Source organism: Epinephelus lanceolatus, chromosome 19 (assembly GCF_041903045.1).
Source record: "Epinephelus lanceolatus isolate andai-2023 chromosome 19, ASM4190304v1, whole genome shotgun sequence".
NCBI lineage: Eukaryota > Metazoa > Chordata > Actinopteri > Perciformes > Serranidae > Epinephelus > Epinephelus lanceolatus.
Window position 1 is genome coordinate 8503361 of NC_135752.1, and position 72089 is coordinate 8575449.

Below are 72089 nucleotides of genomic sequence, written 5' to 3' on the forward strand. Positions count from 1 at the left end.
AGCCTCTTCTATAAAACCAGCATAAATTCATTTAATTATTTTTTCACCATACAAAGTTAACATTGCTAATGTGTTAACAAAAATTTGCTTGTTTATACATCCAGCAGACATGGAGCAACATCATTATTCATTTGGAGTCATGTGTCTGACCTCCTGTCCGATATAAGTCCAATATTCACTCTCCTTTTTGCTCTGCGATGGTTTCTACCAACTCCTGAGCTAAAATCTGTCTTTTTAGCTGCTAAATGCTCCACTATGTCCACTAGCTAGTCACTAACTTTGTCTGTGAGCTTTCTAGTGCTGGGCAGGAAGTGTACAGTGGGTTTATCAGAGCTTTCTCACAGAAAACAGCTGCCTGCTGCTGCTGCTGCTGCTGCTGCAAACAATATTTCAAGCATTTTTTTTTTTTCAACACTTGGGGGTACCCATAATAAGCGGGGGGTCTTGGGGGTCATGTCATGCCATTGGGCCCAAAAAGACTTATTCCCTCGTTTCACTTTTGGAATTTCATCCATGTGGTCTGATAACATTAGTAAAGTCTAGAAGAGCTGCACGATTGGATCATTTTATCCCGATCTGTTAACAAAGCACTCAACTGGAAGTAGCTAGCTCGGCTGGCGGAAGTCTCTAGTGCGTCTGCTTTAGGGGCCACACAGTGCAGATGCAGCGCTGATCGTATAATAATTTTATATGTGGCACTCTTTTGGCTTCATATAGCCTACCACAATGCAACTTTCATGGGTATGAATGGGGCCCCCTTTCCAGCTCTGTATCCAGTAGTCTTTATACAGCCATTTCCTGCCTTCTGGGGAGCTGTTATGCACCAATTTGTGCCATTTTTGCATCAAATAATGGTGGAAATGTCATGGCACATCCTGATTCAACTCAAGGCCATTAAAGGTAGCCTGGGACATGCTATTTGGGAACTTCACAGTAAGGGACAATGTAACTGGAGATGTCATGTTGGAGGGTTACAGCAGATGGCACAGAAATAAAGGGAAGGTGTCCAAAGGTGCTCTCTGGGTGCGCTTTTTTTAGCCTCCTTGGGTGTGCACTTTTTGCAATCCTCACCCTTATATTTATCTTTCGTACAAAAACATTCCAATCCAAGGCAGACTATAAACGCCTTAGTGAAACAAATCAATCATCCTCCATGATCTATGATAGCGAGCCAGCTATTGAGCCTTTTGGCAAGTGCATATCATATTTCACTGTGAGTGTGTTGTAACCCATTGGTATGACGTGATATGACACCATGACTCTCCTCTTTTTAAACTTGTTGATCAACTGTGCATAGATGCTTCTGGTTTTTCCATTTCATTGCAACCATTGAGGTTGCATAATGCTACCACCTAGTTTACCGGAGGCATTGTTGCGTGAGTTGCATTCTAGCAGTTTGTCAAATTAAATGTCCTCTGCTGCTTGTGTCCCCTGGGTCCCCCCAAAATCTACGCCGTGTGTAAAACCAAAACAACTGAAAGACACTGAAAAAGTTGTGTCGCGCTACTTGCTTGTTGATGCTGAATGTCAGATGTGTATACGGACATGTACGGAGCCCTCTGTCCATACCCTGCGTTCATTTTGTCCAGTACCACCATACCACCAGAGATCATGCGGGCAGTATAATTCAAGTGGGATACAAACATAAGACACGACAAAGACAGTTTTAAAATGGCAGAATAGAATAAATTCGTAATATAATTAAAGAATTCTCCATCCACGTGTTGCAATGTGTGTAAAGGCCTGATAGATGACCGCCGACTACAACACTACCTCAGTTAAAAGGTATTTTATTACGACCTCCTCTATCGTCGTCGCCATGTTTGTTGTTGTCAAAAATCTTTCACTCTGCTCTTTAGTGCCATCCAGTGGCTGTATCTATGCCAAATAAAGGATGCATGGAGGTGTGTGGGCAGTGATGGTCACAACCTTTGAAATGAACAAATATATTTTCCTATGTAAAGGGAGTGTAAATGAGTCTTAACACAAAATGCAGAGTCGTAGGTTTGTCACTACCAGTGACACTGCTTACGTGTCACATTCATTTAAGCCATTGTTAATGTAAAAATATTGATCAGTGCAGCTTTAAGTCCTATGTTTCCACGCAAAGAACCGCTTTTGACCTTCATCAACTTTTATTAAAAGCATCTGAATACTTCTCCCACCAACAATAATAAGCAGGTAATGAGAGTTCGTTATTCTAAACCTTAAAAAAACAAAATCATTGCTGATCTTGCAGCTGCAAGGATGATTTTGTGACTTAATACGAACATCCTAAAGTAGGCAAAACTCTCCCCAGCAGTCATCCATTATCCTGACAAGAGGCGGGAGACACGCCCCCTTTCACAGCGTCAGAGGAGGAGTTATAAATCTGTTTAAATGACTCAAGACAACTTACCTCTGCTCTCTACGCTCTCTCTCCAGGAACGAAGACAGAAGCCGTGCAGGGACCGAAGCTGTCAGTGAGCTGTCGGTGTCCGTCCACAGCCACAGTCAGACTAAAGCTCTGTAATGGGAAAAGAGAAGAGGAGTTGCATTCAACGCTGTTCGGCTTTTCACCACACAGACAAACGAGCGAGAGGAGAATATAGCAGCTGAGAAGTTCACGGGTCTTTCTGTAACATCTGGCACTTTGCTCTACTTGAGCTGAAGGCGAGAGAGGCTGACTTCACGTTAACAGCCGATTTCATCAACTGTTCAGCTCGACGACCTCCAAGTTCACAGCAGTAAGGTGAGTGAATACATGTCACTGCAGCGCACCTTTAGTTCACACATATCCATAAACCCACGTACTTCTTGTACCCTTTCACACTTCTATCTTCCCACTATATACCCACATTTGCACACTGTAACTGTTACCCTTAGCTAACGTCACACGACAGAAATTGACGGCCGTATTTTTTCATAATATGATAGCAAATTTCGTCTAACTACACCTTGTAGAAATAAAAGTAGTAGTAGAAATAATAATATAAAAATAATAACATTATTAGCTGGTCTAAAAATGACACCACACTATGCTTTCCCATTTTCCATCGCTGAAGTTAGGGTTACCCTGTATGGTCATTTTAAGATAAGGGACTGTTCTTTACTTATCAGAGGAGGGGGATGGCTGGGAGTGATTGTTATTTCTATTAATAATATTGCCATTATTCTGACCCTCGCTGAAGTTACAAATATTTTCCCTTGAGCTTCCCTGAATGACCTTGCCTCCACTTTAAATTAGTTATTAGATTTTTTTTTTAAATGTACCATTTGATGTTTTAAAGTTAAAAGTTGAAGACCAAATCCTGGAGTTGAAAACATCCTTGGTTTGACACTCTTGTCATGCATGCTGGTTAGTTTGTGCAAATGATCTATTTTTGGCCAAATTTCAAATGAGACATAGAATTTAGTGATTTTGATGAAATGTCAATATCATTATATATATTTATATATCATAACTCAGATTTGGAAGCATTTGTCACACATGATATGTCCAATGACTGTCAGAAATGTGAAAATCCAAGATGATTTCTGTTGCAATTTTTTAAAGAAAACTTGCCCTCCAAACCTGGGCGGTGAAATGCATCCAAAATACAACCATTTGAATTCCCCTCGACTAAGCCGTAATAAAAAACATAAGTCCCTCTCCATAGCTTAAAACATTATTTGACATGCCTCTTTCTTTTTAATAATCATAATAATCATAATAGGCTAATTATTATTATAGTAATAATAATAGGTTAGTAGTGGTGTTGGGAGGAGGAAAATTAAATGTTCCTCTCTTTTAAAGCTACTCTCCTCATCTTATCAAACATGTTACTGTAGATTTTAAAATATGAATATTTTTCTCTGTGCATGCTGCCTTCCTTGCTTTATGTGGGTCTACAGTACTGAAAGGGCATCTGTAGAATTTGACTGCAACTGTGGTAGGCAACTGCCAGAGGAACTGATGCCCTTGGTGTTAATTAAAATGAGACTAGTTTTAATGAAACCGAGAGAAAGAAAGTGAATGTAGCTCAGTGCAGTGCCAGTCTGACCATCACTCTCTGTAGCACTGGAGACTGTAGTGTCTCTGCTGCTTTCAGTCATAGCTTTCCTAGACTTGTATGAGCTGAGGTTGTTAATTATACCTCATATGATGAGCGTGTGTGTGTGTGTGTGTGTGTGTGTGTGTGTGTGTGTGTTTTATGTGGGGGATCCATGATTTAATTAGTGTATGTTTTATGAGAGAAGGAAATAGGTAGTAACCCAATAAAGTGGTGTCATTTTACAAAGTTTCACATATCAGCATCTGTGAATAAGATTATCAACTGCTACCATAAAGTGCCTAAGTTATTACCTAAATGTCAGGAAAACAAAGTTGACCGGAGATGGCTAACAAGAATGATCAGTCAAGCCTTTAAGCAAATATTAAAGCATACATTATCAATATCTCTCTCAGAAAATAATGAAAATGAATGCTCATCCCACATCTGCAAATGCAATGCAAAAGAGATTTGAGTTCACACGGATATAAAACAGAGAAAAGCAGCAAATCCTCACATTTGAGTAACATTTGAGAGAATGTTTGGCATTAATGTTTCTGTTGACGAATCAACGAATCAGCCGTCTTTTCAGTGCTAATCTTATAACATTTATAAAACTATGTCAGCTCTGAGACACTGACTGTTCATCATCTTTGAAACACATACCTCTGTATGCCTAAAGGTCAGAGATACTATGATAATTTACTCAATCTGATAAATTATACTACAGGATCACTCACACAAAGAAGTGTCACACAATGTCATGGCCTCATAAGACCTCTACTCCAATAAGGCTTTGGCAATACATAATGTACCCATAAACCCATGCCTTTTTATGCTAATTAAGATAGTACTGTTGTTGTGGAGTCCAGGAATATGATATGGTACAGTTGTTAGCCCTTTGTTAGGGGCATTAGTCAGTTGCATTCAGTTTGGGGAAAATGAGCCATTATTGGCTCTGTCAACCTGAAAGTGCACGCAGTTCGTCAGTGCGTCCAGACTGCAGTGGAATGTGTTTCTCTTCATTATTAGCTCCTGTTTCTATTGACTGCTTCATCAGCCAGTGTATTAGCAGAATACAAATAGCTGCTAATTCACTCACCTTTCTGTTGGGTGGGGAGGGGGCAGATATCTAACCATGACAGAACAATGGTGATTAAAACTAAATGGTCAGTCAGTCAATTTAATTGTCACTGGACATCATATAAGATGCAATGCCAGTGAAATATAATCCTGTCAGTTCCTTCAGTTTGTGCATTAATAATAGGTCAACCTGGTGGATATGTCCACCAAGTCAAGTCAGACAGTTTTCATCACCAATCTAAACAGGAAGTCACAAACATTTATAAGATCTTAAAAATTTTATTGTATGCAGCAGAGTGAGACTTAACACAAGGTTTTGTGTCATCAGTCCACATTCGTTAAAAATAAATAAATAAATATTGTCAGATGCAGCTCTAACAATTCTGCAGCAGGAAAGGGGGTTTCAGCCTCTGTGACTAGCACTTGCATCGGCTCATGTAAGGGCAGTAAATAGATGGATGAAATAAAGATAGCAGTCAGCAAAATGTATTCAGAAGAGAAAACACTTATTATACAGAATTGTTTATATTTTGTATGTTATTATTATTTATTATTGCTGAAGTATGAATGTGTTAGTAACATTTTAAAGTTGTAGCAGGTTGTAATAAAAAAGGGAACATTTAAAAAATGTACACCACTGGAAATGTGTATGGCATCCTCGTGTGTCAGTGTCTGTCTGTGGTGTTTTTCTGTCTTTGACCTAATATATGCTTTGATAAGCTCCTATGTGGAGTACAGTAGTCCTAATAGAAAAAAAATAAAAAGAATTACTTTATAAATACCAGGGGGAATTCAATTTTAGAGCATCTTACCAATCACAGAAGATATTAATTGGAGCTTGAATGTAATCAAGTCACACGTTAGATTACCTGTTAGTAATAAAAGCTACTTCAAGAGAAGGATCTCAGAGAATGAATTCTTTAGCCTTGCTCCACACTAGTTATTTGTTATTTGTTTTCTTTTATTATTGTCAAGGTAGTCCTTTTTTTTTCTTTTTTTCAGAACTTTTTAAAGTAGACTGCATTCAGCATGGTCAAGCGTACTGCCTGGAAGAATTACACATTTAAGTCAAGTACTATCTACATACATAGCATTGCAGTTGTGTCCTGTATTACAGTGGTTCCGTCAGAATTAGAGTGTATGTGTGGCGATAGCTGATGATGGGGGGTTGGAGGTGGTCTGATGACCACTGCGAACTTTCTTTTTTTTTTTTTTTTTAATGTCTGTGTGTCCCTTACGGTTGCAATGGTATGACATTTTTACAATACGAATACTGTCTCAGAAAATATCACAGTATTATGATATTACAGAATTTATATTATTATCAGTCAGAATGACCCTTAAAGGAATAGAAATGGAAGGATTATTGTTGTTCGAACAGACGTTTTTTTTTTTTTACTATAATTTAAATTTTAAAGTGCGTTTAAAAAGTCTCCCCTAAATAACTTAACTAAAGGAGAGATTCAACATCCAGTTGCATTTTTTTTAAATATCGTAGATAAGCAAATGTACGCGATATGAAAACCTTTAGATCACATTATACCTTGAAACCCATATATCACTGCAACTCTAGTGTCCCTTTGTATCATTCTGTGTCTCGTCTCTAAATGGATGCAGCACAGGTGGAGCTCTCCATGAGTTCATTTTTTCCTCAGCAGCAGTTTGTGAATGGAAGGGTGGATTATTGATCTGTTGACCCTTTCAGAGCTGATCAGATCAGATCAATGGATGAGAGGAGCAGGTGCTGCAAGCAAATGCAAACTTTTAGACCCAGCAGAATGAACAGTAAAGGTTCACTTTCAATGCGCCTGATGTTTTCCTGCTCCGTCTCGGCCTCGAGTGCGCTCTGCACTTGGTGCTATAAAAAACTGAATAGTATATATATTCCAATTGTGCTTACAATGAACGGTCCAGCTACAAAAATAGAAAATATATTTGTGGCAGCAGATGTTTTAATTGTGGCAGGCTGCCAAAAATAAATGAATGTTAGGGAAACCCTGTTTTGTGTTCTTAAATGATTTTTTACCTACCCCCATGCCATGAACTACTTATTTTTAACTCTCCAACCTAGATATCGATTCAGATACATATCATGGTTTCTTAGTCTTCGTTTACACTAAAATATCACCATCACTGCTTCCACTTCCTGAGACTTACCGGTATGTCAGTCACATCAAGGCTTTGTGTGGCAGAAGACGATTAAATGCAGGATTTGCATTTTAAGTGGACAAAAATTGTATCAGAGAGCCATTCGGCAGATGTCTTTGAACGTCTTGAATTAACACAGGTGTTTGCATGATGATTACATTGGCTGCTGCTCTGCAATTAGTTTCACACATGGCAAAGAATATTTAACTTGTTGTAAGATAAAGGAAATGTTTGAGGTTTCACTGTTAGTGTCCATGTTGTGTTTACTGTTGAAGGTTTTCTGGATCCATTATCCAAGGTCTCTTATACTCTTTGGTTGCTTTTTCCTGCTGTACACTTCATTATATGTCAAAGCATGGGGCACCGAGACTGCTTCTACCAGCAACCACCTGGAAACTACAGAGGAAGTGTTCATATCTATATAGATGCTAGTGATAACTGCAAGTGAATGACAACAGGAGAGACAAACTGCAAGGTAGAAGAAGTTTTCATGTTGGTGGATGAGCTGTTTGATCCATCCAAAATTGCTCTCACTTTATTTCACAGGGTGGAAGCAGTTGTATTATGCAGACTCAGCCCGATAATTGATTTCATAGCTGGTGATGTGCCGCCCAAAGGAATCTGGCACTGAAGACAGGAAATAGATGGAGGAAAAATAGCAAGTCCATTGAGGGACAGGGTGACATCAGACATCCTGTGTTCTCAGTATAAATCTAGTTTGGTGAAAGTGCTCCTGATTCAGTGGTGTAGTGGTAGTTGATGAGGTGGGTGTATTACTAGGTAGATAGGTAGGTTACAGATGAGGAAGTGGGCATACTCTCCTATATATTACAATGGCTGTTTAGCTGATAGGTGGGTAAACTGTCACTGGATAGAAAAACAAGTGGGTATACCCCGTATACCTGAGTATACCCTCCACTACACCACTGTCCTGATTGTAACAATGCTCTGAATATGCTGATGTTCTGATGTCACAGCTCTGGCTAAAGTATACACTGCAATCCATTGTACTCGGAACTCGGAATAAAATGACCTCCAACACAGAAAAGTGGAATTCCATCAAGCCCAAGTTTGCCGACATAAACACACTAATGTCACAACAACAACCATACAGAGAATAACCTTTTCATCAGTTTTCACTTTATGTAGTGTTTTATGTAGTGTTTGTGTTGTGAAACATGCTGTAAAAACATATTTGCCATTTCCATTCAGCTGTTTAGTGCTTGATTACAGAATTTGCAAGCATGTGTATCTCCCTCAAAATGAATGCCCACAACTATGTGTGCTATTGGCTGTGGTGGTTCCGAGTGGTGGTTCTCTATTAGGCTCAGCACCCATTTACAACATTTTTAGCTGTTATATGTCATTTTAATGTGCAAAGATGAGCAAGATAGTTGACTAATTCTTTTATGTTGTTTCTCTTCCCTAATGGTCCTGTGGTAATGGCTGTAGGGCCTCTGCAGATGCTTGTGAAGCTCAGAGACTTGACATTCAAACATCAGTTTGCTGCAGGTCTCCATGTTTTCACTGAGCAGATGCATTTAGATTGGAAGTTTGGAATACCAACTCAAAAGCCCCGTTTCCACCAAACACTTTCAGCATGGTACCTATGGAATCAAGAGTAAGCCTTCAGACATGGTACCTAGACCCTAGGTCCGTTTAGCATTTCCACCGCAAACAGTTCTCTTAAATGTGGGTGGGGTTGTTGTCACTCACTGCTCGATCTAGCACCTGCAGTATTTCCTCATTACCAGTGACACAGAGACAAGTCTACACTACATATTTATTGTCCACAGAACAGGGTTGGATGCTGCCATTTTCAGAACAAAAAAGAACAGGCTGAGTGAGAGTCTCTCTCAATGGGATATTTAAAAATAGCAGGTTTGTGCATTTAGTCCTTCTCAGGCAAGCTCAGGGGTTTAGTGTTACCGTAGCCCACAGGAATGACACTCCGCGATGCTTTTTGTTGTTGTCAAAGTGAAGATAAGAACATATGTAGTTCACATAATCCGGTCGAAATTAATAGATATTTTTAAACGCTTGAAGATCCACTCATTACTAAGAGTTTATGTCATCCAAGAGAGACAATAAAAAGTAATGGAGTGGTCAAAGTTGTCATTGATATTTAAGATGTTCTTATGAATTCACATCATCAGCACATGTTTTGAGTGACATTACAAGTTAACGTTCCACCTTAAAATTTGCCGGCAGTTGACCCAGTAACATCCTTTCATTTTATAATTATAGTTTACTAATGTATGTAAAACTTGCCATGTAATGAACAGTGGTTACATAAGCCTGAAAAAAAACAGCCACAGCTCAGCCCTGAGCAAGAGTGACTGTCTGCCATTAACCAATCAACAGACTGCAGTGTTTCTAGCTCCACCTTTTAGTAGTACCTGATCAGTGTGCTCTGTACAGAGGAGTGACTAAAAATGATGATGTCAGGAACAGTTCTATCGGTACTATCCGCAACTTTTCAGAGTGGAAATGTTAAAAATGCATACGGAACTAAACCGAACTGTACCGGACTGGTTGGTGGAAACGGGGCTAAAATTATTGACTTTCAACTTGCACTTAAGTCACATGTGGCCTAGCTGCTATAACTCAATGCAGTCACTCATTTAGCATTGTTTTCATTGTTTTTGTCCATATCCATAATATTAATAGTCTTTAAAGGTATTTTCCTGAATTTTAGTACTACTCTCTGTTGTCTAATAATTTCTACACCGTTTAGTCCCTCCTGTCCTGCTGTAGTACGAGACATGTCTTAACTGTCCCTGGCCTCTCCACTCACTCGTGGACTCACCTCATCTCTCAAGCTGACGTTCAGCTCGCAAATTTCAAGGGCTCATGGGAAATATTGTTTGTTAAAGGCAGCAAAAGAGAGATTTGGGTAAATCACATGATATACTGTTAAGTAAGGTTATGTTCCAAGAACAGACTTGTAGTTATTTACATTATTATAAATGTCAATGGGATTTTGAATGAAGTATTCCTTTTGTAACAGAACCAGGTAGTTCAGCTTTTACTTAAGCTCACTATTCATTCAAGTGCAGTCTTTAGCACAGCTTCCCCAACCAGCGAATCTGTGGAGGTCCATCTATCCGCTAGGTTCTGCTTTGCTTTACTAATCACGAACTCACTCACAATAACTGAGTACAGTTGATGCAAGTTGTAGGATGCTACTGTTTGGAAAAGCACAATGAAAAACAAGTCTTACATTGAAAATAATGATAACATACTGGAAGTCTCACATTATTGCACAGGTTTATTTGATGAACACACAAATTAACTAAGAATTATTGAGTCAACGTGTGGTTTGACGCCCAAGAAGCATGACTGTCAAAAATATTTGTGGCAGCTTTGGTCGTTTTAATCACTCATCACATGAATCATTTGAGCGTTCGATCGTGCTTGTCAATTTAAAGGAGCCCCAAAGTGGACTACTGGCTTGAAAACAGCATAGTTGCTGCTTGCTGTTGTCCAGTCAAAAAGCTCATAGTTGGCCTACAGAAACTTTTAAGGTGCGCGCAAAACTGTGGCATGGCACAATGCATATGCACAATGCACATTTAAAGAAATTATGATGGATAGTTTGCTGTATTTTAATATCATTATGCGAAATCTGTGTTGATAAAATGCCTTGCTTTGCAGCATTGAAACCAAGCAAGGAAGACTTGCATGCTACGTCGCAACATTAGCCTGCAATTCTCTTCTCTATTACTAACATTACACACTTTAAAACTCACCAGACCAACCAACTACCTCTGCAGCACGGTCCCAAGCCTTATTCTTTTTATTTATGTCTCTGTAACCAAACAGTGACACATTATAAAGGACTGAGTGGGCGTGAACGCAAGTAATCAACTTCTCGATATCCATTGTCGGAACAAGTGTGCTGTAGATACCAAAGTTACATGGCTTGTTCTCTGGGACCTGCTTCATCGAAGCACGTCAGCATTCTGATTGGTTGTCACTGAACCACGTCAGAGCTCATTACCGTAAAGTTAAACGAGTATTAACTCCCCTCCGAACCTGCTCCGGTCGCTTTGGTCACCCAAGACACGTACTGACCCCACAAACGGACCGGAGTTCATTTTAACCAAACCAAACAGGTTAGGTGTGAAAGCACACTCAAATTGCTTGTCATTCACACCTCTTATTATCATAACAAGTTGGCAAGGCTATTTCAAAGGCTCCTCCAAATGCAGTCAAGGTGCTCTGCTTTTTATGCATTAATCTGGTGAACATTAGTACCCATTGTGGCCCTCAGTTTGCCAAAATCCTTTGTGCTTTGCTCAGTTGTTTATGGTGTGTTCACATAGTCCTTGTCAACTGATTAAATTGGAAAATTTTCATGTGTGTGAAATGGATTCAGCAGGCATTCAATAATGTGGACATTCTGGTTACGATTGGGTTTTCGGGGGAGCTCAGTTATGTGATTTTGCAAGCAAATATCATATTGTGGTCTCAAAATCCTGGATAAGCTTTATCGTGGTTTTAGAAACCCAAATACGCTGACTGTTAACAACTAGGATGCTGTGGTACATAAATAGTTTGTGAGGAAACCAACAAATATAATGATGATGAATTATTTAATCTGCAAGCTGAAATAAAAGTTAAAATCTGACACCAGTAAGTCAGAGGGTAGCCTACATTTTCCTGCAGTTCTGCTTTCCATTAATGCTGAGCTTATGGCAAAAGCAAATATACACCTTTGTTTTCACAGGAAATGTAGTTGGCATAAAGTTTCTTTCAAAATAAATGCACTATGTTGGTACAACATTGTGAATTGGTGTTTTTTTTCCTTCAACAACGAACGCACGTGGTTACATTTCGCCAACACTCGCATGTGGTTGGGTTTAAGCAACAAAAGCAGGTGGTTGGGTTTAGGAAAAAAAACAGGGTTTGGTTTTACAATCATACTGGAAGCGAACACCAGCCGCCCAAGTGAAAGTCAGTTGTTGGTGGACCTATTCACCACCCTTCCCTACTCGGACTTACGCTCCCACTGCCAGGCACCATTTAACAATAATGGCGACCAGCTATGTATCATGAAGACGTGAAAGGATGGCTTTTTTCGTCGGTATCTGATGCAGGAAGTCATTGACCAAGAGGCGATTTTCAACAACTTTGAAAAGAGACCGAGTTGCACTAAGCACGGGAGCTGCTGGTCTATCACTGCCTTGATCAGTTAGTTTGTTTGTGTTATTTTGTGACTTGGTGAATCTGAACTAACCCTTTAAAACACCAAGTCACACAATAACACACACAAACTAACTGATCAAGGCAGCAGTAGATCAGCAGCTCCAGTGTTCAGCGAGGTAAAATTAAATGTTTTTGTCAATGTTGTCTGGCTCTGAAGAGAGCATAGATAAGCTTCACTTTTAGTTTAGTTCACTGTAGATATGGGCTGTCAGTTTGGGAAGTACTGAGCATATGGTTGGATAAATGAGACTTCGATTATTCTGTGTGAGTAGTGTGTAAGTATGTAAACAGATATTTTATAGTTTTGCTGTTGTTAACCCCTATGACTTCAACTCATCAGATACTGTCTCTGTTTTTGGATTCTTTGTTCATCGTGAAGGCATGCAAGAAGGTTTTCTTCATGAATTCAATGTAACAGAGTAACTGATACACAGATGGTCATGTGGGGGGTGATCTAATTTTTACCCATGCTGTTGTTGTATATGCAGTGTAAATGTTGAAAAAGGGCAAAATATTAGAAACCCCTAAAATTATTTCAGGCTCTAAAAAGAGAATTTATTGCTAATATAGTGAAAAGTGAAATATGTGAATTAGACAGTTGGACTCACTTTTTCAAGTCATTCAAAAGATCAGCTCATTCATGAATAAGCCTTCACTAACAGGGAGGTTTGATCCCAGTGCATGAGGCTGTTTGTGGTTTTAATGCAGCCTTGGGCTTCTTAACATGGTGTTCCTGTGGCTGATTAGAGCCAGGTGTCTACTCTAGAAAATGAGGGTATTGAGGGCAGTCTGCTTCAGTGCAGAGGACCAGCTGCTGCAATCTCAAATAATCTTGTGGGAAGGCTCGCTGTAAAGCTAAACATGCCCTTGCTGAAATTAGACGCTCTAGAGGACAAATTGTGCTGCTGTTGCTCATTTGGAAAATGAAATCTAGCCCTGCAATTATTTTATGTTGTTGTTGGCGCTAATTATAAATCATGGAAGCGGCTGAAGAGGCAGTGTTGCTGACTCATTGCTGAGTAGCACATACTGCTATGGTTGTACTCAGTGTGATTCAAAAGCAATATTACTCCCAGCTGTGCATGAAATCAGTTCAGTTTTGTAATGGAAAAATGAAGAAAAGAGAAATATAGTAAATGTTGCCTGATGGCATATGTTAAGCTCTGTTTCCACCAGCAGCTATAGCTACTTTACTGTTATAATGTTATAATGGATTTACTAAAAGTTTGGGTTTTGTTTCCACAACGGTTAAAAGATATGATAAAGAAATGAGCAGCTGAATCAAATGAACTTCATTTCCAGAAAGTGTAGGCCTCTGCATCCTGTCATAGAGCAGCAATGCTGCACAGCTTCAAAGAGCCTTCTCTTGGGACATATTATCAAGTTAAAATAAGAGTTATTGCAGGCCCAAAAAAGCACGTGTGTGGTTTTGTTTCAGTTGGACACAACTTTGAACTTGTTTGGTGTAAAAAAGCAACTCTCTAATGCGTGTGTGTGTGTGTGTGTGTGTGTGTATGTGTGTATGTGTGTTTTTTGTTTTCCTGTTGGGGTTTCACATTCCCATGCCCCCACAAGTAAATAGCCCTAAGCTTTTTACCAGGAAGTTCCAAAACCAATCGATTGGATCTGGTGCCAAGAGCCACATTTGGGAAGACATAGCTGTGTTTTCTGTCTGTTGTAATTCTAAATTCTGAGCACAGTAAATGTACTGTGGATAAGATGTGAAAACTTGCTGTTGGTTTTCTTCTCAAGTTTTCTTCTCAAGTTTTTACACAGGTACAGCCAGACTTTTGGGTTGATCCCACATGACCTACCTAGATGTTTAAGTTAGGGCCTCTGTAAATGTCGGCTTCTCATTCAAATCATTTATTAAAGAAAAAATACCAAACATTCACATTTCAGCTTCTCCAATGTGATGTTTTTCTACTTTTTATGTTTTACATCATTAAAAAACCAAATATCTTTGGCTTTTGGACAGTTGGTCAAATTAAACAAAACATTTGAAGATGTCACTGTGGGCTGAGAATTTTTCTCCTTATTGTTTTTTACACAGTTTTATAGTTCAATCAGGAGAGACTCATTCTGTGAGAATTTTTTTTTTTTTTTACATGTGCACATAAGTATGAGAAATGTGAAAAGACTTTGGCAATTAGACCCCATCGTGATGTCAAATATTCCAGGAGGGCGATTAAGATGTAGTAGATGGGGGAGCCCCCCCTTTGGAGCCAAGACGCCGGTGGTAGTAATAGTGGTGATGAGATGAGATGAAGAGGAAACTGAGGATGTGGATGTAAAGAGGAGTGGGCCTTTAGTAAGCTCGTCCTGAACTCTGGATAAGGTGATTGGAGGTGAATGGGGTGAAGGAGGGTGTGACAATTCGGCCTAAAATGACAGCTGACACAAGCAGAGAGGAGAACAGGTTTAAAGTTTGGCAGCAGCAACATGAATGACTGAAGGAGATTGTGGAAAAGTTTGATTGGCTATCTAGGAGAAGGAACGCCAATAATCAGCTGATTGGAGGAAGTGGTGAGATTGGGATAGAGAGAGAGAGAATTGATTTAAACAGATAAAGCATAAAGAAAGTCTTCCTGATTGAACTTACGCTGAGCTTCATTAAGTTAACCTTGAGACTTTTACATAATTACAGTATGCACTTATCGTACGATATGTGGATATGACCTTTTTGCTGACCTCAATATTGCCCATTGTGTTTTGTTTGCCTACGAATTTCAGAATAAACAGCAGGTTTTCTTGACCAACATAGAGTGCTCCAGGAATGAGTCTTGAAGTCCGTAAATGAGTAAGCATTTTTGTACTCCCCATTCCTTCATCTCAAAGTGAATGGGTTTTTGGTTAGATGCCTGAAATAAGGTCTGTCGTCAACACAAGCTTAAGAGACTTTCACTTTTCGTTCTATGGCGTTAAACATCGGTAAATACCCCACTGTGAATTTTTTAGCTTTTAGGTGTCTTTAAAAAGGCAGCTGCTAACAGGTGGCTAAATGAGACTACAGAATATCATCATGCCGAACATGGCCTTATTGTCTCATTGTGGTGGCAACATTAAGTCATGCAAGTATGTTGTAGTTGGTTTATAGCCTAATGTCAGCTTTTTACTTCTGGCAGTTGCATTTATGCTTGAAAAATAATGAATGTGCTGTTTACTTGTGAAGATTATCTCACTCAACAAAACGGGATTATTTTCTGCAATAACTCAAAATCCAATGAAAAAAATCCCATAGGCTTTTTCGCAAGAGAAGCAGTGCGATGCTACTTGGGGCTACTCTTATAAAGGTACTGTAACTTTATATATACTTTCTTGTATATATTAACCGGTGTAAATTACTTATTAAAGCCTCAGTTTGTAAAAATGTTGAGTAACAGTGACATCAGCAAGCAAATTCTAGATTGCAGCTCTCACTCACGCTCACCCGCTCACCCCTCCCGTCGGGTAAGTGACAGTGGCCTCATAGGACAAAAAGCCTTGCGCAGACAGAGATGGTATCATCCACGAGTTTTTCAAGTTTTTCAGGAGTAGGCCTATCTAGTGATGAGAATATTTATTTAGGAATCTAAACCATATTACGATATTGTAGTGACCCTGCAATCAATGTTCTGTTATAATGTCAATGTTCTGTGAGTTAATGGCATGTTTGGCATGGGATTGAATGAGTATAGGTAGGGGGGCGGGGTGTGAGTGTGACGGGGATGAGAGCTGTGTGAGTGCGGGTGCTGGTGTGTGTATGAGCAAGCTGGAGGAGAGAGCAGGAGTGCACAGTTGGAGTTACAGCTAAGTTCTTGTTTGTTGGTTGTTTTGGTGTAGTTACGGCCAACAGTAACTTGTACTGTTCAGTAATAAACGGTGGTTTGCCGAATAACTGCGTCATCCTTTCCACATGTCCTGGCGGGCGCTACAATATGTTATAGCTTACCAGTGAGATATAGGTTATCTGTGAGATATAACGTTATGTTAGGAGTGTTTTATCTCTAATTGTTTTGGTAACACGAGCAAACATTAGCACAGTAATGCTAAAATAACATGTTTATGTGATAGTCACGGCACAGTGCGGCAAATATAGGTTGGTACGATTATAATATATGCGTTTCCAGAGTGTTCTTCCACAGGAGTTCTTTCCACCTGGAATAAGCAACGCCGATATTCACTCACGTTTTGTCCCGTCCTCGCTTATCTGATCTTTTTCTTTTATTTGGTGGCGTGGTTTCCCTCTTACAGGGCAACACATGTGTGTGGTCCTCCATTTAAAGTGCGACAGAATCATAAAAGTACAAAGCAGGTTCACGCAGAAGCGCCCCAGATTCATCTTCACCTTAACCGTCTCCAGTGACAGCAAGTTCTAGGTAAATGCGAAAGGCGAAGCGCGTATATCCCTTTCGGCCACTGTATTCAAATATGGCGACACAAGAAGGCAGCCTCCAGCAGACCGCGCCCTGCCTGTGTATATATAGAGAAATCATTCTAAGCCTATGAGAAAGCTTCCATTTGTATGTGAATTGCATTACACTTTAGTAAATATATATTTATGAAAGCAATAGTTGATATTTGCTAATAAACAACCATGTAAATTACACATTGTAACTTTAACAAAATATGTTCCTTTTTTTCATATTCCAGTTCCAGTGCCACATTCTTATTATATCAGTGGCATAAAATGGTCTCAAAATGATAATAATAGCATGTATCACAGACTTAGTTTGTAAAAGTGTACAGTTTTCCATGCTGTTATTCTGTCGCTCTTTGAACAATGACGGAGGCCAGAAGAACTGCAGAGATTCAACAGATAAAATGTGAGTCAGGTCAGAGTGCTTCTCGACTGTTCAGCGATTGGGGGCAGCCCCATGAGTAACAGAAAAATAAACAATTTAAAGAAAATACTTATACAATTTATGTTTATTTGTCTATAATAATTCACAGATATTATACAGCCTTAGTAGGCTTGCATGATAAGTTGTAGTTTTAAGTCTACTTTGCTGATCACAATAACAATTTAGTCACCTAAATTAACTTTTTGTACTGATTTAAAAAAAAAAAAAAAAAGCCAACAACCTCCTGAAAAACTTTTAAAATTGTGTCAACTACACACACATAAACACACTAGTGTGTTAATACCAAATTTTGATAAACAATATTATATCGACCTACATTCAGACAAACATTTTTATAAGGATAAGGATGATTGCGGACATTAATTTTAGATGAGTAATTAGTTTGGAGCTTTTCATAGGGTGCCATGTATTTATTTCAGTTGTTTCCACTTCTGTTTCCACTGTCCTGCCTCAACTGTTTGTCCTCTTCACTTTCCTCCTTGCCCTGTCTTCAGGTTGATATGGTTAACAGCAGGGTGGAGGCACCCGCGGTGGCAGTGATGGGCGGTGGCGGAGGGACAGCGGGCAGGCTGTGTGCAGGATGTGGAGGTCGAATCGCAGACCGCTTCCTGCTCTTCTCCATGGAGCGGTACTGGCACACGCAGTGCCTCAAGTGCTCCTGCTGCCATGCTCAGCTGGGCGAATACAGCAGCACCTGCTACAGCAAAGGAGGCATGATCCTCTGCAAGAACGACTACATCAGGTGAGCCCTGTTGATCTTTGCAGTGAGCCATAAAAATGTCAGAAAATAGTTACATTACTTATTATATTTTAATAGGGTGACTATTAATCTGTAACTTAATGCATTTTAAAAGTAACATTCCCAAAACTGACAGCATCACATGTCTAAACTAAGTTTACCAGTGATTTGAATTAGTTTTCTTAAGTTCTAAAGTCAGAAAAGGGATACAAGCATAAGAAATGGCGGCAGTAGCTCAGTCCATAGGGACTTGACTTGGGAACCAGAGGGTCGCTTGTTCAAGTCCCTGTATGGGCTGAGTATGGTGCCTTCACTGGAAGCTGGAGAGATGCCGCTGAGGTGCCCTTGAACAAGGCACTGAACCGCCTTAATGCATATACAGGACTTGTTTGTGCTTGTGTGTGTATTTTTGGGCCTGTGTGTATAAGACAAACGAGTGAAAAAAAATTAATTTCCCCTACTAACTACAAAAAATCATGCTACTAGTAATTCTTCACAATTGGTTATTCTCAAACACATCACTGACAAAGAGTTCAGCAGGCTTTAGACTCCTGTGTTTAATAGACAGCTCACCTACAATGTTGGTTTTGTGTAGACACATACCTTACGCCGTAGCATAGTTTATTTTTGTCAGCTGAAACCATTTCTCTCAGTGGAAATTAAGCTTTTTTAAATGTTTATTTCGTTGATAGGAATTAATAAATTGTAAAGACAATAAAGCCTTCACTAAATAGCATTTTAAATCTTGTGTCTGGTTTACCCTGGCTTCATATGAGTAGAGTAAAGTCTACTAGCTGCTAGGCTAATATATGTTATGTTATGCTTATGCTGATAATGTTAACATTTTGTATTTGTGAGGAAAACATGTCTTGCAAAAGACAATTCAACCAAAAAGGTGTAGGCTGAAGTCTCAGCTTATCGCACCCACCCTTTGTCAGTGAACAGTTTTGTACTGTTCTCTTTAGTTTTATACAATGAGAATGAAGAAATGAGCAAAACACAATATATTATATATATCCTTAAGTCCTAAACAAATATCCATATACACACTGGTGTTCATAACTTGGTTTTTTATTTGTTAATCATCTTAATTCATCAAGTTTTGGACACATTTTCATTTCCTATTCAAAGCTACTCCACCCATTAACTCATTTGACTGTTACACATCTTTGTTTTGCATTTGTTCTAATATGTGTTTTTATAAACATACAAGTTCCTTTGACATGCTGACACTTAAGCAATATCACACGAGAGGGAGTGATGTTGTACTGTATATCGTCACGGCTGTGGCCTGTGGCCTCGTGCCGAAGACAATTATAGGTCGGTGTATATAGTCTATAGTGTCAGTTTGCGTCAATGTAGCGAGTGTGACAGTTGGTTAATTAACGGTTGTATTTATATTTATAACACCTGTGAGCAGAATGATTTTACTGTTACATGTCCCAGTGATGTTGTACTCTATATCAGCACTTATTGAATGCCTCTCGTCCAATCAAATTACTCGGTCGGAACTAACTGTTGTATAATCTCTAATTTGGAACAACTTCTGGGTACAGTCTGGCAGCGTCTTATTTTTTACTTAATACATTAATTGTGCAGTTTTAAAGTCCACCAAATCTCTAAGATTGAGAGCATGTAAGTTTATAAATAATTTGTTAGTTGCCTCATGATAATCAGCTCTGTCTATGATTCTTATAGTGCTCTTCTGTAGCAAAAAAAATGCATTTGTGATTGTTTTGTATGTGCTTCCCCAGACCTCCACACAGTAGGTAATATATGAATGATATGATGAAATTGGATTGAGGATGTATTTTGTTTTGTAGTTTTTGTGTTTTATACTTCAATAGACTTTCACAAATTTGACTTTACGGGGTTTATATGTGGTTTCCAGCATAATAGTCTTTTACAACTCCCAAAAATGAATGAATGAATAATGCAACTTACATAGAACACTTACATTTCATCAAAAAAGTTTTAACATTTAGCTGAGGTAGAATAGTTTTAGGACCTGCTGTCATTGTCTTCTTTTATCTACAGTAGTGTAAGATTCGAATATTGCTCCCATTGTTACAGGCTTCTCTTCCACCAAAAAGCCCAAAGTATAAACAAACCGAAAAGTTCACCAAATGAATACCAACATATAAGAAATACACTGTTTGATGCTAGCATGGTTAGCTGGTTACATTTGTTGCATGCAATACAGTTTGCTTACGTCTATCAAATGTTGATTAAATGATGCCTTGCAGCTTTACCAAGCCTTGAGAGTCAAAGGTGACACTGATAAACAGGAGAGGGCTGCTCAAAGAGACCTACATGTAAGGGAATAGAACGCTACAGTGAGAGCAAAATGGACACCACATTGCAGGATATATGAATGCAGCCAATCAGAACTCTGGAAAAATGCTGTTCTTCAAAAACAAAGAACCCTGTTAAGCCTTTCCGCATTTACGGTCTTACCACATCAAAACCTCTCTGCAGAAAGTAATGATCCTGTTTGTGATCATTAAACCTATTCATACTGTACTCATTCTGTACCTCGCTATGTCATGGTCTAAGTTTAGTATGCAAACACATATTTTGCCTCATTAGTGAAGCTGAGTAACATATTTTGTCTGTGACAGAGATAAACAGAGCAGGGAGGAAGGGAACCAACATTGAGGGAATTATTCCGAAATGAAAGCAAATGTTAAAGGTCAGGTTAAAAATGATATAGTAAACATGGTAATGGTAAACGTATATGTGTGTGTGAGCTTGTGCCTGTGCATTTAGTGTCTGTCTGTGTGGCAGATTGGTGTAAGACAGATGGAGATTTTGTGGGTGCCCACATGTCCGGGGCAAATGCTGGGCTGGATGTTGAAAGCTGCAGCTCAAGGCCTGCTAAAGACGACCTGAGACACAGCAGACTTTGTATATCAGGCCAGTAATAATACAGTGGCTTTCAGGACCTCTCTCATGAAATAAATAAAGTTTTTAGTGTACACTCAGATTACACCACAATCTGCAATAAGATACACTTTATAGTCATGAGAGGTCCGCTGTATATGAAGGAAATTCCACATTTAGTTCACAAGTAAAATGGGTCAGCTGATGTTTATTCAGGTGCACATTAAAATGCCCCTGATTAATATTCATGTGGTATGACAGTGGCGTTAATCCAAATTAGAAGTTGGATGTGGATAGGTTCCTGGTGTTATTGGGACTAGCTCCAGGTTGAGCTTATTTAAACTCATTGAAACCAAACATGTCCATAGTAAATTGCAAAAATCTGGCTCTGAAGGAATTCTTAGCAATCTCAAAAACTTATGTTATGTCCCGTTATCCACAGGATGTGGCTGTGACATGTTTGGTCTCCATCATTGCTGCCAGAGACAATCAGCTGCCAGTTTAGTCAGTGTACCAGTGTCCAACTGATGCTCCAGTCCACTTTCTTCACCTCTTATGTCCACAGGATGCGTTTAAGAAGTGGTCAACCAGTCTGGTCCTCAGCAGACACATTTTCAGAGTTGTTTGTGGACTTTTTGTGTTTAACAAGCATTAAATACACATTTACAGCTTATTTTGATCACTTAAGGCTGAGACACATCCAGCATCTTTTACCTCCTGGAAAACGCAAGGTCTGACACTGGGTGCTACTTTTGTGCCAACTTTCAAGGGGAGGAGGCTGGTTGGGCCTGACGTTGCTAAACAACCATAATCTACGTACCAATAATCCCTAGTTTGTAGCTGATCTTCTTCCAGGCATTGTTTTTATGCCTCTGTGCCAGCGATAGCTGTGGCCTGAGGCATTATGTTTTTGGGTTGTCCGTCCACGCGACCAAGAAATTTAAAGAATTGCAGAATGGAACAAATTGGTAATTTAGTGAAAAGTATTCTCCCTCCACACGGGATGTAGGTCCCCATAGTGGCTGCACAGATCACTGCCATCTACAACGCTGCCTCTGTTTAAAGGTACAATATTACAACCTCCTCCACCATCACCTCATTTGTTGTGTGAAACTTGATTCTGCCCTCTAGTGTCATCTATCATAAAGGATGCATGGAAGTATGAGGGCAATGACTCTTTGCTTCTCCACTGCCTCCTAGTTTCACTTTTACCCAATGTTGGCAGTAGGAGGATGCTTAGCTCACCTCCCAGCCCTCCCATTTTCTGCTGAGGCCTGACGCAGACCCTCAGTTGTGCTGTGAACAGAACCAAGTGTGTGTCCGCGTGACTGTAGCTGTCCACAGACCTTCAATGCAGAAAGTATGCCCGAGCCTGACTACTTTAATCCGTCACATAACAGCGGCGATGGCTTAATGAAAGAGGAAATAAATATGAGAAAGAGAACTTGGAACAGCAGCTGAAAAGAAGGGAGGAGGGAAATGCCTCAGCATCCAGACCTCTGACATAGTGACAGAGTTCCCAGGGAGAGTCTCTTCAGAGAAGCTCAGACAAGGAATATACAGGTATATAGTAGTGAAATGAATATTCTAGTCAAATTAGATCTTTAGCATTAGTTAACGTTACAGTTTCAAACTGTAATTAGTCATCATTAACTGTTACTTATGCAGATTGATTATCTCGTCTCATCTCGTCGTCCTCTGCTTATCCGGGTCCGGGTCGCGGGGGCAGCAGCCTCAGCAAAGAAGCCCAGACAGTCCTCTCCCCAGCCACCTCCGTCAGCTCTTCCGAGGGAACCCCGAGGCGTTCCCAGGCCAGCCGGGCGATGTAATCCCTCCAGCGTGTCCTGGGGCGGTCCTGAGGTCTCCTCCCGGTTGGACATGCCCGAAATACCTCCCAAGGGAGGCGCCCGGGAGGCATCCTTACCAGATGCCCGAACCACCTCAACTGGCTCCTCTCGATGTGGAGGAGCAGTGGCTCTACTCCGAGTCCCTCCCTGATGTCTGAGCTCCTCACCCTATCTCTAAGGCTAAGCCCAGCCACCCTGCGGAGGAAACTCATTTCGGCCGCTTGTACTCGCGATCTCGTTCTTTTGGTCACTACCCAAAGCTCGTGACCATAGGTGAGGGTTGGAACGTAGATCGACCGGTAAATCGAGAGCTTCACTTTCTGGCTAAGCTCCCTTTTCACCACAACGGACCGGTTAAGCGTCTGCATCACTGCTGACGCCGCCCCAATCCGCCTGTCAATCTCCCGCTCCATCCTACCCTCACTCGTGAACAAGATCCCGAGATACTTAAACTCCTCCACCTGAGGCAGGACCTCCCCCCCTGACCTGGAGTGGGCAATTCACCCTTTTCCAGCTGAGGACCATGGCCTCAGACTTGGAGGTGCTGATTCTCATCCCAGCCACTTCCCACTCGGCTGCGAACCGTCCCAGCGAGAGCTGGAGGTCACTGTTTGATGGAGCTAGGAGGACCACGTCATCCGCAAATAGCAGGGATGAGATCCTCCCGTCACCGAACCTGACACCCTCCACCCCTCGGCTGCACCTAGAAATTCTGTCCATGAAAGTTATGAACAGAACTGGTGACACAGAGCAGCCCTGGCGGAGTCCAACCCTCACCGGGAACAGGTCCGACTTACTGCCAGCCACACGAACCAGACTCGTGCTCCTTCAGTACAGGGACTGGATGGCCCTTAGCAGAGGGCCACCAACACCATACTCCTGGAGCACCCCCCACAGGATGCCCCTGGGGACACGGCCGTAAGCCTTCTCCAAATCCACAAAACACATGTGGACTGGTTGGGCGAACTCCCATGCCTCCTCTAGCACCCTGGCGAGGGTAAAGAGCTGGTCCACGGTTCCGCTTCCGGGACGAAAAACACATTGCTCCTCCTCAATCCGAGGTTCAACTATCGACCGGACCCTCTTCTCCAGCACCCTGGCGTAGACCTTACAGGGTAGGCTGAGGAGTGTGATCCCCCTGTAGTTGGAACACACCCTCTGGTCCCCTTTCTTGAAGATGGAGACCACCCCGGTCTGCCACTCCAGAGGCACTGCCCCCGATGTCTACGCAATGTTGCAGAGGCATGTCAGCCAGGACAGCCCTACAACATCCAGAGCCTTGAGATATCCAGGGCGAATCTCGTCCACCCCCGGGGCCCCGTCACCACGTAGTTCCTTCACTACCTCAGTGACTTCTGCCCCTGAAATTGGATGACCCGCCCCCGAGACCCCCAGCTCTGTTTCCTCACTGGAATACGTGTTGGTGGGATTGAGGAGCTCCTCAAAGTATTCCTTCCACCGCCTGACAATGTCCCCAGTTGACGTCAGCAGCTCCCCGCCCCCACTGTAAACAGTGTGAGCAAGTTGCCGCCTCCCCCCCTGAGGCGCCGGACGGTTTGCCAAAACCTCTTTGAAGCCGATTGATAGTCTTTCTCCATGACCTCACCGAACTCCTCCCACGCCCGAGTTTTTGCCTCCGCGACTGCCGCCGCTGTGCTCCGCTTGGCCCGTCGGTACCCGTCAGCTGCTTCTGGAGACCCACAGACCAACCATGCCCTGTAGGCCTCCTTCTTCAGCCTGACGGCTCCCCTCACCTCTGGTGTCCACCAGCGGGTTCGGGGGTTACCGCTGCAACTGGCCCCTGCGGCCTTGCAGCCACAGCTCGCAACAGCCGCCTCGACAATGGCAGAGCAGAACAAGGCCCATTCGGACTCAATGTCCCCCTCCACCCTCGGGACGCGGTTGAAGCTCTCCCGGAGGTGGGAGTTGAAGATCATCCTGACAGGTTCTTCCGCCAGGCGTTCCCAGCAGACCCTCACTGCTCATTTGGGCCTGCCAGGTCTGCGCGGCGTCCTCCCCTGCCACCTGATCCAACTCACCACCAGGTGGTGATCAGTTGATAGCTCTGCTCCTCTCTTCACCCGAGTGTCCAGAACATATGGTCGCAGGTCAAATGACACGACTACAAAGTCAATTATTGACCTGCGACCTAGGCTGTCCTGGTGCCACGTGCACCGATGGACATCCTTAAGCTCGAACATGGTGTTAGTTATGGCCAAACTGTGACCTACACAGAAGTCCAATAACTGCACACCACTCGGGTTCAGATCGGGCAGGCCGTTCGTCCCAATCACGCCCCTCCAGGTCCTGCTGTCATTGCCCACGTGAGCGTTGAAGTCCCCCAGCAAAACAATGGAGTCCCCGGTCTGGGCACTATCCAGCACCCGTCCCAGGGACTCCAAAAAGGGCGGGTACTCTGAACTGCTGTTCGGCGCATAAGCGCAGACAACAGTCAGGACCCGTTCCCCGACCCGAAGGCGCAGGGACGCAACCCTTTCGTCCACTGGGGTTCCAGAGCCGGAACTATGTTTCGAGGTGAGGCCAACTATATCTAGCCGGTAGCGCTCAACCTCTTCCACAAGCTCCGGCTCCTTCCCCGCCAGAGAGGTGACATTCCATGTCCCAAGAGCCAACTTCCGTAGCCGAGGATCTGACCACCAAGGCCCCCGCCTTGGTCTGCTGCCCGATCCACACTGCACCGAACCCTTCTGGATCCCTCTGCGGGTGGTGGGCCTGCAGGGGGACGAGCCCATGTAGCCGGTTCGGGCTGGGCCCGGCCGGACCCCATGGGCAAAGGCCCGGCCACCAGGCGCTCGCCCACGGGCCCCAGCCCCAGGCCTGGCTCCAGGGCGGGGCCTCGGTAACCCTCCGGGCCGGGTACACCAGCTCTTGTTATCTTCCATCATGGTTGATTATTTACCTCAGAAATCATGACACGCTGCTCTCCCCTACATTACCAAAAAAAGAGCCACTTTTAATAAGAAGTATCATATCAGTACTGATATCAATGTTGGCACCTCTGGCCCTAGGTATCACATCAAAACCAAACTTTGTGGTATTGTCAACCCCTATTGTTCAAGAGGTTTTTACCAGGAGCTGAGATATCCCCAGAGGTCTCCTCCTCTCCAAAACAAATAGACCCAGTGATTTATATTGATAATAATATTGTATTAAGCAGTTCATTGCTAAGGGAGTGCTAACTACAGTGGTCAACACAAAAATGGGAATGGCCCTATCTAGTGCCAGTGTTTTTTTTGTCTGTCCATCCTGGACTACTGAAGGAACATGGTGGTGCAACATGATGGTCTCTGTAGATGAGAACCTGCTCCCTATGTAAAACAGCTCATTCCAAGGTAACAAAAATACAATGATTCTTATTTTCAAGTGACTTTACACTGAAGAAAACATAGTTGTATTTTATCCCATCTCTGCCAGTATGTTCCCCTAAATTCTACACACTGGACCTTTTATACTGTTGAGCATTCAGTTCTGTAGCAGCTATTCAAATAAAAAGCTCATAAATGTGTAATAAAAGGCTTCACAGGTCTCTTACATGATGAAAACACAGTAAATGATGCAGCATGTGTTGCTGATGTTATCAGACTGCTCACTGGCCCTGTGGATCTGTCAGGTCCAATCAAATCATGCCTGAGACCCATAGCAAAGTTAGTGGGATCAGACCCTGAGCTGAGGTGGACGAGAAAGTGCTGCCCCTAGGCCTGGTTCATGTTGGGTCCTCAGATTCTTGCCCTTCATGCCAGTAATGCAGGAGAAGATGTAACTGAGCCCTGAGAGGAGTGTGTGTGTGGGTGTGTGTGTTGGAGTGGGGGGTGGGGGTGGGGTTAATTAAGGAGAACAGGAATCCTCTCAGGCGTACTCATTAAATGACTGTTTGGATTAAGATAAAAAATTCATTACTCTGTGCAGTCATTGAAAGAGAGAGACAGAGAGCACCCAAACCGGTCAAGTAAGTGTCACAAGGCATCGGTTTCACAAGAGCTTGTAATGATGACCGAGGTTTCCTATTAAAACTTGAACCTGCTGCAGTTCAGGCGCTGACATGCTTCCAGCCTCTGATAGATAAGGACTGACTGCTGCTGTGTGGCTGCATTCTTCTTCTGTGCGGGTTTTATTTGCACCAGCATTAATGTGCTCTTTTGTTCGAAGCTGTTGTTTAAAGCTGCAGGAATGTTTTTGCATTTTTCCAAATGTCCATATAGTGTAGATACATGACCAAAGTTTAATTGGTTTATTTCTGTCAGATGTAATGAAATCTAGATAGCCCTGTAAAAAATGCACGACCTCAAAGTGCCTCATCGGGATTAACCAGTTTTGACATAACACTGGAAACACTAAGTCACAGTTCACACCATAAGAACTGTAGAAGCTGTGATATTTCTGGTGTCCTGATTCCCACATTGTTGTCCTGTGAAAACAACTCTTCCAGTCAGGTTATGTGTGTGTGTCAGTTTGTTTTGTGTCAGAAAGTCATGCTGTTTACCTGAGGGGTTGAGAGGAAAAGATGTAGAAATGTCAAAGGGAAGTTATATTCCAGCCTTATATCTGCCAAAAATGTTCGTTAAATTGGCTGCATGGGAGCAATTTGGATATCTACAAAAGGACCAGGAAGTGGCTGTAGAAGATGAACATCCAATTGCAAAGTGTGCTGTCAAAAGTTACTGCAAAGGGGTCAAACACTTCAAATATGTTCCAACATCTTATAACATCTTGAAGATAATCATCCAGCCCTGTATGCCCAGTCAAGGTAAACCTAGAAGTACCACCTTGTGATTGAATGCCTCGTCAAACCACCCAAGTCTCAGTTACAGTTTACATCCATGTCTTGCATGTCAAGCATGGATGCTTCACACACATCTTCAATCCGGCAACACAGGAGATCTATACAATCAGCTCAGTTTCAAGGAGGACAGCTAAAATTAATGTCACCAATTAAGTATCTGACCAAATATCTCCCCTTCTGATCCTTAAGGCCAGAAAAGTGTTTTTGCAGAACATAATTATTTCACAGTGACCTTGACCTTTAACCAACAAATTCTAATCAATTAATTCATGACTCAAAGTTGCCATTAGTGCCAAATTTAAAAAAATTCCCTCAAGGTGTTCTTGAGAAAATACGTTAATGAGAATGAAACCGATGCAAGGTCACAGTGACCTTTGACCATAAAATTCTTATCGGTTCATCACCAAGTGGACGTTTGTGCAAAAATTGAAGAAATTCCTTCAAGGCATTCTTGATATATTGTGTTCATGAGAATGGAATGGACGGACAGATGGACACAAGGAGGGACGGACAACCCGAAAACGTAATGCCTCTGGGCACACCTATGGGAGGTATGAAAAAAAATGAAAAAAAAAGCCTTAACATATGTAGTTAGCTGCACCAACGCAGTTTTGTCTTTTCTAACATAACTTATGTCTTTATGGCTTAGTCCCATTTAATCAATATAAATTATTTTTAAGTAGCCAAACATTACACTATAAAAACTGGATATAGCTAATAATGATAATAAATGTAAGAAATTATTATTATAATCATTTCTATAATAACAAATTTCCTAATTCAAAATTGTGAGAACCGTGCTGTTCCCTCTGACAGTTATCTTGATATCAGAATTTCACATTGTGGCATACCTAGTGCCACACCACAACAAATCACAAATCCACATGGCTGCAGTTGCTATGGCAACACATGAACCATGGCTTACAGCAGTGAAAGTAACAGACAAATCCCAAAGCTGTAAACTCTGATGAGCTTTTACAACACTCAAAAACAAAAGAGGCCTCGTCACGTTCAACTCAACAGGAAACCAATAAGAAGTTAGTTTCTGCTGAAGGCTGAATATCAATAGACCTGAGAAACTAGTCCAGCTTTTTGTCACCAGCTCTGTCTTTTACTTGTGTGTATTTGAGCCCAGAGAGTGTGCGTTGTAACGTGTTGTAACTGAAAACAGCATTGCGTTAGAACAACACAAAGGTCTGTGTTGGTGTTGGCGTGTTGTTTAAGGTACTGCTGTGACAATGAAATATCCAGGGAAACTGGTTTGAGCAATGGATCCACGGGTTTGAAAGCTTATCAGATTCCAAACACATGCTGCACAGCTGTTTATAATTCAATAAGGCAGAACTGTGACAAGAAAAGGTACGATGGTGGCAGTTACACAGCTGTAGAAGGAGCACATCTACAGGGTCACAGAAACTGTAACACAACACTTGAGCACAAATGCACAATAAATTACAAGCAACACAGCAGAAACAACAAACTGTAAATGACATACCTACCTGTGATCTGAACTGAAGTGATTTCACCAAAGTGCAGTTGAGTCAGTTCTGTTCCAGGAAGTATGAAGAAAGTTCTGTCTGTGTGTCACCACTGATGCTCTGAGGTTCGATCAGATTGACATTGAGAGTGATATCACTGTCCAGTTTGTCCTGTCGGTGAGGACCTGCAGGACACCATTCAGCTTATGTGCATTGGGGCTTAACTTAATGTCCAGTAGGCTGCTTCATCATGTCCACCACAGGAGAAAAGTAGCTGCAGGCAGGTTGATTTGGGGCTGAATTAGCATCAACATCCATCTACTTACGCCTGATACTAAAGTCAAGTCAAGTTTATTTAGAGCACATTTAAAGACCAAAGCACCTCACAAAGAGATTGAGTAAAACACAGGAATGATTAAAATAAAAACACAGGATAAAGATAAATTATAATTATATTAAAATTAAGGATAAACCGATACATCGGCCGGCCGATATATCGGGCCGATATTTGAGTTTTTTACTTGTATCGGCATCGGCCGATACGCGCGTGGGTTCGCAGATTTATTTTTCCCTGGCATGATTTACAGACAGGCATCCACAGGCAGCTCTGTGTTGCCAGAAGACCCTGCAGCGCACATGCAGCGAATCCTACTGTGTACAGTAGTTGTTTTATTTATGCTTGAGCTTAAATATTTGTTTATTTTATAAAGACATTACTGGAAGATTTAAGAGCACTGAACTCTTTTTTTTATTTGAATGTATAATAATAATAATAATAATAATAATAATAATAATAATAATAATATTCTACCTGTTCTACCTCAACTTTCCATCTTGTTTTAGTATTTTTTACTGTTCAATAAATGTTTCTTATTTTAAACTTGAGACCTGTAATATTTGTTATCATTGTGTCATTTTTTTGATGTAAATTGAGGGAGCAAAAGCAGTATTGGCCCCAAATATCGGCTCAAGAAAATCGGCAGTCCATAATCGGTCATCGGCTAAGGGTGATGGAAAAAAATCGGTATCGGCATCAGCCCTAAAAAATCCATACCGGTCTATCCCTAATTAAAATTATAATAAAACCATGGAATGTATTGATAAAATGTAACAAACAGCATTTGACAAACAACAGAATAAATAAAAAGCAACACATTCTTATTCTGACCTTGTCACATATCGGCATTTGGTCATGGACTTTCCATGTTGACATATGACGTGCAAGGTACCCTGGGTGCATTAACTGTTGACGTTCTGGGATGCCATGTCAACTTTAGCCTGTCATATGCATTGTGTATTTTCAAATTACACTTCTGGCCCCCCGGGTGAAAGTCAGTGGTTGCTGTACGGATCTACCACCCCTCCCAGCCACCCTACTCAGATTTTTGCCCCCTTCACATACACTGTTGTCCTGCTGCTGCTGCAAAATGCCTCACTGCTTTAACACCCCAGCCGTGGCACAAAACCGGGTTGCAACTGGAACATGCTGCAGCTGTACCTGGTGAAATCCAGGAGCAAGACTGCCACTAAAAACCATTGTGCCAAACCAAAAAAAACTAAAACATTGTGGCTTTGTGCCAAGGCAGATAATTCAATTAAGAGAACTGACCAGCCAGTGGCGTATTTCACAGCCATATGTCTAGTTTTAATTTGAACCCCTTGTTACAAGAACTGAGCATCCAGGGTGAGCTGCATAATTAGTTATTACAGCAAGTAATGCTTTAGGTGCCTTTGATGACAAGCTGTGGACCATTGAGCTCAAAAGAATGCTGTTTGCATCAAGTGTCGTAAATTTATATTATATATTTATATTTAATTTTGCTTGAGATCTAAATATCATACCACCTCCCTCTGCTACCTCTCTGATCACTAACATTATATTGTATACATACTGTATACATGAATTAACCCAATGAATTAATGCCAGAGAAGCAGTTAGACTAAGGTAGGTAAAGGAATTTAAAGGTATTAGTGTCTACGCCACATAAAGCTCCAACACATATTCTCTTTCTGTTTTTAAACCCTCAGAGTGCCTCTGTATTCTGTTCTTTTAGTCAGTCAGGGACAACACCAGCTCAATTAATCTCCTGTAACCAAACCGCTGTCTAATCAAGCTCACAAGGGTCTGGAAAAAATGCAGTTTGGTGAGCTCTTGTTCACTCAAGTCATTTTACAGCAAATAGGCGTTTCTAGCCCATTTTTGGGGCTGCTGAAGCACCCCTAAATTCAATCCTAGCACCCCTAAAATTTGAGAGATTATTATTATTTATTTATTTTTTTTTACTGTATGTCCTTTTTTAACAAGCTAGAAAAGTGTCAAAACCATACAGTACTTGGTTGCAACTTCATATTTTAACAACAAAAATACAGCAGCAACTTCTACCACTCAATACCATCACACCACCACCAATATCATTACCAGTCCTCATTTTTACTGCATTTAATCGTAGGTCACTGTTTATGTTGTTAGGTAGGAGTTAGGTGACGTTTCTTCTAGCTAGGAAACGTTACAGGTGGTCAGTACCACTGTCCTCTGTTTGAATTGGAATAAGAGAAGCTAGCTGTTGTGTCATGTGCATGTGTTAATATTAAAGCCAAGGTGCTACTGACTAGCTAACTGACTGGATGCCCATTAACATTATAACTCCTATTGTGTGTATTTATTATTATTTTGTAGATTTCAAGCACTTTTCTTTTTTTAAGTATATTTTTATTTATGTATTTGTATTATATAATACAGACAAGAAGGAAAAAAGCAAAGACAAACATTGAAAAAGTCAATTACTGTTAATGTTACATGTTGTGCATTGCATTTCAAATAAAAGTCCAAAAAATAAGTCCAAGGTCCATTTTTGGTATTTTTGGTACTCACTATAGGGGGCTGGTTTACTCCAGAAACATACATACTGTTTATGTGTATGTTGAGGAGCTGCTGTATCAAAAGGAGTTGTCTTCCCCCAGAAATTAGGGTTACGATATGTTTCTTTTATGATTCCAATCCATTCCTCTTTTGCTGTGGCTCAGCATTTAAATAATCTTTATCAGATCTGATGGTTTAGTCACAGACTTTCCCAAAAAGTGTTGTGCTTTTCTTTCACAAATGTGGGAATGAAATTGAGTTAAAATGTACAAAACAGTAAAATTTATCTTGCCTGGCTGGGCAGCTCTCTGGGTGCTTAGCACCCCTAAACCTCTGATCCTAGAATCGCCCCTGTTACAGCATAAAGGTCTTTTCAGACAGGGAGCCACCTGCTTGGATCCATGAGGTCTCACTGTGCTCCTCATCTGAATAGACAGGCAGACGAGCAGTCCACGAGTGAATTCTGTGCCCTCTGTGTGATAACCATGGCAGCAATACCATATATGCCTCATCACAGGTCAATGTATTGATACATTGCAGCATTCCTTATTGTTGATGCCAACAACAGACTGTTATTCTTGATGGCTAAAGTTAGCTAAATTAGCACAGTCATGACTTTATAGCCTAGCAGAAGTTAAAACTATATCTAACATTTCCTGATACATCTTGTCTTGTGCCGATGCTCTGCCATGCAAAAACCATGTCCAGGATCAGGTATGTCCAGATAACTTTTTAGACAACAGTTCAACCGTACATTTCAACTCTTACAACGAGGATCGAATCTCTCATCCACTGATTTGCACTGTGCATCACAGAAAAAACTTCAGGTCAGGACAAATCAACTCTGGCAGCAGTGGGTGAGAGGAGCATGACTCCAACAGTTTCACTGGATTGCGCACACTTGCTGCTTCGCCTTTCAGATTGCCTGTGCCATCCTACCTTCCCCCTCCTCTTTTATTTATAAATGAATTAGGGGACTGGGCACTTTAGTGATGCAACACCTAAAATATGCACTTCTCAAAAAAATGAAGGGAACTCTTACATCATACATCAGATCTCGATGAATTAATTATTCAAGCTGAAAATCTTTACTGATGTACGTTGTGTAATTAGTTGAGAACAAAATGACGTAACTTTGGTCAATGGAAACCAAAATCATCAACCCACTGAAGGCTGGATTCAAAATCACAATCAAAATCAAAGTAAAAAAAAAATTTTAGTCACAGGCTGATACAAATTGTGGGAATTTTATCACAGCCACTCATAATGTGTTTCAGTAGTTTGTATGGACCCCGCATGCCTGTATGCACTCTCAACAACGTCTGGGCATGCTCCTGATGAGTCGGCGAATGGTGTCCTTGGGGATCTCCTCCCAGACCTGGATAAGGACATCAGTGAGCTCCTGGACAGTTTGTGGCAGTATTTGGCGGTGTCAAATGCACAAATACATAACATCCCATAGATGCTCAATTGGATTTAGGTCAGAGGAATGAGAGGGCCAGTCAATGGCACCAATGCCTTTGTCATCCAGGAACTGCCTACACACTGGCCACATGAGGCCAGGCATTGTCCTGCACCCGGAGGAACCCAGGACCCACTGCACTAGTGTAAGGTCTGAGGACTGCTCAGGGGATTTCATCCGTCACATATCGTTACATATCGTTGTAACACAGAGGTCTATGCGACCCTCCAAGGATATGCCTCCCCAGACCATCACTGACCTACCTTCAAACCGGTCATGCTGGATGATGTTACAGGCAGCATAATGTTCACCACGGTGTCTCCAGACTCTTTTACACCTGTCGCATGTGCTCAGTTTGAAACTGCTCTCATCTGTGAAGAGAACAGACTACCAATGGCGGACCTGCCAAGAAACATGCACACCAGTAGCCTGCTGGAGGACATTTTGTAGGGCTCTGGCAGTGCTCCCCCTGTTCCTCCTCACACAAATGAGCAGATACCGGTCCTGCAGCTGGGATGATGCCCTTCTACGGCCCTGTCCAGCTCTCCTAGTGAAACAGCCGGTCTCCTGGTATCTCCTCCATGCTCTGGAGACTGTGCTGGGAGACACAGCAAACCTGCTTGTGACCGCACTTCTGGATGTGCCATCCTAGAGGAGCTGGACTACCTGTGCAACCTGACTGGGCTGGGGGTACTGTCTCATGCTACCAGTAGTAACAAGGACACTAGCAGAAAACAAAACTAGAGAAGAATCAGTCAGGAATGATAAGGACAGAACAACTCTCTGTGGCCACCACATGCAAAAACCATTCCCTTTTTGGGAGTTGTCTTGCTTTTGCCTCTGCATTGCACCTGTTGTCACTTTCTTTTGCACAATTTACTGAGTCTTGGCTCACCCTCAGACAAAGAGGCCTCGGGACTTGATTTCAAGGCTAAGTCTAGACCACAACTGTGGCGATATAACCAAATTTCCTGTACAATAAAGGAGTGTGAATAAACATGGTTAAGTTGATCAGCTCTTTAGTGTTTGTTTGCTCATAGAAAACAAAAGAAAATTCCCATACATAATATTCACCTCTGCAATGGCTTTTGATTATTTTATCATGCCATTTGTCATGGTACACTAATACATACACATATGCTTAAAAATGTGAATGAAGAGGAATCTTCATTTGTTTTCTCAGGGTGTTTTTATGGTCATGTGGATCTTTCAAATCAGTTAGAGGAGTGCTTATGGTTTGCATGGTCTACATTTTTCTCACGCATTGTGGGAGTCATGCTCCTCTGGTCTTGGTCTTGACTCGGTCCCATCCTGCCGTGGTCGTGGTCTTGACTCAGTGTCAACCCTTTAAAGTTTTGGTCTTGTCTCCATCTGATACACTTTGGTCTTGGTCATGACTTGGTCTTGATTTATGTGGTCCTGGCTACAACACTGTTCTCTAGGCTTGAAAGATGGCTTTAAAAAGCTTGTAGTTAGTTTGCTCCTTCACAAAGAACAGCAGATTATGTTTGACTTCCTGTCACTTACAATTAATAGATTCCAGTGGTTACACAGTTTCCTCCCAGTCCTTTGGAGTTTCAGGATCTGAGTGTGACGGCCACAGACATCATAACACAAAATAAATTAGATCGTTGTGAAATGATACATTACTCTACAAAAACTTAATGCAGATTAGTCACATTTTGTGAGTTCCATTGGACAACAAAGTGCTGATGTATCTGCTGTTGCAGTGGTGTTAAAATAGTTGAGGTGACAGACTTATTATATGGTTCATTTGCAGGCTGTTTGGACACAGTGGGGCCTGTAGTGCTTGTGGACAGTCTATACCTGCCAGTGAGATGGTGATGCGAGCACAAGGCAACGTGTACCACCTCAAGGTGAGTGTGATTAAGTAACCAAATCACTCAAACATTTACATTACCATATTCTCCAGGCTGTCATTGCTGAGCTTATCTTGACAACTTCATGATATAATACTGTCTTTTTCCTCTTAGTGTTTTACCTGTGCGACCTGTAGGAACCGCCTGGTGCCTGGCGATCGCTTTCACTACATCAATGGGACGATCTTCTGTGAACACGACCGGCCGGGAGGTGGTCTGCTCAGTGGACATCCAACTCCACTGCAGGCCAACAGCATGATGTCTGACCAGAAGGTGAGAGGCCCTGCGATGCTAGTAAGCATTTCTTTATCCACTTTTTATAAGGAGTAAAAAAACAAAAAAAGTAACTTATGAAAAAAACCCTCGTAGAACTCATGGTGTGATGTGCACATTCTAACACAGGGACCTAAAAGAAGTCATCAACTATTCATCAGTATCAGGAATGGAAGAACTGATGATATTTTCAATACACAGAAATGAAATGTTACGAATTAGAAATACTGTCATTAACAAAGGAGTTAATCAGTGAGGTAAATAGAATCATAAGGACTTGTATAAAGTAATGCGTACTTATCTTGGCACTTTAATCCTCAAGATTTACAATACATAGGGTCTAATTCAATTGTATATAAAACAATTCATTAAGCACGGTTAGGTAAGGTCAGTTAAAGATTAGGCTATGAGATCTGTGTTTGAATTAATTTGAACAAATGACATGTTAGTCCTTATTTGTTGTAAACTGTATTTTTGCATAAATGACAGCCTGTTTTCAAGACAATCTCAGCAATGCCTATTAAAAAAAAAGAATAAAACAATTCTTGCCCAAGTGAACAGTCTGATTCACTTTCTTGACCACCAGAAATGGTGGAAATCTCATTATAACATACTGTCTTTAAGAATTTATAGAACTGTGGTTATATACATAACCCTTTCTTGGCAATGCAATCTGAAAAGAAATCAGTAGCACACAACCATCAGTGGCTGGGTTGGAATTTTTGGCTTGTCAAATATCAACTTTTCATCCTTAAATAGCATAAAATTTCATTAAATTACAGCAAAGCTGCAAAAGAAAATTCAAATTAATGTGCATCTCCATCAACTACTGTGATGCAAACATTCTGAATGGGGCGCAGAGAGATAAACAGCTGGTGGCATAATTCTCCAGTTGGGAGATGGCACAATGAGATAATGTAAAGAAAGGAGCTCCAGTCAAATCTCAGGTTTTTTAATGCACAAATTGAAAAAAAACAACATAAACAGGTGAACAGAAACGCACTTAAGGCTGATTTTTAGTTGTACACCATGTAAACGTTTATACTTGTGCAGTGGTGTGTCTGTTACACTCTCTATGCCACTTAGTTGAGTTTCTTTAAAGGGCTGTAAAGTTTAATTGATTCAACTAACAAACCTAAAACATGCATAAAACATGGCTTAACGTTGACTTCATTTAACAAAAGTGTGCTAACGTTATTAGCATAAGCCTATGATACTTTACATTGTATAAATTAGCCTAGTGTCTAGTGGACTTACCTTCTACTTCTATAAAGCCAGGAACAACAGCAACATTCAATACAATAGGTAAAGTTAGAAAACTTGGCTACATTGTAACAAAGTTCACAGACAAAACAGTTGTCTTATACTGGACACATTTTCTCCACAAATCCAACATGCTAACATTATTAGCATATGGCATTTCCATTGCATAAGTTAGCCTAGCAGTTAGCAGACATTTACTCTACTTAAATGAGGCCAGGAACAACAGCAACATTTAACAAAGATAATGTTACAAAATTCTTCTCCATTATAACTCACAGGGTTCACTAACAAACAACTGTCTTTTGCTAGACATGCTTTCCCCACAAATACAACATGCTAATGTTATTAGTATAAGCCTATGACACTTTACATTGTATAAATTAGCCTAGTGTCTAGTGGACTTATCTTCTACTCATATGAAGCCAGGAACAACAGCAAAATTTTAAAAAGGTAAATTTTGGCTCCATTATAACTCATTAACTTCACTGACAAAACAATTTGACTTATACTAGACACATTTTCTCCATGTATATAACATGCTAACATTATTAGCATAAACTAATGGCATTTTACATTGCATAAATTAGCCTAGTGGCTAGCAGACTTTACCTCTAGCAATGATATGAAGCCAGGATAAATCACACACAAGACTTCAAAAGCTACTTTAGAAGAGCTTTATCGTCTTGCCAATTTATATTTTCATGTCTGTGAGGGGAAAAAAGTAAAAATAAAGCATTGTTTCCACTTAGGGAAATGGTTTCAACTCTGTCGCCGCAATGTGTAGTTTTAATTTTGGTGGTGCAAGTCAGGCTACAGCAGATACAGGAAGGTACACATCTACGTAGAGCTTATGGCAAAGGTACGGCATAAATTCAATGCAATGCTGTACAGCTGTGTTACCAGTAACATGTACAGCTTCTTTTCTCCACTGCTTTCAGGTCTGCTGAGGAGGAAGATAAAAAAAAACCAAATGTGTGCCTTCTCCCCCACCTTACTCTTCTGTCTCTCCTTCACCGAGCTCCCCTCCCTCTACCTGTAAATCCTGCCATTGGTTGACCACCCTTCACCCTGATGAACTGTCACTCTACAGTCTGGATGTAGCCACTCCTGCTACTCCTTTAGATTTTAACATCCCAACAGACACTGGTCTCTCTTAGTAGACTGAGAGGAGTGAAATCTGGCCAAGTGCAGTCCCCCATTGGAGGGCTGAGGATGCCGAGGATGGCTGGAACTTATTTATACAGTAGACTGAAGTCTATTGTGAACTGTGGCAATATGACTAATAAGAAGTGGCATGGCTAGTGGGGGACAAGTAGAAGACTACCATGGAATTCATTACCTTTATCCAGCTAACCAGTGGACATTGATTACTAAGGGAAGACTGGCAGCAGTGCAATTTCTGCAAGAGCTAAAACACATTCAAAATCACACAGACCACAAACATATTTTGACCTTTTTTTGTTTTGTGTTTTGGTTTAAGGAAAAAAATGTATGTTTCTTTTGAGTCATGAATTCTACTGCTGAGTGTGTCCTCCCAGACAGAGAGACAGGTGAAAAAGAAAACATCTATATTGATACTTAAACTGTTTCTCTGTGTAATTCTCTTTCAGTTTTCAACAAACATGTTAGTGTTGGCATTTTTTTTTTTTTTTCACGCAGTGGGTTGGGGAAGTGATAGTCACCCTATGGTGGTAGTGGTCCCACCTCAGATAGAGGTAGCTTGAGTTTTCCAAATATGTTTGGAAAAAAAACTGATATCTCAGTAATAAAGGACCATACCATAGTTTTCTGCCTGTTACAGCCCATAAGCCTCAAGTTGTGTACACCATAAATTCTCAAATAGTAGCCGGGGCCTTTATTTTAGACTATTTTATTTTAGACTTTAGGCCTGCCACAATAACTACTTATGTGGGATGATTTATCATCCCAAAAATAAAATTGTGATAAATAATAGTAACAGCATTTTGAGACAATTTTATGTCACTGATGTGATGATAATAAAATTATAATAACATAATAATTCAACCGCTCCCTTTCAAAGAGCAATGAACTTTTATTTCTTAAGAATATTCAGACACTAAATATGAAACATGTTTTTTAAAAACACCGTTAACACCTGCTGATGTAAGACAGTATCTACAGGAGAAAACACAACTTCAAAATAAAAGCTCTGTTCAGGAAATTCACTGTACTTCAAAATAAAGTTGTTTTTGGTTTTTTGTTTTGTTTTGTTTTGGGTTTTTTTACAAAGTTGACATGTTCTCAAGTCCATTGCGGTCCACTCATTATGGACCAGCGACCCACTTTTGGACCCACCAGTTGGGAACCACTGTTCTAGATGATACTAAGGGCATCCAGGGGAATGTCCTGAGTACTTTGTCTACATTTTCTGTTGCACAACTGAGAACACTACAATAGATTAAGCTCATTTGGTTATAAAAAAGAAAAATGTTTTTGAGTCCACAAAATCAGGCTCCCATTCAGTGTCTGTGGAACAGCTCCAGACTTTATACCCATGACATCACAAGTTTGAGACCTCCTTCTCTGGTACTGTAGCTCATATTCACAAATATTGATTAAACTTTCCTAGGCTATGGAAATTGCATATTGGAATTCTAAATTTAGATGGTGTTCTGGTGCATGACACCCACATTCATATTAAGGTTTACTTCGCCACAAACAAACTTTGGACCTCAATTTTTCTCCATCTTACAGTTTGGTTCTATTTCTAATGAGCATGACAGCCTCAAGGAGCTGCTAGCCTGGCGGTAGGTATACTCTTTGTCCTGTTAGTTAATGGGCTGTAACAGGCAAAACCAGCAGTGGCAATGCCACTTAGAGTTGATTTAAGCAAGCCTTTATTGCTTCTAAATATCTGATGAAGAAACGCAACAACATTTTTACAGCAGGCTTTCTAACAGTGGGGGTTCTTCCTTGTTTTCATTGTTGTATATTTCTCCAAAGGCCTGTGATGCCAATAACTAAGCTTTTCTGGATTTACAATCATTTCTACATAGTCAGTGGAGATATACACAGTGATTCTTGACTTTGTTAGGAAAACGGTACTACAGAGCCCAGAAGATCAACGGTCCCCATCCACATGAATTTATTTTCTTTATACTTCATCATGATGTACCCTCTGTCCCTCAGCTGTTGACGGTAGTTCCAGACATTATAAGTACTTTGGGGGTCTATAAGTGTTTGTAAGTGTGTTTGGAAAGATTATTATTAATAATACTCTGCAAGAGATTTAGCTGCAGTGACGTATAATGTACATTCTAATTGTTATTGCAGCAAGGATCAAGTTTTTACAGTTTCACCTGATCTGTTCATAGTTCATGAATAAGTGAGGGAAGATTGGATTGGATATATTCAAAGTGCACTAATATCCTGTTATGTTGTGTGCTACAATGTATGAATCATGTTTTCTGTGTTGCAAGTTGTGTTTTTCAGTTTCAGTCAAGAGCATTAATGCCCTAAGCTGTGTATGGAAACAGATAATTCCTCAGAAGAACTTATAGTAGTAATGATTTAGCCATTCAGCTGACATGTGAGGAGTGTGTTGAGAATAATCCATCTAAAGCTACACTTAGAGTGCAGCAACGAGTTACAGGTAGCCAATGCAGACTGAGGAGTAAGTAAGAAATGCTTGTGGTTCTCAGACAAACATGGCTGATTACCCACAGGAATGGGATTTCAAAGGCCTGAGCCGAAGCCATTACAGAAGCAATTAAAGTGGGATGCGCTGGAGGCCTGCATGGGCTTTAGCTGCACTCCAGTGTTGCAGCCTAATGAGGCCTAATCTGGTGAGCTGGTCTAATTAAAAGGGAGGGAGCTTTTTCCTGTGGGCACCATGCAGCCAGCAGTTTGTGCTCTCCGTAGCTGTCTGAGGGGAAAAAGCAAGTCAGTAAATGCATTGTTTTCATCCATGAGAAGTTTGGTATTCCTCCATTCTCTGTCCATTCAAATTAAAACATTTAACTTGACATTTTTAACATGTTTTCTGGTCTCTGATCTTTCCAAGGTCTCTGCTCTGGTTTGTCATGATTGCTTTTTGGCATGAAATGTGCGTTTAAATTAGCCCTTTTTATATGGACATTTGGCATGGAAACTACGAGATCATCTCTTCCATGCTAATTTTAGGATCACTCTTTTTCCATATTGTTTGTGTGGCTTTCTGCAGAGCCGAATTAAAGGCTGATGTGAAGCAGGCAGGACGGGTAGAGGTACACATGAGTAGCCAGCTGTGACTCTTCAAATTAACAGCCCGCAGAACTCAGCAGCTCCCCTCACATGGTTAGTCCAATTAGCTTCACATTCACAGTAACAATGAGACTTTTAATGGCAGTGTTTCAAAGTGCTCTTTCATAATGATGGAGGGTGAACACATTCCTCTGGTTTTTCAGTCATGACTCCAAACCTGAGTCACACCAAGTTTCCTCTCAATCCACTCTAATGCTTTTGTTTTGTCAGGCTCCTGCTTCAGATCACCATGAAGATTGTGGAGTAAATAATGAATAAAAAGGCATCTAATGTCACAAAATACAGCAGCTACCAACACAGTTAGCTTTGTGTTCAACTCAATTAAAGGGTCGATTTAGCGGCATGTTGCCACACAAGTTTCTCTTACCCTGGACAATATGGAGAAATTATTGTGAGAGATTTTTATTGGAACACATTGCTACTGTTCTTTTATAAATCCCCACATTATGTTAAACCAGTGCCTGATATTTACCTGAGTAGTGACATATTGAAGTTGTCGGTCCACTGCTTTGGTGCAAACTGAGTGTCTTGACAAATATTGGCTGGATTGCTAAGGGATTTTGCACAAATACTAATGGTATGGTAATCCCTTAACGGTAGAGCGTGTAAGATTTAAGAGGATTTAGTGGCATCTAGTGGTGAGGATTGCAGATTGCAACAAGCTGAAATTTGTCCATGTTATAATTCTTTTGGTGTTCATTGTTTAGGAGGTAATCCAGTTATCTTTAAAGGTTTCTCCCTATCCAAAACAAACAGACACAGTGGTTAAACTAGTAAAAACAGAGTCATTGCAGAGGGGCTACTAACTACAGTTGCCAAAGTGAATATGCAAATGAATATGCAAATGGCCCTTTCTACAGCCAGTGTTTGGTTTGTCCATTCTAGGTTACTGTAGAAACATGGCAGTGCAACATGGCAATATCTGTAGATATGGACCTGCTCCCTATGTAGATACAAATGGCTCATTCTAAGGTAGCAAACGCACGATTCTTATTTCCAGGTGATCATACACCAAAGAAAACATACTTACTATATTCTATTCCATTTCTGCCAATATATCTCCCTAAATTCTACACACTGGGCCTTTAAAGGTATACTATGCAGGATTTTCCTATACAACATTGTATCCACTCATTCAAAAGTCATCCCTCTCACTCATCACTTATGACCTGGAAGTGTGTGGCAGTGTATTCTACACCTATTTTCTGATTGTCCTTTTAATTTGCTGTGTTTGGGACTTGTATGAGCTGCAACCTTTGGCCAGTAGTGTGTAGCCCTTAGCCAATAACAGGTGAGGTCTGGACTTTATAAAAAAGTAGCAAACAGGTATTCAAGAAGAAGCCATTAAAAATATAGCAATGAGAAACACCAGGCGGATAAAGCTTGATCCAAAACGAGAGTTAATCTGGGGTTGGCTTTCACTTTCAATAGCGAGCACTGAAGGAAAAGATGAAGACCAACACTTATTTGGCCTGATTTCTGTTGGACAGGTAGGTGGAGGCAGTTAGCGTAATTAGTTTGCTAGCTTTTGCATTACAACAAATGTAAGGTTCCTATAAAAGTACAGTAGCTAACAGTGAAGCAACTTAGGGAGAGGGGCCAAGTTTGAATGTTGCGTTTACAAACCCACACTAACTTGTAACCGAGTGACTTACAGTTTTTACATAGCATACCTTTCACTTCTCTACTCTCATCATCAGGTCAAAATTTCAGTCCTTTCAGTACTTTGGTTTTTGACCAAATACCAGCAGAATTGACAGCATTCCCTTTTTATGCCTCCACACAGGTGCTAGCCGTGGCCGAGGGCATCATGTTCTGTGGTTGTCTGTCCATCTGTACTCCCATTCATGTGAATGCAGTATCTCTAGAACATTTTCAAATTTGAGACAAACGTCCACTTGGACTCACTGATGAACTGATTAGATTTTGGCAGTCATAGGTCATAGGTCAAGGACACTGTGACCTTAGCTGTGTTCAAAATCGCTCCCTATCACGGATATAGTGCACTATATATTGTGTTCACCATTTTGTAGTGTTGTTCGAATTCTCCGCGGCTAATTTCATTCACTATGTAGTGGACTATAAAATACCCACAATGCACAGCAAATGTGAGTGAACAAACGATGTACCCTACATTTTACTCCTGTATACCACAATGCAATGCGGTCGTCTTTTGCCAGAGGAGAAGAATAAAGGCGCAACAAGCCAATAGTTTGCAGCTAGCATGTTAGCTTAGATTTTTTTAGGCTAATTACCAGTTGATGTCGGCGAATCAACAAAAGGCGCCTTAAACGCCTAAGGTGCGTTTGCCTTCGCCTCCGTCTTTGCCTGAGAAGCAGGGTTTGGGTCAGCAGCATCCAAACAATCACCAGAATCATTATTTTAATACACAAAAAGAAAGAAACGAATAGGATGCTAGCCGGAAACGTTAGCTCACGAGCTAACAATAGCCACTTAGCTCGCACGAGCCAGGTAGCTTGTAGCTCATGCACTATCATGGGTTATTACAGCTCACAATGCAGACACACAACCGTAGCTGACAAAACCAAACGTCCACACCACTGACATTTCAACAGTTTATTGACAAAAAGTACAACCACCATACAGTTCGATCATCCTCAAAGCGCCCGGTTTGTTTACATGATGCTCCACTTGCGTCACAGGAGTATGCGGCGCAGCTACTGACGCAACGACGTTCAGAAAATTTCAGTTAGTGTCCGAAATCTCGTTCAGTCGTTCCCCATGTAGTGCACTATACAGTAAACACGAAATAGGGAATAGTGAGTGAGTGAGTGAGTGAGTGGACGGTTTCGAACACAGCTCTTGTCTGTCTCATTTTTGTGCATGCAGTATCTCAAGAACAGCTTGAGGGATTTTTTTTTTTTTTTTTCAAATTTAGCACAAACTTTGACTTGGCCTCAACAATGAAATTATTAGATTTTGGTAGTCATAGGTAAATGATCAAGGTCACTGTGACCTTGCATATTTCTAATTCTTGAGAACATGATATCTCAATAATACTGTGAGGGAAGTTCTTCAAATATGGCACAAACTATCAAGTGGACTCAACAATTGAACTGATTAGATTTTTGTAGTGTAAGATAAAGGTCAAGGTAACTTTGACCTCACAAAACATGTATTGGTGTCGGTCTCATTCTCGAAATGCAAGTTATCTCAAGAATGCCATGAGGGAGTTTCCTTAAATTTGGCACAAACATCTACTTGGACTCAGGACTGAATTGATTAAAATTTGGTGGTCAACAGTAAAGGTCACTATGACCTTGTGTCCATATCATTCTCTTAAAAATAATATCTTAAGGCCTTCAGAGGGTTTCCTCAAATTTGGCACAATTGTCCATTTGGACTCAAGAATAAACTGATTAGAATTTGGTGTTCAAAGGTCAAGGTCACTGTGACCTCATAAAACATCAGTGATGGCCAACATTTAGCCATCATTCAAGCTAATTATGACAAAACTTCACACAAGTGTCTAATAGGATAAATTGATGAAATGATGATGTTTTATATCCAAAAGGTCAAAGGTCAGCTTGACTATGAAATCATGAAGTTAAAACACTTTTCTGGCTTTTATTCAACCTCAGCATCATTTTTTTTCTAAATCGGGAAATCACAACAAGCTGATAAAAACTCTGTTCCGCACCACCTCAGGTCAGTATATTGTCACAATGACACAATGATAGAGCTCACTCATGTCATACAGCACACTAACAAAAAGCAGAAATTATCTAAGGCTGAAATTAAGTATGTAAGTATATGTAACAAAGTCAAACTGAGGTAGATTAAGCAAAATGAAAATATTACGTGTCATTAATCAAACATGAATCAAGATGCTGTTAATGCGTTGTGTATGTCTCTCCTAAAATGTTCTTAGAAACATATATCGGTGGACTGTTTAGCTGTAAAATGACATAGTTTGTGACTCGGCAGCCATGTTGGATACAGTCAAGTGGAAACTAAGCACTGCCCACTCGCCAGAGCAAACTTTCTCATTTTACAGCAAAACAATACACTAAGATATCTGAAAGCATCTGAAGTGATAAATAGGCAATGCAGTAACAGAAACTTGACTTCTATTTCATCAGTGCTGCCTAGTGTGACAGTTTGACCACAGTTCAAAAGCAGTGATTGACATGATTGACAGCTGTGTTGGGGACTCCTCGGCTCTGATCAGTTGTTTTCCAACGACTGCGGTACATTGTGGCAAATGCCATTTGAAGCACTATGAGGAGAAAGATGGCTTTAAAAGACAGCGAAAGCCAAAGAAGCCAGAATCTGACTTTGTTGTAAATAATCGTCTACTTTATGTGCTTGTACAAGCTAGCTTTGTAGTTAACTGAACGTGACAGCCTGGACTAGCAACAAACTGGGCCAAACATTGGGCCATACGAACATTGATGCGTCATACTCATACTTAAGTGCATATGTGCAGTGATGCAACTGCTTAGCTTAAGGAAACTCTTAGAAATCATACGGTCCATCTGCAGGCCCTCCTAAGGATTTTATTTTATGGTTATATGCAGTGGTGTAGTGGTAGCTGATGAGGTGGATGTACTACTTAGTAGTTGGGTAAGTTACAGAGGAGGAAGTGGGCATACTCTCCTATATAGTCTCATGTTTTTTTGTCTGATAAGTGGGTATACTGTTATTGGCCAGAAAAAGATGTGGGTATACCCCGTACACCTGCGTATACCCTCCACTACACCACTGGTTATATATAAACAACAGCTGTATTTGTTGTTGTTAAAGTGGTTTACTTACCGGTATATGACCTATTGTTCAAAAAATACGCTCCTCGTGCCAATGATGTGAACCATTTCAAGATAAAACCACCAGACAAAAAACAGATATAACTCACTTATGAGGCATTGTCATAATCCATAGATCCATATTATCCAGACAGATTTGCTGCTTACAAAGCTATCAGTTGATCTGTTACACACTGACATTAGTCCAGATGATCTAAATCTAGCAAAAGTTGTATTCCAAACACATTATTTCATCCATAGATATCCACAAACTGCCATTGCATTCCTTCAAAGGTTCATATTTCTCCACATATTATCCATAGTTTCTCCTGTTCTGCATGTAATCAAACTGACTGGCAAATCTCAAGATGGAGGCCAACTCCTTGACTTTTCACTGACACCTCTTTTGAGCCCATAGGAGCTTATGCTGTTGCTATGGCCTCAATAGCCACTGAGGGCCTGTGCTGAAGGCATATGTGGTCTCAGATTTTTGGGGTTAATAGCCATTTAAAGAGCTAGCGATTGGCCCATTTGCCCCAATGAATTATGGGTCTTGTAGTCAATGATACTTCAAAGCTCCACAGTAGAACTGAACTTCTTGTAGGCCCCCCAGACTGTTATAAATGCATGGAAGTGATGGACAAATGGCTCTTATATTGTCTAAAGGGAGAAAGCAGTTTTTTTGTTGTTGTCATTTTAGGTTTTCTAGAAGTATTGTTATACAGTAAGCTCCTAAATAGACATCTCTGTCAGTGTTGATTAGTTTTTCACTCATATTCACACATTCAGTTCATTGTTTTACCCTCTTTTTTGAAAAACGCCTCGACAAAACTTTAGAGAAACGTGTAAAATGTTATTTTTTTGTAATACTGTTATTTTCTTTAATTTGGACTATGTGAGGCCTCTTGTTATGGTTCCATTGTGTTTTCCATCTTATAATCCCTGGTTCTAGTCATCTGCAGCATCTTTTTTCAAGAAAATATTCAGGCGAAGATGAAAAAAAAAAAAAAGTTTTATTTCACTGTGTTGAAACTTCTATAACTCAAAAGTACTTACAGTGATTCTGACTGTTGGGAAAAAACTTCAGTTATCTTTCAAATGAGACCATGCATGTACATGAACTGAAAATGGAACAGGAACAGCTTTCAGTTTACTTTGGGATTGCTTTGGATGGACCTTTTAGGTGAATTTAGGTGAATTTTACAGGGAAAAAAAATCTTCGAATCTTCGAACCTAACAAAACAATTCAGACTGTGACTTGTAATTTTCAGCTCCAGTGAAAGTAGACTCAGTAGTTAGATAACCAGCACAAGTTTTTACATGAATTCTTCATGTGTTGTACTTAAAATAAATTCCTTTCAGCATCTGACAACTGTACAGTGAACATTTGTTGGAGTGAATGGATTAGCAGTAAACAGATTAGCTTGTTTACACAACTAGCAGACACAGCGATGCAGTCATTTAGAGTCATTTCCATTTCTCTGACAAATGGAAGTCCAATATTCACTCTCCTTTTAGCTCCAGCTACTGAGAATACTGTCTTATGTCAACTGCTAAATGCTCCAATATGTTCACAAACTAGTCTCTAACTTTGTCTGTCTGTTGCTTGTGTGCTTGGCAGGAAGTACACAGCGGGATTATCAGGGATTTCCACTGAAAGCAAAGTTGACAGGAGCAGTGTGAATAGACAGTAAAGCTTCTGGTGGTAAAACCCAGAGATATGGACTTGAGTCATATGACATAGACTCAAGTCAGACTCAAGTCCCAGATTTGATGACTTTTAACTCGATTTGACAAAATCAAAAAAGACTCGTAACTTGTAAAAAGTATGTTAAAAACTGTACCATGAATCAGTTCATTTCCTTTATTTTCTGCATCAACTAACATTAATGTCAAGCTTTTACATCCTTTTCAAATAAAACGTGCAACTTCATACAATAACATTTTAAAGGAAGAATATCTTGCAAATATAAAAAGAGAAAGTTGTGGACATTTTTCCAATATAAGATGAGTAAATTAGAACAAGACAGGACAGAAACATACACAATTCTGTTGTGGTATGAGTTCAATTTTTATTTTATTTTTTAATCATTATTATTATTATTTTTGATGATTAATTTCAGTTGCACTTGTTTTAACATGTCATGTCATGACATGTTTTATGACATGTTAAGGATGCAGAACTCAAAGTTTCGGACTTGGGACTTGAGCGCAAAGACTTACCAAGGACTTGGTCCCACCTCTGGTAAAACCAAAACAATAAGCTGAAAAATGCTAAAACACCCACAGAGCTGATAGGAACTGCAGGGTTGGGGAAATCTCTCTGTGGGTTTGTCAGTATGAACAACCCATTTCACAGAAGAAAATGTAATTTACCCATTGTTAATTAAATCCTATTGATTAGTGCAGCTTTAGACATGAATTGCTTCCTTAGAGAACAGTCCTTTTGTTCAACATCTATAGCAAAGACAATATTTTCCATGAAGAATACAGTTATGATCTTACTGAGGTTATTGCAAAAAAATATTTTAAAAAAATGTTACTTTAGAATATACAACATTGTTACTGTGCAAAATATATCTTTCAGCCGTCAGATGATTAAATTATAAAATCTAGTGAGCTTGGTTAATGTCCTGATACTTATAGGACACATTTGTAAAACCAAGAGTTCAGTCTGGAACACTGAATCTGAATCTTATTGTAAGACCAGGACAAGGATAATAATTGTAATAACAGCATTTAACTTTTTTTAAATTGCTCACAGGTGTTGACATACACCTGAAACATCCTTGATGCGTGGTGTTGTATATGTATGTACATATGAGGCCAATTGTGAGTCTTACCCTCTGAAAACTTTTATTCTCCTCACCTTGTATCTTTGCAGTCTTGCTAATTGGTTCTTGAATTCATCAGACTAATTAATGATATGCAGATGAGGCTTGATTGGTTTGAGTGTGGCATGGAACTCGCACCATGGAGGGAGATTGAGAGACCCCCCTCCTTGCTTATCAAGATATGGAGATAATTGCAATTAAAGTCATTTGCATGAGTTAATGAATTTGTCTTATGCTTTTCATGATCACAGACATGGAGTAAATAATTGATTTCCTATCAGCACTGAGCATGTCAAACTGCCTTTGTCATGATTGTGTGAAGTCAACAAACTGAAAACTGCCTTATTATTCCATCACTAGAGAGGGAAATTCTATAGAATTAATGCAAAGCAGTAGATGCACATGTAAAGATCTTGTATCCTGTGTGATCTTTGCCATCACCAAGACAGACAATCCTCACGTGAACCCAGCTCATGCTCCAGCTTCAGCTGTTCTCTCTGTCTCATATTGGGTGAAGGTTTGTCTGTGTTCATAGCATGGATGGATTAACGGGCACAGGCCCAAGGGACTAACCTTCACTTACAAAATGTCAATCAAATTAACATATATCGACTAGGAAGAGACTTAAAATGACCACAAAGAGATGCAAAGGAACTGCAAAGAGACATAAAATAACTTCAAGTAGAATTCTTGCCTTGTGGTTGTATACCTCTGCACACCAGTCAAGTTTCTCTTACAGTTTACATCTATGTCTGTGAAAACATTGATGCTTCGCATCTTCACCCCAACAGCACAGAAGATCTATACTGTACAACCAGCACAGTTTCAAGGTGGACACCCACGATTAGAGTCACCAATTCAGTACCTGACCAAATGTCTCCCCTTCTGTTCCTGAGATATGACATTGAGTGATGGCCAGGAAAGTGTTTTATGCAAAACATTATGATGTCTCAGTGAAGTCAACCTTTAAACTTTTGTGATTGTCATCACTTCATCATTTTATACTTAAGCAATATCACACGAGAGGGAGTGATGTTGTACTGTGATATCGTCACGGCTGTGATTCAGTCGTAGGCACGAGGCACGAGGCCGCAGGCAAAACTCTGCAAAATCAAATTCCTCCTCCACAAAGTCGAAGTCTGGCGAAAAGTCAGCCATTATTCTATAAATCTTTCATAAAATAAATGAGTGAACTTTTCAGGCTACTGTCTGGTTCTGCCTTGTAGCTGCTGCTGCTGCTTGTTCTCGCGAAATTGCAGGCACGGTATGACATCGCTGCTTGTTCTCGCGATATTTCGGCCGCGCTTTGGGAAGCAGAGGTAAACGGTAAACACACAGAAAGGTAAGACAACAACTCTGAAGACCACCTAAATGTGGAATGTTAGTATATAGGCTTTCCACATCGAGAGTCGATGGCCGCCCTTATTTATTTGAGCCAGAATACGTATGACGAAGAGCTTCGTGAAATTGAAGAACAGAGGAGGAGAGAGAGAAAGGCACAACAGGTGGTGGTGTAACGTTACCTGTGAATGCTGTACCCCAATGCCCACAGAAGAAGAATGCCTCTGTTGCAAGGAATGGGACCGGTTGCAGCCTTAGCTAAATGGTAAACAACAAACATGGCACCACACCGGTAAGGTAAGACCACACATTTACACATCATTTTCTATATGTTCTCTGACATTTATCCTAACGATATGAGGCGGTCTTTGTGGAGAAAAAGCTTGTTTAGTGGACTAACTTTGCACTTGAAAGGATGCCCGTTCAATTACATTTTAACAGGTCTGACGCTACGGCTGTATCTAGGCTAATGGCTAACATGCTAACTATTATTTCTATGTCAATAGTGACTTGAAACAAATTTAGGACGATAGGAGACGGGTTGAAATAAACCAAAATTTCCCTTTAAGTGAATGCTCTAACCAGATCATCCACGTGCCTCTTTTGAATTGTAAACTGACAGACTGCTCTCTCCTGTTTATTCAACAGACTATTACAATAAACCTTACAATAAACCTTTCAACATATGGTGACTTCTTTTTTGAACTTTAAGACTTTTTCTTGTGAAAGTGCAATATTTAATACTTTTTCCTGAAAGATTTTTTTTTTTTTTTTTTTTTTTTTTTCCCCCTAGCCATGGCCCTAATACTCTGTTGCAGGTATGCACATGACGTCAGTATTTGGGAACACTCTTATGGCTCTTCCCCTGAGTGACACACTAGCATTGTGCAATCACATCAGGTAACACTTAAGATTACACCCTGCAATGTACAGCGTAATTACTTCCTGCAGAGTTACATTATATTGTTTTGTACTAACGCTGTACCAGTACAGTATGTACCCATACATATATGTAGGTCTGGTGAACAAAATGTAAAGTAATGGAATAAGGGGGTAACAATTTGGGATCTTACAAAGAACTATTACTGCAGTTAATTTTTTAACCATTGGGTACCACTTATATTATTAAGAGTAAATATGACCTACTGAGCAATAAGCTGGATTTTAAAGAGGAATTAAGAGAGAATTTACTGCAGTTATTATGTTACCTATTCTACAGTATGACCATAAATCTGAGCAAAAATCTGGATGTTTGAGGGAAGATGGAATAATGACTTCTGCATGACTTACTAAATCTAATGTGGTTTTATTTCAAAATGACCTTAACACCAGCAAACAGGGAGACTACATTTTTTTCATTACAATGTTGGGGTACTTTAAACACACAAACAAACATTTACTGCTGAACAAAGGGGACAGTGTCACGGATACTGCCAGCCTCTTTCGTTCGCCCCATCAGCAAACTTCATTACTAGACACTGGTTTATGGCCTTGTGGCTCCGCTTACCATCGGCTATACAATTCACCCACCCTAGATGTCACTTGTGTTTTTGGTTTAACCACATGTTGACAGTTTTGAAGTCTTAAATATAAACACTGCCTCCTTCATCTAAGGAAGTAAATGCAAATATAGCAAGATAACACACAGTATGAATCATAACACATATGCAGTATACAGGTAATCTTCTCCCCTGACAGTAAACTGTGCAAATCTAAACTGTTGTCATATTGTTCTCTGTGGTTACAGAGTAAGTTAGATAGTTATCCCCTTGTTACATTTAGTTACAGGGTAACTATGGGGTATTTGGGTTGTAGTCTAAAGCACTGTCACTCAAAGGCCAGGAACTAGGCCACAGTTGGGACGCAAGCTCCACCAGGTGCGCTACCAGGGCATCTCATGCGGGCATTACCACAGTTATTCAATATGGTCATACTGTATCCTGTAATAGTAACTGAAAAGGTACCCAGTAGTTAAACAATAACAAAAAAATACATTCTCTCTAAATTCCTCCCATACTTTCAGATTATTGCTTAGTAAACGTACAGCATTATTACATTTTGGTGTGTTGTGTTCCAAGCTTATACTATTTTAAAGGAATACTACACTTTATTACAAGTAAAACAGGTCCAAGAGAACACGGCCAGATAATTAGACAGGTCCATCAAAAAAAAACAAAAAAACTTTGGAGTTGTGACTTTGGATCTAGCTCTTTGTCATTCTGCACTTAAGTGTATTTTTATATCAGATGTGTTCAATCAAAGAAAAGTTGTGACAGATGTTTCATCATACCTCTTGCACTCTCCAGATGTTAAAAATCCAGGCATTTTACTGACAGCTAACAGCATGATGTGGCACAGCCTTTTCACTAATGATGCAGAGCCTTTAGTCAGCTGTGTGTCTTTAACATCCATTTCCCAAAAATCACAACAACACTTTCCAGGTGATTCAGACAGACCTCATGGAATTTTCCATTAATTAGTTCCACTGATGCAGTTTTCCAAAGCCTGCAATGTGGTAATGAAATTTCTGGAGGCATCACATGTTCTATAGTATTACATTCAGTACCCACTGCTTCACCTAGTGGAAATGTTAAAGGAATACATCAAGTCAATGTTATGCTATCAGCTTTACAGTACACACTGACAGAATAAAATATATTGATAGAAGACACATGACACATAAACCTGCTCATCAACTCTCTTCTACACTAGGCCATGTTCCTGCAACTTTACTCTGTATGTACAGCTGCAGACAGACTGTGTGACTGAGCATTAAGAGGGTTAGACAGTGAGAATGATGAGTGTGTTGGTGGCAGATGTGGTGCTTCCTGCATCAATGAAACCTGCCGCCCTCCTGAGGTTTTTACACACATCGTGTGTGTACAGTACAGGGTTTAGAATGACTTAATGAATACAACAAGCATACAGTCAACAGCAGCATTGTTGAGATGTCAGATCTAGCTAAGCTTAATTGTATCTTTAGCCAAACTAGCAGCATGGCTCCTGCTATGACAGTGACGTCTATCTATTGATCAGTTGGTGCACCAAACTGGTGCAGTCTGTGATATCTCAACAATTACTGAATGGATTGCCATGAAATGTTGTCTTAGGTGAAATATCCTCTACATTTTCTTCTAGCACTATTATCAGCTCAGAATTTACATTTTTCAAATACCTTGAGTTTAGGGCTTGACAATAGCACCCACGAACCCACATAATGCAGGTAGAATTTGGCAGTGGTGTGTAACACACTCACTCTTACCAGCCACTTTGGCAGGTAACATATATGCATGCAGTCACACACTATGTAAATAAATGTATTCAATGTGGGACGCGAGTGCAACTTCTGCGAGGAAACTTTTAGCTTTCTGCTGTCGACTGAGTGGAGAGGGGAGCATAGTGGAGAAGCTGCTGCTTGAAAATACATTGAACATGCTAACACATATTTGACAGCATCACCCAGATGTGCCAATCACCAGAATGAGGCAAAAACAAACCAGAGGCAAGCTCCTCATCTCTGCTGCTTTAAAGCAGACTTCAGACGCAAAAACACAGAGGGATAGAACAATGACTGAAGCAGCTGACATTTATACTGAACAAAAAATTTCATGCATGTAATAGATATATTTCTCTCAAATTTTGGTCACAAATTTGTTACAATTTGTGTTAGTGAGCACTTCTCTTTTTCCAAGACAGTCCATCCACTTGACAGGCATGGCTGTCAAGGTGCTGATTAAACAGCATCATTACTACAGAGGTGTGCCTTGGAATGGTTACAATAAAAAGCCACCCTAAAATGAGCTGCTTGATCACACAACATAATGCCACAGATGTGGCAAGTTTTGCATTAAAAAAAGTATAAGATCTTTAGCTTAAACCTGTGAAAAATGGGAGCAAAACCAAAAGTTTGGGGTTTAAATTGTTCAGTGTACATTGGCATAAAGCATTTGAAATGAGTTTTAAATATAGTTCTTAAAGTAAATTGTAGCATGCCATAGTCAACTTAAATCAAATAAAACATTATTTCCCAGCTGACTGTCCACTAACTTTGAAAAACCATCAGTCACAGTGGTTGGTGTGTAAAAGTAAATGTAAAGCCCTGGTTGTAAAAGGTTGTTGTATAGACCTTTTTCACAACAGACATATTTTAACTTGTCAATGGGAAAACCTCAGGTGTTACTGATAACATGGACAATATCAGGAACCTGAAACTGAAGCAGCTAAATGGAATTCAGCCATCATTCATTCAATTACTTACACCTGTGCTTTTCATACTGTCACGTCACAATGCGTTCTGCGATAAATGCTGTTAGACTGCATTCGTTTCAGTTAGGTGTGCCTAATAATGTGAGCATGTTTAGAATTCCTTTTTTATACTCTGCAAATTGCTACAGCTGCTTTATTTATGAGCTCATCTGATTCACTGATCTTTTGCTCTCTGCCTGGATACAGTCAATTAATTAGTCAGATTTATATTTTGTAGTCCACATTAATTGTAGATGTTAAACCTGTAGGGAAAGGGTTAGTGTTGTTACATGGTGCATGCACAGAGTGTTTCGGTATGTGTGTACCATTAATCAGCCTGAGCGCCTGTGGGGAGAAAGAAGACCTTAAAGCAGCTGGTACGTGTTTTACTGCTCTGGTGGTATTTTCCAGATGGCAGTAGTGAGCTGGCTGCTGTCCTTGATGATGTAAATATTATTAAGTGATGATTGCACCTTTGTTTCAGTAATTTCTGCCTTTACAGTCAGTTTATTATTGATGCAGGTGCTCATCTGAGTCAGTTTGTGATGTGAAAACCAAAAATGTATCAAATAATTGAGGCGTCAACAAATGATTCACAGTAGGAAAGAAACAGGAGTGTGAATGCCTGAAACTGATGGTGAAACAGAGTAAGAGGTCACTGAGTAAGAAGTGATCCTCCACATCTGTCCTGTCTACAGCTGTGTGATGGACAGTGTTTAGCAAGATAGTTCAAAACAGTAGGGGAGAGAGAGGTCAATTGGGAAAGTTCCTTTTTAGTAAGTTAGAAAGCATCACCATTCACTATGCTCATGCTCAGCCACACCATCTTCAGTTTAAACTCAAAGTGGAGACCTTCTGACCATCCCTCACATTTTATTTACAGTGTTTACCCATCCATCCATCTATCCATCCATCCATCCATCCATCCATCCATCCATCCATCCATCCATCACTGGGGAGTGTCTGGGGCCAGCTCTTGGGTCATGAAGCTCGGTCGGGCTCAGCCTGAATAAATAATATGGAGCTGCCACCCTGTGGGCCCACCACCCGCAGTGGTGGTAGTCCAAAATGGTGCTATGTTTTAGGCAAGAAGGCAGAAATTAAGATAATATATGGTTGGATTTGTTGCCTTACATAGACAGCTCTGTAATCAAAAAACAAGTACGACAAAGAAATGCACTTAAATTGGCCGAAAACACTCTTTGTTGCTGAACACCACTGAAACACGTCTAATCTCTGGGGAATCTTGCCGGTCATTGTTTGGTCAGCTGGCCAGAAGCACAAATGGATCAACACTGTGTAACCAGGTAAAAAAGTCTCTGTTACAATTTCCCCCGCGTTAGGTTGTGCCCCGCTCTCCCGTTGCACTCCTCGTACATTTAACTAAATTTACCTTTTACCAAAAAAAATTATAAATTGTTAGTAGACACCTGTATCTGTTCAGGGATCAAATTACTTCCATTACTGTTTAAGTAGTCTGTGAGTAAAGTAAAAGGTCATTCTGTATCGATACAAAAGTGTCCAAACTGACCGTGTTCTCTCCTAATCAATTAGTCATTATGCATTAAAAAAGTAATTACATTACTTTGCTAATGCGTCACCTTACATTACCCATCATTACTCACCCTGGCTCACTCACCTATACGTCACATCTTTTGTAACAAAAAAAAACTTCAGAGGGCCATACACTCTCCCATTGGTTGTCAGACCTGGTGTCCTCAAAGGTAAGTAGTGCAGTTGGGCCCTTTTGTTGAAATGGGAAATATCTTTTAACTATCAATGTTGCCTTGTTGCCCAGCACTCCTGAAGGTCAAAGTATAATGGAAGCTTTAAAGGAGACTCCTCCCTTTTTTTGTCTTTGTGTAAGGAACACAGAAATTGCTGATGATTTGATGAAAGATTTGAGCTCCTCCACCCATCAGTTACTATGATATGAAATGGATATGCTGTGTGAGCGTGTGTGAGTAAGATGGGAGTTTAAAGCAGGGATCTTTTTTCGGTGGGTGAGAGAGGGGGGGATGGGGTAGTAATTTCATCCAATCACAGTACTTTGAATAATTAAACTGATCAACTTAATTAGCTCAATTAAGTTGATTTGACCACGGAACATTGCCATATGGCACAAGGAAACAAAAGAGGGGGGAACTAATTAAAAGTAAAATAATGAGGATTTTAATTAACTGGTTCCCCAGACGTCAGCAAGCGGGATGTGGAGTTGTAATTAAAAAGTCCTGTAGTGCTGGCAACATTCTCTCCCTCTCTGTTTTAATAACGGCAAGGGCTCCATCCATCTAATTAAATCTGTAAATGAATTAGCAACATTGAGGGTCCCTGCTTGAGTTTTACACCCCACCTCCCACAGCAAACCTTCCAGATAGTTCTCATCATTTTTGTAATAATAGGAAGAAAAGGGAAAAGGAGGGAGAAGATGAACAGAAGAGCATCCCTCTGATCACAGGCAGAAATGACGATACAATAAGCTGTTAGTACACATTCTAACACAACAGAAGTCACTTAAACATGTTGTATGTGCTCACATATGCATGTCCTCTGACTTGGGACTTGGGACTCACAACATGTTTACACAAACCATCTGCTACAATACCAACCACATTGTTCACATACTTGCATGCACATGTTTGGTACCTGGAGGATTTGGGATGGGCGAACAAAATCTCTTCATATAGGAATCAGGATTATTCTATTATTCAGTTAACATATTTGAATCAATCTATGTTTCTAATAACATTATGGTTTCTCCTTGCAATGTTAATGGAATGAAAAAGGCAGAGCTGAAACACAATGGCACAGTGCAGCTCCCAGACAAATTAAAGTCATCTACAGCAACTATTCCCAGGGGCTGCACCCCAGGAACTACTTCTGCAGTTACCAGAGGGGACATGGAAAGAATGTGGAGTAGCTCAACTAATTTTCAACTAATTTTCTATTTACAAATTCAGTATTGAGTCAACTCTAATGCTTGATTTCGTGAGGGTCACATCATACCATCAGACCCCCCACCATATTGTAGATGTATATTTTTGACACACTGCCTCCTACAGTTTGGGAGAATGTCAGTTTGCAGAGAGGAGAAACCTGCACACAGTATAAAAGATCCAAAAGTTTTCTTCATGATTTCATGATTTCAATATAATGATTCTGGAGACATCCTTCAGGGTCTGTGTATCCTGACATCACCCATTGGTTTGTGGACTCACGTTTGGATATTTGGCCATGGCCATGTTGGCTTTTTGGAGCCAAAAGTGATCATATTTGCGTGAGAGGCTGGAGTTGTGGAGGAGCGAGGGGTGGATCTAACTGAGAAGTCGAGGACACTATTGGCAGACAGACTGTCACTAAAAGCGGCCCTGCCTTTACTTATGTGCAACTTAAAGCCATAATAAAACATAAACAGAGGGTAATATAAAAATTCACCCCCTGTGCAGTTGTCATGAAGGGTGAAATTAGCTACAGAGACCATAACTGTTTTCCGTACCAGGCTGTAAACATGTTTATTTTTGCTGTAAAGTTAGGCATTTTAACATTAGGGTCTGTGGGATTGACTGGCTTCTGGAGCCAGCCTCAAGTGGTCGGTAGAGGAACTGCAGTTTTTTTTCTGTGTTGACTTCATTTTTCAGCCCAGGAGACTTGGGCTGCCTTTACACTGCCATGTCTTGATGCCCAATTCCAATTTGTTGCCTATATCCGATTTTTCCTGACTGCTGTTTACATATTATTCACCTTATTTTTCACGGAGACACGGAGGCAAAACAGAATGTTTTTTTGTGTGACACTTCCGGTCCAGCACTCTTGACCACTGTGTAAATGTCCCACAGTATTTGCTACAGTGACATTACTGCACGCATGAAAATGTTTACATTACTGAAAGCAATTTTAAGGACTAACTTTAAATATTTGAAGTTAATCGTTAAAGAATAAATCACCTGGAAAGCTGGCGCTGCTCCACATAAGTTAAAAGGAAACTTAGTCTACACAGAGCGGTGGGAATGTCCGTGCAGCTGCAGACGGGTGCGGCTGGATGATTGATAGGTACATGCTGATTCGGGTGCTATCAGCGCCGATCCACGCATCACTATGGCTTAATAATCAACTATAAAAACAACCCATCCTGTGTTAGGAGTGTATGTCGCTGACAGAAAAAAAGAAAGACAAATTTAAAAAAGATAGAAAAGCAGCGTACACCTCACATATTTATTTCTCACAGTTGCACACACGTTTGGCTGGCAAGCAGAAGCGCCGTCTGTGTGTCTGTGTGTCGAGGGTGCGAGCCGCAGCTTCAGCTGCTCAGGTAGAGAGGCTGTGTAGCCCAGTGTGTTTTTTCGCTGATTCGGTTCTGCAGGTTCTCTGCTGGTACACTGGAGACAGGGATCAAGTAGTTTGTCTTACTCGGGATAGATTGTGCTTTTTTTGGTTCATAGTTTTTGATAAACGTGCAATTTATTCGTCTTTCCTTCCTTTCCCTCTCTCATGAGCACGTCATCAAAATGCGCTGTCGTCACATTAATCATGACGCTACAACGTGGATTGCCAGGAAATATCCAATCTGTCTGTTTAGATTACAGACCTATTGGGAGATATCTGATTCATATCCGATATATTTCCACATATGAAGGAGGCCTGAATCTGATCTGACAATATCCGATATCATGCGTTTTTTTCCTGTTTACACGTTCATGTTACAGCTCCGATCTGTGCCACTTGAGAGGAAAAAATCGGACTTGGGTCACTTGAACCATGTAGTGTAAAGTAGGCTTTGGTGCTACCATGGGGTTGACAGTGATTTGTTTTGTTCTCAAGAACGATTGGTTGGATTGCCATGAAATTTTGGTATGCTAGTCATGTTCCCCTCATGAGTAATTGTAGTAACTTTGGCATAATGACATTGTTTTTAGTTTTTAGTGCTAATTAGGAAATGTTGGCACTTAGTTCAAAGCACCACTGTGTCTAAGTACAGCCTCACACAGCCACTAGTATGGCTGCACACTCTTAGTCCCGTTGCAGTGGTATAGACAGGTTTGCGAGCAACAGCGTCAGTGAGTGGCTCAGAAAATAAATCAAAATGACTGAGAGCTTATACATCTAGATGTTTTTGTTCTGAAACTGCACGGATCACAAAAGTAATGGGGATGAAATGTTCTCAAGAGGGAAGCCTCAGAGTGCAGAATAACCATTGTGCAGCACTGGAAGATGCTTTGCTTGTGACGCAAACCTTTTTCTTGTTGCTTTGTTTTGAGAGATCATCTGCTTTCACCTTGCCAAGTGACACTGACAGCCCAAATTTGTAATTTGTCTGGTTCTGGATATGGCACTTTAATGACAATTAAGATGCACATTTGTTACTGAGGACCTGTTTGGATGTAATACATTGTTGTAACAAACTGCATCTAGTTAAGTTCCTCACTAATCAGGTAGTAGGGTTTTTTTAAACCTTTTTTACACTAACTAAAGTAGTTATTTTTATGAGTACTTTTACTTGAGTCAGTACTATTATAAAGTAACAATACCTTTACTTGACTACTGCTATTGCTTACACTACTCACTGCTGTCAGTTTGATGTGCATGTAGAGCTTCAGTGTGGGATCCGTAGCAGCTGGAAGAGGTGCAGACTGATAACATGGAAAATGCATCATGTACTTGGAATTTTACAGAGAAAAAAAATCAGGTGCAGAGTCTCTGTTCATCAGTAACACTCATTAAAACTTATATTGACACAGTTTGTTATGAGTGACGTTTTGGCTGTTTACACTGCTGTCAGAAGGTGAGTCTGTGATGTGATGTCTGCCATCAGTTTGTGTGTGACTTGGTGAGAGGCAAAGTGTAAAGCACAATATGATTGCAGTGCATTCACCATTTTACATTAACATATATTATTAATATACACTCAGTGTCCACTTTATTAGGTACACCTGTACAATCTAATGCAATCCAGTATAAATGGATTATTATTTTGCCATAAAGTTATGATGCTTGTAATGTTCAGTTTTTTGACAGTGTCATAGAGGGGTTCATTCAGTTATATGTTTTAGCAATGAGGTCATAGTGATGGTTTTGTACTGAGCTGCTTTATATTCAGAGGTGTTTCTAATATTCTAATATTAGAGTTAGAATTACCTCTCTATGTAATGTTGTCAGCTGTGGAGGAAGTATTCAGTTCCTTTACTTAGGTAAAAGTATTAATACCACACTGTTGAAATGGTCTGTTACAAGCAGAAGTCTTGTATTGAAAATGTTGCTTAAGTAAAAGTAAGTAAGTATAATCAGGAACGTCATGTACTTAAAGGGTCTCACTTAACAGTAAAGTACACAAAAATTAGTTGTTACTAAGGAACTAATGAGGACCGAATGAGGAACTGTTAGTTAATGGTCAGTTCTTGAGTAACTCCCAATCAAATGTCATACAGTAGCTAATCATTAGTTAATAATTAGTTAAATGATAATCACTGAGGGAACTATTCATTTTTTATGTACCTTACTGTAAAGCGTTACCAATTTAAGTAGCCTACTAAAAGTAAAAGTACCCAATGCAGAAAAATATATAAATAAATACATAAAATAAAAACACTCACAATGACGATAATAATAATGATAATAATTAGCAAATGACTGAAATGTTAATCAAATAGTTGTCAATTAATTTTCTGTCAATTTTCTTAATTCATTGACCAACTAATCTTTTCAGCTGTACTTGTAAAACTGTTTTTTATGCAAAAAATCTTGATTCAGAAAGTAACTTGTTGCAAAAGCTGTCGGATAAATGTGGTGAAGTAAAAAGTACAATATTTCCCTCTGAAATGTAGTAGAGTAGAAGTATAAAGTGGCATTAAAAGAACAGACTCAAGCAATGCCTCAAATTTGTAAATAAGTACAGAACTTGAGTAAATGCACTTAGTTACATTCCACTACTGAATGTCATTCAGTATGATACCACCTTTAACTGATAAACATATCAGTAAGTTTACACATTTCTAACAACCAAAACACTGAACATTATAAACTTTATAAAAATAGAATTTATGGCAGAACTGTTGTATTGAACTGCAATAGTGTCTTGGTGTGCCTAATAAAGTGGCAACTGAGTGCAATGTCCAGAATAAGGAAGGTTTTGTGCTCTTAACTTCAGCAGCAGATAAACAGAAACAACACAACACCCAAACTCTACACTCTCACTGTGTGCTTCACAATAAAAGTCTTGGTTGTTTGGTGGTGGAAAGCTTTTAATATGAAGAGAGGTAGTCAAACTATATATAAAAATATATAGGCAGTTGTACAGACAGCTGGAAATATGCATGGCTGTTGTCAACCACACTGAGACTAATCTATTTCTGAGTTGTAATGGGATGATGAAGACAAGCTGTGCAAGGACAACCAGAGGACTGCAGTGAAGAGAGAACAGCAGCTGTCCTTCCTGATCCCCCGATCAGCTGCTACCCATCACCTCTCTGTCTTCATCAGTCTTCAGTATGTACTCTATGTTTTTCATTTTGTTTATGACTCCGTGTGTGTCGTCACTCTCTTCCCTCCTCTGAGTGGCAGAGGCGAGGTGCCAGGCCGGTCCTCAGTAGGCCCACCAGGAGTACAGGCTTTCATTAGCACTCTTTAATTAGGAACAGATGCAATTTGCAGCATGGCACTCAGCTCACACAGTGGCTCACACACAAAAACCTACACACACAGAGGCCCGCTGATACTCTACTTCAATCACTGACACAGACCTGTGCCCTGTTTCACCTCAAGCAAACTCACAGGCATATAAATGGCAGCATTTTTCAATTTCCCATAACTTTGTGGCATGACTTTCCCATCTTCTTAGAGGAATCAAATAAATAAATAATTTTAAAGGTCCAGTGTGTTGGATTTAAGGATTTATTGCTAGAAATGGAATATATGTTTTCTTTAGTGTATAATCACCTGAAAATAAGAATCATTGTGTTTTCATTAGAATGAGCCGTTTATATCTACATAGGGAGTGGGTCCTTGTCTATGGAGATCAACATGTTGCACCATCATGTTTCTACAGAAGCCCAGAACAGACAAACTAAACACTGGCTCCAGATAGGGCCATTGCATTTTCACGTTGGCCACTGTAGTCAGCAGCCCCTCTGCAATGAGAGCGTGGTAAAAACACAGATTTCTTTCCCATGAAACTGCTATTCAGTGCTTTTACCAGTTTAAATCACTTGGTCTGTTTGATTTGGAGAGGAAGAAACCTCTGTGGATAATTTAGCTTATAGTGTAAACCTCTTGAATGTCTAGATTTCAAGTTATCAGAGAAAAAAAAGCAGATGCTAGGCTAGCATGAAACTGATTCTATGTTTTTACCAATTTTACTTATCTAGTCTATTTTTCTTGGAGAGGTAGAGACCTATGTGGACAATTTGGCTCCCAGTAAAAACCTCCTAAATAATGAGCACTGACAGAATTTTAACCAGGAGAAGTTTCAGCTGGTTGCAATCTGCAGTCCTTACCATAAATGCCACTAAATCTTACACACTGTTCCTTTAAATCATTAATAATGAAGCATTATTAAATATTGCTATTACACTGAATGAGTTTAATGCTGAATTCCAAGAGTTGATTAGCCACTGCAGCTATGGACCTTTTAGCCTCTTCAGTCAGAATATTTGTATGATATGTACCATCTGAGGGGCAGCAGTAAGTTATGTGAGTACCCCTCAAATGTCCAGATAGTTTAGAATTGATGTAACTATTTATTCCATAATGACTATTGGATCTGTATGAGTGTTTGCCAACACTATGAACAGGTCCTATGTATTGAGTGGTATCATTTTAGGATGTGGTGTAATGCACAAGATCCTACTCAGAAAGTAATGCAATGGTGCATGGTGAAATCCTGAATCATCAGATCAACACTTCAGCGTTCATCTCCTAAGGCAGAGCATTTGATCATAGAACAAGAGCAGACACAGAAACCCTTGTTTAGACTGTCCTGTCAGGCTGACTGGCTCAGTCAAGATAAAATAGGCCTCTAGTGTGTTGTTGGTGGATTTAATGGAGGCAGAGAGTCATTACCATTATTTCAGTACATAGACATACAAAACACTGTCAACATCTTAGAAAATGCTCTTTTTCATTTGACCACTGTCTGACCACTCTCATGTCTGTAGCTATGCTAAATATGAAGCTATCACAAGCATCTGTTAGCTTAGCTTAGCTTAGCATGGGACAAAGACTGGAAGCAGAGGTAAACCGCTAGTCTGGCTCTTTCTAACACTGACATAAGCCACCTATCAGCACCTCTAAAGCTCACTACTTAACACATTATATCTCATTTGTTTACTCCGTAAAACGTGTAAATTTCCCTGTTTTATGGGAGTTATGGGCCAAATTATTTCTTGGTTGGGACCAATGTCTTCGTTTTTGGGGGAAAAACTAGATATAACGTGTTATTTGGTGAGCTTTAAGGCCCAGAAACATCAACCCAACTACAAAGACTTAGCTGCAACAAAAGTTGACTGTTGCGTCACTGGCTCGGCCAAAAAGTTTGTAAACGTCATTCAAAAAGAGAAAATGAAAGACCGTCTTGACATTAGTTAGCCAGTTAGCACATTAACAACACAATCCAATGTTAAAAGAACATAGCATATTTACTGTGTACCAGTAACAATAACAAACCATTACAAATCATTTCTGCTAAAGAGCTTAATGACTAAAGAAAAATAATCTTATCTTATGTATCAAATTTGTTTTGATCTCACTCCCTCTTGACTTAAGTTCTTTGATTACTTTTATCACTTCCGTTTTTCTTCCTGCGTGCTGAGCTAAACTGCCAGTCAGAGTGATTTCATTCAGAGACAGCCTCTGCTGTTGCTGATTCAGCATGCTGAATGCCGCAGAATTTCAATTCATAATGCTGACTCGCCTGAAAAAAAGCACTTGTATTATGAGTGAATTTCATTTGCCAAAACAGAGACAAAACAACAATAATTGTGTATGAAGATCTTGAAGAACATGCCAGCCCTACTTCAAAACAGGAGTACACAAACCATAGGTGACATCACAGTTGTTGCGTCCATTATTCTATATAGTCTATGCTTTGGACAGTTTCCCCCTGTTTCTAGTGTTTATGCTAAGCGAAACTCAGCTTTGTAGTAGCCACTGTAATTTTCACATAATTATCCACGGAACCTAGACAGGCTGATGTTTCCCACTTAAACATTTATAATGAACATTATTTATTTTTTACAGCTGGTCATGGAGCCTACACAAACATGTCTGCAACCCTACACCCCTGCCCTCCCACTGCCCCCACGGCCTGCACCACAGTTCCCAGTTCCCCTCAAATCTCCTAATAGTCCAGATACAATATCACTAATATCCCTAATTGCCTCATTAAATTGACACACAAGCCAGGGCTGAGGCTGAGGCAAAGACCCTAATTAGACACCTAAACATGAAGCCAAGGGCGTTTTATGGAGGGGCACTTTGGGGAATGTTTTAATGAGGACATGGTGCTGAGAATAGCTTTGGAGTCATTTGTTGACGCAGGAGCTGCACCCGGTGGCCAGCACTCCCTAACCTTATTCAGGCACACACATACACACACACACACACATAGACACAGTGTAAAATAAAGACAAAGCCTAAAGCCTGAAGCCCTGCTTGTGTCCCCTGGATGCTGCACTATACTGGATGGAGCAAACTACAAACTGAAGAGTTTTAACTTGTCGTTATTTGTAGGACTGAATTTGTTTGTCTGGCACTGGCACAAGAATAAAACTCTATGGGGTCATTAAAATCAAAGGTTCATCGTCTAAGGAGCATGAAAGGCATACTCCAGTGATAGCCTACAGTGTTACATTTCCATAAAGTTTGAGGTCTCACCAGAAACCAATTTTAAAAAACAGCCAAAGATACCTAGGCTGAGGCTATGTCCACTAGGTTTTTAAACAGAGCTTACAAACCCAGGGTGGATAAGCAGGCTTTTGACAGAGCACAGTTGTTTGAGCGTGATACTTTTTTTTAAAAAAGAAGCTTCAGTCTTGTTATTTTTTATCACCACATACAGTACGCATGCTGAACAAATCAAACGTATCATTTAAAATAATTGGGCCATTATTAAAAGTGATACTTTGTTGAGAAGAGTCTTCCCTGAACCCCCTATAGTTTCTTTTAGATGTACCCCACGCTTAGAGACAGGCTCTTCATTCACATCTTTCTTGATATTAATACAAACAAAACTACTGCCTCACTTGTCCGTGTATGGACACCCGAGGGATCGCCTTGCTGAGCATAAATATGCCATTAGAACAAGAAATTGCAAGTACTGGCTAGACATTTCAGTGAACTTCGGAGGGGTGGGGGGTGGGGGGGCATCCTGGTCTTAATAAGGATATAGACTTCATGGGTTTATTTGTGATTTGTCTCTGTTTCCTATAGGCTTCACCTTTTTTTCACTGTGTAAAGTTGTGTGTGTATATATTTAGATATATATTTTTTCTGGGTATCTCATGTCATGTTACTTTGTGTTTTTTATTTAACTTATTATTAGTTTTTCATTATTATTTCATTTGTTTCACCTGTCATTATCTAGGTCAATAGGAGGTCATGGCCTCCTATTGGTTCCTATTACTATATAGGTGGGGTCCTATGTTTTGAAAGCCCTGAATAAGACCTGCAGTGGTAAAAACATGTTGGCTCCTTCCATACTGTCACTTCTTAATCCATCACTATATCAAAAGTAGAGTCCTTTTTTTCTGGCTTGACTGCAGCTAAGAAACTTCTCGTTGTAAGATGAAAATTCCCGCATTGTCTGGATATTAAACAGTGGTTGTCCTTTTTTCAGAATCTTTTTAATTTTAAAACTATAATTTGAATCTATAAACCCTCTTACTGATAAGGCTACAGCTAGTATTAAGATAGTTGTCAATTTAGTGAAATCCTATATGTTCAATGTAGATGAGGGATAGACTGTGAATTATAATATATAGAAAACTGTGTATGTATTATGTTAATTATATGCAGAATACAATACAGTATTCTCTTTTCTCTTTTTTCAGTATTTTTTCTTTCTTAGATTTTCTTCTGATCCTGCATTTATGTCAGTTGTATTACTGTAACATACATTTATGGGATTCTATATGAATGCTGTGAAACCAAGCAGTGGAAAGTAACTTAGTACATTTACTCAAGTACTGTATGAACCAGCAATCATTTTTTCAGCCTCTGGGTACAGGGAGAGCAAGTTGTGAATGCAACAGTGACATATTGTCACCTTTTAGGTTGATATGGTGAACTTGTTAGTGAACAGCTGCTTATTTACACATCCAGTAGAGCAACATGATTATTCATTTGGAGTCTTGTTTGTCACCTGATGAATGTAAGTCAAATATTCACTCTCCTTTTACTCTGTTTTTCTTCTCCACCATCTCCTGGGAAAAATATCTGTCTCTTTAGCTGCTAAGAGCTCCACTATGTTTACCTGCTAGTCTCAGTCACTGCATTTACATGACATTGGAGAAAATGTACAGTACAGGCCAAAAGTTTGGACACACCTTCTCATTCAGTGCGTTTTCTTTATTTTCATGACTATTTACATTGTAGATTCTCACTGAAGGCATCAAAACTATGAATGAACACATGTGGAGTTATGTACTTAACAAAAAAAGGTGAAATAACTGAAAACATGTTTTATATTCTAGTTTCTTCAAAATAGCCACCCTTTGCTCTGATTACTGCTTTGCACACTCTTGGCATTCTCCCCATGAGCTTCAAGAGGTAGTCACCTGAAATGGTTTCCACTTCACAGGTGTGCCTTATCAGGGTTAATTAGTGGAATTTCTTGCTTTATCAATGGGGTTGGGACCATCAGTTGTGTTGTGCAGAAGTCAGGTTAATACACAGCCGACAGCCCTATTGGACAACTGTTAAAAAATTCATATTATGGCAAGAACCAATCAGCTAACTAAAGAAAAACGAGTGGCCATCATTACTTTAAGAAATGAAGGTCAGTCAGTCCGGAAAATTGCAAAAACTTTAAATGTGTCCCCAAGTGGAGTCGCAAAAACCATCAAGCGCTACAACGAAACTGGCACACATGAGGACCGACCCAGGAAAGGAAGACCAAGAGTCACCTCTGCTTCTGAGGATAAGTTCATCCGAGTCACCAGCCTCAGAAATCGCAAGTTAACAGCAGCTCAGATCAGAGACCAGATGAATGCCACACAGAGTTCTAGCAGCAGACCCATCTCTAGAACAACTGTTAAGAGGAGACTGCGCCAATCAGGCCTTCATGGTCAAATAGCTGCTAGGAAACCACTGCTAAGGAGAGGCAACAAGCAGAAGAGATTTGTTTGGGCCAAGAAACACAAGGAATGGACATTAGACCAGTGGAAATCTGTGCTTTGGTCTGATGAGTCCAAATTTGAGATCTTTGGTTCCAACCGCCGTGTCTTTGTGAGACGCAGAAAAGGTGAACGGATGGATTCCACATGCCTGGTTCCCACTGTGAAGCATGGAGGAGGAGGTGTGATGGTGTGGGGGTGTTTTGCTGGTGACACTGTTGGGGATTTATTCAAAATTGAAGGCACACTGAACCAGCATGGCTACCACAGCATCCTGCAGCGACATGCCATCCCATCCGGTTTGCGTTTAGTTGGACGATCATTTATTTTTCAACAGGACAATGACCCCAAACACACCTCCAGGCTGTGTAAGGGCTATTTGACCAAGAAGGAGAGTGATGGAGTGCTGCGGCAGATGACCTGGCCTCCACAGTCACCGGACCTGAACCCAATCGAGACGGTTTGGGGTGAGCTGGACCGCAGAGTGAAGGCAAAGGGGCCAACAAGTGCTAAACACCTCTGGGAACTCCTTCAAGACTGTTGGAAAACCATTTCAGGTGACTACCTCTTGAAGCTCATCGAGAGAATGCCAAGAGTGTGCAAAGCAGTAATCAGAGCAAAGGGTGGCTATTTTGAAGAAACTAGAATATAAAACATGTTTTCAGTTATTTCACCTTTTTTTGTTAAGTACATAACTCCACATGTGTTCATTCATAGTTTTGATGCCTTCAGTGAGAATCTACAATGTAAATAGTCATGAAAATAAAGAAAACGCATTGAATGAGAAGGTGTGTCCAAACTTTTGGCCTGTACTGTATTTATTGTGTTAGTCTGACAAAAACAAGACTTAAAAAATACACGTAAACATGTAAGTCAAATCGAATTTCTCAAAGCTGGACTAACACACCAACACAATGCGACAGGGATTCAAATTACTCCTGCATGTATACAGGTAATCGGACCCAAACTGGCCTATGCACTCTGCTCATGCTCTACAGGTTCCACCCCAGTCCTTGACCCAGAAGTCGAATAGCATTAAATGTGTAACAGAAGAAGAGAAGAAAAAGTAAAGCCTACAGCATGTATGACATGTAGAGAACTGTGAAGCTTTGCCACTAGGTAACTGTAGTTAACCTGTTTGTTTGGCCTGTGACGTAATAGGTCAACTGGAAAGCAAGCAGAAAGGGGGCATATCGCCACCTGTCGTAGCAGAGTCGGACATACTTTGGTCAATAAATCGATTCCCTGCTTTGATACGGGGACAAGGACAGTAGTCCAATTAAATGCCCTAGTCAAGCTATATCTGTAGCTCGACTTGTAAATGCACAGAGTGTCTGTGTGGTGTTTGCTGCTGAGCAGGTAGTGAACTATGGCTTTTTACAGATTTGTCTATGAAAACAGCTGACAGCAACTGCTGAAAATGACACTAAGAGAACAATAAGGGTGACCCACACAGTGAAGTTGTGGGCTGGACAAATAAACAATAAGCTTAAACTACAAAGCTCTGTAAAGCCGAGGGGAGCTGCACATTCAGTGGAAAATTCTCTGAAGGTTCATCATTACTAGAGACACCTTTCACATTGTCACAATGTTGTCATTTTATACATTTTACAATATAGCTTTGTCACTGATAGATGCTTTGAGTACCATTTTGAGACATTTCCACATTATACTACATTTCAGGGGGACTCCACCTGGCTACCACTGCAAAATGTATGTTATGGAAACACAGCATGTGTGGTTCAACATGGGTCACAGCATCCTGTGGTTTGTTGACTTAACAGACTACATTTCTTAATTGGAAAGTGTTGCACGCTGCTGGTGCTGTAGCAGAGCTGAAGAGAGGCAAGGCACATGGGAGCAGGCATGACGCTACTTCCTTTAAAAGGATTTTAGATCAAAGTCAGGGAAGGTCTCAATTTTTCAGTTACATTACAACCTGTTCACCTATTGGCAATTAAAAAAATAACCAATACATGTAAAAAGTTACATAAAGTACTTTTAATTGTAGGAAGTGAATTTAGTTTTCTTAAAACATTTGTCATGTGATGTCATTGTGGCTCTTCCTGTCCTGCACAAAAGTTCCACACATCTCTGATGTGACTAATGATGGAGTCAGAGAGCCAAAGGGCAAATGATAAGGCGATATCTCTGCCAAACAAAGGTCATTATTTCCATTCCCCTCTTCAACACTGACCACCTCTGTGTATATCTGCTCCACTGTCAGCAGCCTCTCAGATAGAACCCAGACCAGCTCAGGATACTTCAGAGACACATTGAGTGCAACTGCAGCAGAGCAGAGGGCACAAAGAGCCCATTCACAGGAGCAAAACAGGAAACAGCCATACAGCATACTTCCTCATGGAACGTGTTTGGATCCCAGTTCTGCAACACATTCAAGACTTCAGCCTGAGGATAAAGTACTGAACCTTGTTTTCCTCAAAAAAACAGATCATTTTTAGGTAGCTTAATTCTATTAAGTTATTATCCATGAATTTAGGTGACTACTCAGCCCAAAACATGATAAAACATTCAAGATTTAATTTAATTTAAAAGTGATGTTGACACAGTCCAATCCAGGCAGGGGAAAGTTTCATATCACATAGGATTGCAGCTATTTTCTTCTCAATAAATCCTCTGAAATGCTCTACATTTCACCCACAACATATATTTCTTAACCTTCAGGCTGGAGTGCGTGTTAGCCCAAAGCTATCTGACCTGCCCTGACTCTGTAAAGCAATTAAAAATGAGCAAACCTGCAGGATCCAAAGAGGCACGTTTCATACTTCCCCTGGATAAGGCCGCCATCTGTTGACTAAATAAACCTCTTCATTGGGTGTGAGGTAATGCAGTTTAATTTGATGTAATGTGATAGTCATCCGAAGGAAATTGCTTGTGAGCATCAAAAGCCACTGAAGCATTATGAGAAAAAGCAGCTGGGTGACCAGATGAGTCTGCAGCTCAGGAAGAGCACTCACTTTCTATCACGTTTCCTGTCGTAGGTCTTTACTGATCAGCAGCAGGGTGTGAAATAATAATCAGGGCTGTGAAATACTGAGGTGGAACTTTACTTAAGCTAAACATGTGACCGTCTGTTTGTTTTATCACACAATTTAGGAGTCATTACTTTAAAAATGTAATGACTTTATTTTACACGGTTAAGTCAGGCTAACTTTATGCTGACATGGGTATAAACTGATGACTCACATGATCATTTTATGAAATAGATTTCATACATTTCTGCTGTAGCTGGGGTTATTTTGTGAGTTATTAAAGACTTTTAACTAAATCCCTGTTTAAAGTTTCACACCTGCAATAATTCATGAAAAGTCCTCCTAATTAAAGAACAGAATTATTTCTTTGAGAAATCTCATTACAAGATCATTTTAAAAGCTGTTTTAAGCTTTTCAGATTCAGATTCAGATTCAGAATACTTTATTAATCCCCGGGGGGAAATTGTTTTTGTTCCAATGCTCCGTGCAAAGTAGAAATAGAAATACAGCATGAATGGAAACAAGAGATAAAGTTGAAGATATAAATACAATACTAAAATAGACAATGAAATAAATAAAATAAAACATTAAAGTAGACATTAAAATAAAATAAAGTAAAATAAAATATTAGAGTAGACATTAAAATAAATAAAAATAAGATAAAATATTAAAGTAGACAATCTGAAATATATACAATATACAATGAAATGGTTGTAGCATTATACATGAAATGAGAATGAGTAGTTATATTGTTTGTTTTGTTTTATAAATAGCCAAATGAGTCCGATCATCAGAGGGAGGAGTTGTACAGTTTAATGGCCACAGGTAAGAATGGCGCTCAGTGGTGCATTTAGGAGCAATCAGTCTCTGGCTGAAGGTGCTCCTCTGTTCGACCAGCGTTGTGGACAGGGTGAGAGCCATGTTGAAGTATCGCCCGCAACTTCGACAGCATCCTCCTGTCCGACACTGCTGTCAAAGAGTCCAGCTCCACCCCCACAACGTTACTGGCCTTTCTGATCAACTTGTTGAGTCTGTTGGCATCGGCTACTCTCAGTCTGCTGCCCCAGCACACCACAGCAAACAGAATAGCACTGGCCACCACAGATTCATAAAACATCCTCAGCATAGTCCGGCAGATGTTAAAGGAGCGGAGCCTCCTCAGAAAATAGAGGCGGCTCTGTCGTTTCTTGTAAAGGACTTCAGTGTTCTTAGTCCAGTCCAGTTTATTGTCAATGAACACACCGAGATACTTGTAGTGTTCTACAATGTCCATGTTATGCCCCAGGATGGAAACTGGGGTCACTGGTGTCCTCGTTCTCAGATCCACCACCAGCTCTTTTATCTTTGTTATGTTGAGCTGCAGGTGGTTCAGCTCACACCATGAGACGAAGTTATCCACCACAGCCCTGTATTCAGCCTCCTCACCCTTGCTGATACATCCAATGACAGCAGAGTCATCAGAAAACTTCTGAAGATGGCAAGACTCTGTCTGGTAGCTGAAGTCCGTGGTGTAAAGGGTGAAGAGGAAAGGAGAGAGGACTGC

At 40.3% G+C, this 72089-nt stretch overlaps 1 protein-coding gene across 1 annotated transcript; it reads left to right on the forward strand.

Moving 5' to 3' along the window:
- The first annotated feature begins 2407 nt into the window (after positions 1 to 2407).
- Positions 2408 to 40768, forward strand: lmo4a (LIM domain only 4a). The gene is made up of 5 exons (XM_033647696.2): positions 2408 to 2731; positions 17791 to 18038; positions 35147 to 35243; positions 35361 to 35519; positions 37721 to 40768. Exons 2-5 carry the CDS (start codon positions 17797 to 17799, stop codon positions 37727 to 37729), a joined length of 507 nt encoding a protein of 168 aa, XP_033503587.1. The 5' UTR covers positions 2408 to 2731; positions 17791 to 17796; the 3' UTR covers positions 37730 to 40768.
- Positions 40769 to 72089: the final 31321 nt, after the last annotated feature.

Coding starts and splice junctions, on each gene's coding strand:
- lmo4a (XM_033647696.2), top strand. CDS start 17,797: ATGGTTAACAGCAGGGTGGAGGCACCCGCGGTGGCAGTGATGGGCGGT. Junction 18,039..35,146: donor TGCAAGAACGACTACATCAG/GTGAGCCCTGTT, acceptor GTTCATTTGCAG/GCTGTTTGGACACAGTGGGG. Junction 35,244..35,360: donor GCAACGTGTACCACCTCAAG/GTGAGTGTGATT, acceptor TTTTCCTCTTAG/TGTTTTACCTGTGCGACCTG.